This window comes from Zingiber officinale, chromosome 2B (assembly GCF_018446385.1).
Source record: "Zingiber officinale cultivar Zhangliang chromosome 2B, Zo_v1.1, whole genome shotgun sequence".
Classification (NCBI taxonomy): Eukaryota; Viridiplantae; Streptophyta; class Magnoliopsida; order Zingiberales; family Zingiberaceae; genus Zingiber; species Zingiber officinale.
The window spans coordinates 63,535,062-63,607,150 of NC_055989.1; the positions used below are offsets into that span (position 1 = coordinate 63,535,062).

General features: G+C 39.5%; 3 protein-coding genes across 4 annotated transcripts; 1 reads left to right on the forward strand and 2 right to left on the reverse strand.

Moving 5' to 3' along the window:
• Positions 1–13,282: 13,282 nt before the first annotated feature.
• On the reverse strand, positions 13,283–52,308 carry LOC122045706 (dnaJ homolog subfamily B member 13-like). The gene is made up of 3 exons (XM_042606041.1): positions 52,060–52,308; positions 51,602–51,966; positions 13,283–13,940 (listed from the first exon to the last, which is right to left on the reverse strand). Exons 2-3 carry the CDS (start codon positions 51,877–51,879, stop codon positions 13,499–13,501), a joined length of 720 nt encoding a protein of 239 aa, XP_042461975.1. The 5' UTR covers positions 51,880–51,966; positions 52,060–52,308; the 3' UTR covers positions 13,283–13,498.
• A 6,509-nt stretch (positions 52,309–58,817) lies between these two features.
• Positions 58,818–66,829, forward strand: LOC122045707 (probable 2-carboxy-D-arabinitol-1-phosphatase). Of its 2 annotated transcripts, XM_042606043.1 has the most exons (7): positions 58,818–59,039; positions 64,965–65,173; positions 65,612–65,731; positions 65,840–65,939; positions 66,021–66,160; positions 66,252–66,331; positions 66,530–66,829. In XM_042606043.1, the coding sequence occupies exons 1-7, from the start codon at positions 58,907–58,909 to the stop codon at positions 66,654–66,656; spliced, it is 909 nt and encodes a 302-aa protein (XP_042461977.1). In that variant the 5' UTR covers positions 58,818–58,906; the 3' UTR covers positions 66,657–66,829. The 2 variants fall into 2 exon arrangements, with proteins under 2 accessions (XP_042461977.1, XP_042461978.1); XM_042606044.1 differs by lacking the exon at positions 66,252–66,331.
• An 816-nt stretch (positions 66,830–67,645) lies between these two features.
• On the reverse strand, positions 67,646–68,536 carry LOC122045708 (CASP-like protein 1C1). Its single transcript, XM_042606045.1, has 3 exons — positions 68,250–68,536; positions 68,069–68,171; positions 67,646–67,978 (listed from the first exon to the last, which is right to left on the reverse strand). The coding sequence occupies exons 1-3, from the start codon at positions 68,402–68,404 to the stop codon at positions 67,754–67,756; spliced, it is 483 nt and encodes a 160-aa protein (XP_042461979.1). The 5' UTR covers positions 68,405–68,536; the 3' UTR covers positions 67,646–67,753.
• Positions 68,537–72,089: the final 3,553 nt, after the last annotated feature.

Consider the following 72,089-nt stretch of genomic DNA (forward strand, 5'->3'; position numbering starts at 1 on the left):
AGTAATAAGAAGAATTTGAATGGAAACACAAATACTCCACTTCCGGGGTGGCTTCTTTTGTTAGATCTTCTTCAACCACCGGGAATTAAAGGGGAGTTAGTTCCAATTTTGCCTTCTCTTGCATTTTGAGTCATGCTTTGTGTTTAGTTTTTCTTTAATAAATTCTTTATACGTTTCTTTAGTTTTATACTTTGCACTTTGCATTTTGCATTTTACTTTCATACTTTGCATTTAGTTGGTATACATAGCATGTCATTTGAATAATATTCTCCATAGAATTGTTTAGTAATATTTTTAAGATGGTAAAAGTCTCTTAAATTTGACCATCAAATTTAGGTCATTTAACATGATTGGATGCTTTTCTCACATGATATTGGTTAATTTGGTAGAGGATTCCATTTTGATTAATCAAGCTTGATTGCATTAAAATACCTAGTGAGGTCCACTTTAAGCCTATACACGATTATATTCTTTTGTGTGGCATGCACTCATAGCAATTGAAACTCTAGAACTTGCTTTGCCTCTTTTCAAAGTCACAATGGCATATGTGTGCATGGAGATAAAGGATATTGTCATTCTTTTCCCTCATAAATCCTAATTCCTTTTCCTCACAATTTTCTTTAAGCAATTTCGTCTAGCATCTTTGCTTGTCATTATTTCTTTTGAGAGTTTGGTTGAATTCTTGATGAGTTAGATTGTGCAAGATGACAAGGTTATAAGTGTGGGGGAAGTGTACTCTATTGAAATCAAGGATTGAAGAGTGGCTAATGACGTTTTTCTCAAGGATTGCTGGAAGGAAAAGGGGTTACTGAATTTGTAGATTTTGTGATGTGAATTGGCACATTGAATTAACATTAATTTCAGAATTCTACTTACACATATTCAGAAATTTAAGCATCCAATCAGAACTTATGAATCAGTTTCATTTCTGTCTTATTATGTTCTTGAATTCAGAAATCCCAATTTAGTAAACATATAAGTGAATGCGTTGATAAGAGAGGAAGCTTAGTGGATTGTTGTTAACAGATTGGAAATCGAAAACTGATGCTATGATCAGTTTTTATAGAGCTTTGGAATTCTGCATAAATTGAAGTGCAGGGCTGAAAAGTTTGTATCAAATTTAGAATGCAATATTCGAAGTGAAGGAAGCTTAGTTGGAATTCAAGAAGAAGCTGGAAACAAATGGTATGTACTTGTCATGGCATTGGCAAAATAACCTGGACAGCAGAATTCAGATACATTGTAGCTGTTGAAATCTGACCACAATGGACTTTAATGGGGAATTCAATTGGTGGTACTTATTTCATCAACAAAGCACTTGAATGGAGTATTATTTACTTTGAAAAGTTGAACAAAAGGGCGGCATTTGGTATTTTAAACAGTGGGGTAAATACTGGAAACAGAATTCAGTTTGCATGCGTATCAAGTTGTAAAATTCTTTCATTAGCAGCCTTGAAACCCTTGGGGAATTAAATGAATCTCTTGAATTTCCAGCAGCATTTGTTGCTTATTTCTTTCCCATGCTTTTCAAACCTGCTGGATAGAATTTTGATGGTATCAAAGGTGCTGAATTCTGAAATTGCAGTATGCTTTCGAAGTGATGTTATAAGCTGAGATAAGATTTGAATTCAAGCTATTATTTGATTCATTGATTGTAAAGATCTATGGGAATAAACTGTTGAAGCTTGAAGGACTGTATTTGGTTGAATGAGAAGAATAAGATTGCAGAAATGCACTAGAAAAGTGAGTATAAGGATTGTATTTGACTATTCTTTGGTTAATGGACTTGACAGCGAGCTTGGAGTCAAGAAAATAGCAGTTGTAAGGAGGTTTGAACAGCTGGAAGTTTACAGAAATGCTGGGAATTTCAGAAGCAAAAACTTAAGCATTAAAAGTGAAATAGAATGTTTTGTATCAGATTTGTATCGGAATGGGGAAGTAGAGACAAGTAAAAAAGTGAGTTCAGTGGAATTTGAGAATGTGAAGAGACAAATGATAATCTACCAGCTGGAAGAAGAATTTTGCAGGAATTCAGAAATGGAACTGATGTCTAGATACTGAATTATGGCTAATGGAATTGTATAATTGAGCTGATTTTTCTATTATCAGTCAGTATTGAAGAATGTTTGAATGGTGTCAGTTAAGAACAAGAAACAAAGGAGTGAAACAGAATGGAAGCTGAAATTGCAGGTTGCAGAGGCTTTGCGACTAAGTTACAGTTATGCTTAAGTTTATGGAGATCCATGATTAGGTTCTGGACTTACCATGAATTGTTGAAATTGTTGAAATAGAATTTCAGAAACATATAGAATCCAGTGTGCCAAGTTTAGTCTCAAAGTTTATGAAGGTTGTTGCTGTCCAAAATGTAGAAACAACATCAAAAACAACACAGAAAAGAAAGTGAAATCAGAGATTCAGAATTCATAAATTCTGAAGTCTGAAAAGTATGGGTTCTCTTAAATGAATCTGAAATCTTATACTACAAATCTTTTGGCAGCCAAACCCCATTGAATCCTTGCTGAATTCTTTGCTGAAATGAGAACGTGCTTGCTGATTGTAGCTGAAAATTGGTTTATGCAGATTTGGTTTTTATGCAGAAGAAGCAGTAAGTTACAGAATTCAGTTTTGGGTTGTATCAAGAATGTGCCAAAATTTTATCAGCAAATTTCTTTGGAGATGTTTTCTTGCTAACATGATCAGAAAATAAATGGAAATGCAGTGCAGAATTCAAGAAGTTGGAATGAGTTTGAAGAGATTATTCTGGAATTTTGTTGTTGTCCATTTACTTGCCCGAAATTTTACAAGAAATACAGAATTGAAATATGAATTAAAAGTACTAGTGGTGTGTCAATTCATGTTACAAGCATCTGGACCTGTTCAACTCAAATGAAGCATTTGATCTTTTGTTACCATTTGGTTGTTTAGGCTGAAAGTTAAATGCAATTCAGAAACACAAATGGGAACTGAATCTTTGGAAGGTTATTTGGAAATCGTACTTTGGCTGTTGGGATAATAAAACAGTAAAGGAGAAAAGAAAGAATGGTGTGGCTGTTGGGGAAACCTTGAAATGGAAGTTGAATCATGGATATGAATTCAGTGCTATTTTTAGAGGTGGAAGCTGGGTAGCAGTAAAAGCATTTCTTTGATCAGTGAAACTCCTTACTAATCTGATGGTAGCTGTAATTTGAAGATTTCTGAAATTTTCAGAAACTGAACTTGTGTGCCAAATTGGAGAATAGCCCTATTTTTGTGCCAATTTTTCATTCCAGTTCTGATCTGAAGAAAGGAATGAAGTGAATTCCATGATATTGGAAAAGAAAACAAATGCATTTAGTAATGGAACAATTATTGCTTAAGTAAGGTTCCACTGGAGGTTGGAAACCAGAATTAAGTTATCAGATTTAATTCTGAACTTCTCTAGCAGATATGCAGAAATGCATAATGCAGTTTGATCCTTCATCTATGAATTCTTGGTGCAGTTTTCTGATAATTGAAAAGTTGGAGTAATGATGTAAGCTGCAGTAGATTTTGTTGCTAGAACATGAGTTGCAGAATTGAAGGTCTAGCAAATTATTAAACTGGACAATTCTGAATTATGTGTCTGTAGAGCAAAATGAATTGCACCAATTCTGTTTGCAGAGAAGCTGGATTCTGGAATTGGGTAGCTGCACTTAAGCTTTTAAATCAAACAAAGTTGAATCTCTGAATTCTGTTTTCACCTTGCTTTTGCTGAAGAAATGCTTCCAAATTTAACTCTTCTTAAATTCTGCTGAATGTAACCTCAGTGGGTTAATTTCTGAAACTGCAGTATTGATGCTGTTATTGAGGAAGTTTTGAAATGAAAATTGAAGCTTTGGCATCTGTGATTAAATAGAATCTTTTCTTCTAATGAGAAATACAAGATAAACAAGGAGTGAAGAATGTACCAACTTAAGTTCTAGAGTGCCAAATTTTGTTGTGAAGCTGATGTATGCAAACAGGAATTCTGATTCTGATTTCTGCCAAACAATTGTAAATGAATTGTAAACAATTCTAAGTTGAATTGGAACAGGAACAAAAAAAAAATAATTCAGGAAATCAGTTTGTCCGGATTTATACATTACTGCAGAGCTGTGAATTGATGAAATTGAAGTAAGAAAACTACGAATTTGTGGAGTTAAAATGATAAAGTAGCAGTGAAAGAATTTCAGAAACTGAAACTGAATAGTGTTGTTAGAGCAGATATGCATAAATGCAGGAATGTAGAAGTTACAAGAGCTGGAATTTTGCAGAATCTGTATGGCACAGCAGGGGTTACTGGTTACTTTCTTTAATCTGATTGAAGTTTCTTTGATGAAAGTTGAACCTGATGCAACTTAACTTAGCAAACTAGATGAAGAAATTGTTTGTCTAATTTTCCAGCAGTGAAGACACAAGAACCAATGAAACTCAAGGATTTGGATTCAGCTTATAAGCGCTGTAAATGCTTCCATTTAAGTTCCACTTAAGTTGGAACTTTGTGAGTATACATTCTCTGATAATGGAAGAGTTGCAAAGTGACTGGAATTTGAAGCTACAGCAATGAGAAATTATGCAGGAGCAAGAATTTGCAAGTGTTGTGTGCCAACCATTTCTGAAATTTTCATAACTCTAGCTGGAATTGATTCAATTCTGGAATCCTGAAACTTAAGTCCAAAGTTCAGAATGCAAATATGCAGAATCTGGAATTTTCCAGCTGCACTTCAGTTTTGATTCAGAAATGGCACGGCAGAATTTTGTGAAGCTGATTTCTTTGTTCAAACTTATGAAATCTTATCATTATTATTGGAGATCTGATAGGAGCTGAAATGTTCAGTTATGGAGAGTTTTCTGCTGCTTTGTATCTGCAATACACCACAAAAACAGAAGTAGAAAAGAATCTGCAGAAAAAGAATGAAAACAGTGGTTAAAAGTGTATCATCTTGGATTGGATGGTGTTTTATTGCCCGAGACGACCAACAATTTAAGTGTGGGGGAGGGAGCTATTTTCAATTAGCTAATGTGAGTTTGTTTTTTGTTTCAAATTGCAGAAATTGAAGTGGAAAAACAGTGAAAGAAAATTTTTGAAAAATGGCACAAGAAAAGAGAGTATCAAGTGGAAGATAGAGTATCAAGATTCTTTGTTTGCCATCAAATTGAAGGGGAGGTTAGCTTGATATGTTGAATTGATAAAAACAAATGGTATTCATCTCTTTTCACATCAAAATGGTCAACTCATCAAGTATATTCCTCCATACTCTCATTCTCTTATTTTCTTCATTTAAGCCTTTTCCTTTGCCACTTCATTCACTTTCATTGTTCTTTTTGCTTCCATTTCAATTCTTCATGATAAATTTCTTTTGATTTATGTATGCTATGTTTATAGTGGTGGAGAATTAGAAAATAAGCAAGCTTATGGTAGTGAAATGTTGTGAGTTGCATTGAGAGAACTCCACATATATGCAATTTTGAGTGTGAGAGCTAGAATAGGTAAATCCCTTGTGAGATTGCAACTTGCTTAATTTTTCAATTGGATTGAAACTACCATACCTACTGATTATTGTTTGGATTGTATCCATGATTGTTTGTGATCTTTAGATGGTCTTAGTTAAGTTCTTTTTACTATCTTCTAGATATTGCTAGGGAATTTTTGTGTAGAGATGATTTTTAGTTTTCTTTACTTGCACGGGACGTTCAAGAGTAAGTGTGGGGATTTGATAACCATGATTTTACTGCATTATTTTGATTCATATATGCATGGTTTGATGTTGATTTCATAGTTTAAATCATGGTTATATCACATTTTGTGCATAGTGTGTATTTTTAGACTTAATTACAAATTATATTATTTTTGGTGTTATTTGATGCTAATATTTAATTCTTATTTTGCAGGCATCAAAGGATATTAGATTTGGATCTATTTGGACCGAAATTGGGCTCGAATCGGAGTCCAAACAAGAAGATCAAGCTTTGAAGCATTATGGACCGTTCATCAAGAATAGGACAGATCTGAACCATCCGTTGAAGATCTGGCCGATCCAACCTAATGGGGAGCAGATCTAAGCCATTGATGAAGATCCAGAAGTTTTGATCCAGATCTGAGTTCATCCAGCCATTGATCCAGCCGGATTAATCTGGACCGTTCAATGACGACTGTGCAGATCCGGGCCATCCAGTGATGATATGATCGATCCGACCTACGGGAGAGTATATCCAGATCCTAGATCAACATCACTACCTTCAGATCGGATTTTGGGCAAACTTTCACCGTTGATTTAGCTCCAAATCAATCCCAGCCGTCCGTTCATATCCAGATCTGATTCAAAACAGAAGCTACAGTACCCAGCTTCCTTCGTCGAATCCTCCACGCACAGCAGCTTCGTCCCCGCGGCGTTTCTCCGGATTCCGACCCCTTTCCTTCTCCAATCCATTTCCAAAGCTTCAACCTCGGTGGATAATCTCTGCAGCAGCTCATCCCGATCATTTGGAACCGTCGTTGGGTGTTCTCTCCGACGGAAATCTGCTCTCGGATCTTCTCTGTTCCAGCCCGATTTGGAGGTGGTCTTCCAATCGGCGTCTCCGATTCCCATCAGTGGCGCTTGGAGGTGGTCCTCCGGCGTTGCTGAGCTTCACTCGACGTTCATCCGCGTTCCACAGCCTTCCATCAGATCCAGAGGCAGATTTTCGGCACTTGAGTGGGTTTAGGGTTGTTCTTAGCTCGCCGGGGGTGGTCCGTCGGTGTAGTTAAGCACTCCTTGAGCTGATACGCCATTGAGATGTTCCATTGAGGTCCAAAGTTGGGTGGTCTCGACTTTGGTACTATTGTGTGACGGCAAGAGTGTGAAGCTTTGTTAGATTGATTGTGAGATTGGATTGGTTAGGGTTTAGTTCACTTTTATTATTGTTTTGTAATTTAGAACAGATTACTTTTATGTTTTGTTATATTTTTATGTAAGTAGTTAGCATTTCTTTCCTTGTTGAAGCTTAGTTTAAGTTTATTTGTGCTTGGTTAATTGTTTAGAGTTTAAGTACATAGTTAGGGTTTACATCTTGCTTTAGATCAAATTTAATTGTGTCTTACTATTTTATATCTTATTTTAAGTGTGTGTTAATAATTTAATCACAACGTAGAGTGACAATGCGTTTGGGTTTGATTGTTAGCACACAAGTAGATTTTAGTTATGCTTTAGATTAATTTCTTTACTGCTGTGTTTTCCTTTGTAGATTTATATTCAAAGCTTTAAAACCCCCAACTCCATTTTTATATCGAAAACCCCAAAAATAGGAATAAAAGACAATCCTAAATTACATTCTACCGTTGGTTCCTCGGATCGATCCTGAGCTCGTTACTACAACTTAAATGTGAAATTTAGGGGTTCAGTGAAATATATATTTATTAATTTGATTAGCGGATGTGACAGATTTGGCCTTATCGGGTCTCCGTGTGACGACGGAGATAGTCGTTGGTATCGGAAGAAATTGTGTGGATTGTGGTTGGATTTTATTAGTTTAATTCTGTTAATTTTGTTAATTTGCTTGTGTTGATGCTTATTGTTGAATGCTTGTAGCTAATTTGATCTTTCATGTTTAAATTGCATTAATTACGTTTAATTAGTTTCACGCCTACAACGTGTTCGATGAATTGCTTCAACCAAGAGTTAGGTTTAATTTGATGCATTTTAGTTTGTTTAATTCTTGTTTTGTCTTGTTCTTTAAATTTCGTTAGGTTCTAGCTTTGATTTAATGCAATTAGGCTAGATTAGTTTAGACTTTCATTACATGCTTTAGGTTTCATTGCATTCTTAGTTTCGTTAATGCTTTACTTCATGTTATGCCCATTGATAGATAATCTTGTATCGTAGTGTGACAATGCGATGTAGGAAAATCGTCAATGGTTAGATAGAGATTTCTTTACTTGCAATGTCTTTTATTCATTAGGGTTAGTTTCATTACTTGTATTGTCTTTCATTATTTAGGTTAGATTTTACTTGATGCTTCGCTATTTCATTCCCTAGATTAATCGTGTTGATAATTAACCCATAGCGTAGAGTGACAATGCGTTGTGGATTAATTATTTGCACCTAGTTAGATTTCGTTCCGCATTTGAGTAATTTCTTACTTGTCTTGCTTTTAATTTGTTAAATTTAGAATTAAAATCCAAAACCCCAATTCTATATTGAAAACCCCCAAAAAAATAGAAATAACATACGATCCTAAGTTTACCATCCTATCGTTACTTTCGTTGGCGGACTACCCGAGTCATTCCTATGCTACATTAGTGTAGGAGGGGTTTGGTACTTCATTGTTTGATGCCCAATTCGCGACAAAAATGGGCCTCTATCAGCCTCCAAGCAACCACACAAGTCGGTGCTTCCTGAGTCATCATCCACACGAATTCACAATTAGTCACTAAATAGTTGGAAGGAAACTTTGGGATAAAAAATGATTGACTATAGTGTTACACCAAAGCCTTCGAGAGATTGAAAATTGAATTTCAAGAAGTTAGTCTTCAGAAGATCCCCCAAGCTAAGAATTAGAAGGCAGACAAATCGGTTAAGATGGCAAGTACACCGACTAATTGAGCCTTGGATGATTCAATCCCCCAAGTCCCTCTAATTGCTCAAATTGATCAAGTACTGAACCAAGAAGAACAAGCCGATTGACGAACTCCCCTTATTTCCTTTCTATAACAAGGAACTCTTCCCATCGACCGGAAGCAAGCTTGGCTATTCAATTTTGGGCAGTTATCTTAGACGTGTCTTTCTTCATTGCAGTGATAGCATCTCACTCTCTTTTTTCTTCTTTTGGTCTGCACTTGATTGAATATATTAGATTTAAAAAAACTTTTTAAACTTTCTTACCCTAAATGTCATTTCATCATCGTCGAAAGATGTTTCAGAATCCGGTTCATCCATTTTTGCCTTTACGGTAATGTTCTACTTCGGCTCCTTCTTTAAATCTACACATATAGACTCATAAATTTCAAAGGTAAAAAATAATTTTTCTAAATTACTTACCTCTAAGTCTCTAGAGATGTAATATGCATCTTCTAGAGTTGACCATTCAAGTGTTCTAGGAAAAGCGTTAAGTGCAGACCTTAGTGAATCTCGGTTGGTTACCTTTTCTCCAAGATTCGTGAGTTCGGTGATCAGTTTCCTAGCTTGGCGTGAAGTTGAGGGACTATTTCACCTTCCTTCAATTGAAGATTCATCAGTTGGTTCTGAAGTAGATCTCTTCTTGCGAACTTGGCTTCGGAGGATCCTTCATGAAGCTCCAGGAATTTTTCTCAGAGATCTTTTGTGGATTTGTAGACTCTGATTCTGTTGACCTCTTGTGGTCACAGTGCACTTAGCAGAAGGAATTCTACTTTTTCGTTGGCCACGAATTCTGCTTGCTCTTTCTTTGTCCATTTTTCTTCTTTCTTTAACTCACCATTGATATTTGTAGGTACTGCAAAACCATTTTTTTAATATTAGAAACATATTGAAATCGATTTTTGAAGTATACCTCCATTTTCTTTTTCCAATGTGCAAAGCCTCCCTCTAACTTCGGCGGGTGGATGCTTATTCCAACCATCATCTTTTATGCTTCGTTCAGCGGTTAGTCATTTTAAAGTGGTTGGGCTCTGATACCAATTGTAGGTCTCTTGTGGTCGGTAAGAAGAGGTTGAATTATCCTGTAAAATAAAAATAATAAATACCTTTCTCAAACTGTTGGGCTTTAAATAATTACACACTTAAAGAAATAATAATAGAATTAAGAGGAGTATGAGACAAACAATTTACTTGGTTGGCAATCAAAGGATTGCTACTCCAAGGAAAATAAACTCACTATGAAGATTTCCTTCTTGAACAAGACGTCAGAGGTGGAGAAGCCTTGTACAAAAAATAAAGCTTGGAGGTGAAAAATAGAAAGAGATTCAAAGTACAAAGTGTGTTATTTGAAATGAAGAAGACTAGGGCTATATTTATAGTCTATTGGTCGACACAGATCATTTGCTGATGTGACACGATTCGAGCACCCAGATCCTCTTCGGGCACTCCCAGCATGGTAAATCTCATCTTTTCACAAACAGCTATGCAACGGACATAGGATAAAGTTTTATCCCGCCCCGGGGGCCTGGACCCGTTCTGAGCACCCGAACCATTGCTGACACTGATCCGCAACGTCGAGGAGTCGAGGCACCCCGATTGGAACCAAAGTGGTCTGAGTGCCTGGAATAGCTCTAGGCGCTCAGACAAGAGCCAACTCTGAGTTGACCTTTTATCCGGGCTTCTACTCCGGCTCTGCTTGCTTGGGTGATTTCGGTCATCTAGAATTGTGCTCACCTGAACCATCTTTCGACCTTCTCGAGCAATCTTCTACTCTGGCTTCTCGTCCCTTGAAAACACCGCGTGATTCCTTTTCGTCCGCCAGCGTACTCTTCGCAGCATCTCGTCCCTCGGATGCACCAAGTCCATCGACTCCTTCCCGTGCAATCCTTCTCGCTAGCTGTATCTTTAACTCGATTTCTTGTGCTCCTATGTTTCTATACACTTAGACACAAGGATCAAAATACAATAGGACCTAACTTGACTTGGTTGATCACATCAAAACTACCACGGGGTACTTACAAAGGACTCTACTTTAAGGTAAGAAACCATGGATAGTCAGGCAGAGGCACATCATCTAAACATTCAACTCCATCGAAAGAGTCCTCCGAGACCTCCGAAGTCACCAATGCCACTAGTGTCGCTTGGCTCCACTTCATGTTCTTGTCGAGGGAAACATTTAGCATGATGTTAGCTGCATCAAAGAAGGCATCAGTTCGTTATCACAGAAGAAAAATAAGACAAACAACTTTCCAACAATTGAGACAATTCGACAGCAATTGGACTTAATCGATTGCGATATAGCAGGTCCTCATGCTCAATCAACTTCGTCACATCGAAACACAATTCAGTCAAAGCATCCACTAACTCAACATATGTCAATTCATTTTTATATCGGCCTAAAGGCGGTTGAGTTAACAATTCTACTTGCCCACAGTTGGATAAGCTAATGGCTCGGATGACTTTACAAAGAAGAAATAAGCTTTCCATCCCTTATTTGAGGTCAAGTATTTATCCAAGAAGTGATAACCCGACCTCGTCATAAAATAGAATACCCCAAGCTCTATTCGCTTTGGGTAGGAGTAGTGTAAGACAAAAGGGCACAAGGGTATTTGATACAAACAATTATGGTGACCCCACAAATAAGGTTGAAGGAGTTAGGAGCTAATTGATAAAGTGAGATTTGGAAGTACTTACAGAAGTCTCGAAAGAATTCAGGGATGGGAAAGTGAAGGCCACTGACCAATTGGCCATGAAAGAAAGTGATGAATCTTGGCAGTAGTAAGTGGGATGTTGATCAAGTTTTGGTACTAGATCCTATGGTCCAAGAGGACACCAAAAGTCATTCTCAGCTCACCCTGGGCATCTTTAGTAAAAGTCAAAGCGGAATGGAAAAGGAAATGGAACTTACAACAACACTGAAGATAGGAGACTCACATATGGAGAGGGCGATGGAGGAAGATGTGAAAGAAGATGATGAAGACAGCACTATTCTCCCTTCAAACCTACTATAGTTTCGTCTGCTCAGCCGTGATCATCAGATTCTGAAGCCAAAAATGCGGGATAACTTTTGCACCGTTAGAATGAACACAATCTTATTAATCATGGTGATCTAGATGACTCCTAGATCTCTACAGTGAATCAAATCACATTAATAGACATGACTTTGAAAAGGTACGATCATAGCACGCTTGACTCGAAGACCGAGGTGGATTGTGCATTACTGTATTAAATGAGCATGCAAGCATTCAATACGAGGCGACACCCGAATAACACCAAGGATTCACAATCTTGACGTGTGTCCACTTTGCTGATGAAGGCATGAAAGAGAAAAGGTATGTTGATGTGACAACCCTATCTTGATACAACAGTCTAGTCAGTCGGACTCACATATCTTCGATTAGACTCAGGTGAGAGGCTTGTGATATGAGGAGTATTAGAAGGCTCCACATATACCAGGAACATCAATAGCCATTCTGAGATAGAGGTCAGAGTCAAGATAGTTCAACAGGATCACCTCCACTCGGCTAACCCAAAATGAGAGGATTTGTCATTCGGCTCGGTTAACCCAAGATGAGAAGCTCTTTCATTCGGCTCAACCTATCTAACACAAGAAGCTTCACCACTCTGCTCAGCCTTGCTAATCCTACGCCCTGCTCATCTCCATTTGGCCTTGCTGATTCGACGCCCTACTCATCTCCGTTCGTACCTGTCAATCTAACGCCATGCTAATCTCCACTCATTCTTGTCAATCTAACACTCCTTTACTTAATAGGCCAAGTCCTCTAGCCCAATTATCTCAACATCACCTAGGCTAGCATAGCGTGTGTTACAATATGTGGGCTAACATAGCACGTGGGTCATTAGAGCATGTGAAGCAGTATGTGGGTTGTCATAGCAACTGGAATAGCATGGTCGACATATCAAACCTCACAATCTTTTATAGTACAGGACGTAAGTGATTTGACCCACTGATATGACAATATGATACTTTCCCTACCGCAAGTATGACGCCCCACCAATCAACATCTAACGAGATACCATTCCATTCTTGCCGTAGTTATATAAATGGAGTCTGCTCCTACATGCAAAAGTAAGCACACACACGCACATAATCGCTCACAAAACACTAGCATATTCTACTTTATAGTTCTTCTTCTCCACCCCTCTGTTGGAGATCCGACTTGAGCACCATAGTGATTGAGTCAGGGCACCCTAACTTTCATTCTAACTCTCTTTCTTCCCATCCCTCTCTAGGGAGTCTTGCAGGCAATCTTTACAGTTCAGCTCCTTTCGTAGAGATGACAACTTACCGATGACTCATCCTCCGACGTTCTCAAGCCGGAACCGTCAACATGATTGGTTAACCTTTGGAACCAACGACTTTAAGAACTTAATATACATTCTCTTGCGGTACCGCTTCTTAATGTATTAATATCAAGGTTCAACTTAATTAAGCAATAGGCATTCAGTAGAAGACCTGTCAGTTTTTACACTGTATAACATGCATTTCTCTCTATGCTTAACATCTTCATAGTTTCGTTTTCACTAATCGTTCGTGTGGAACTTGCAGTTGGAGGGACCTCAAGTTTTGTAGCATCGTTCATGTGGAACTTGCAATTGGAGGGACCTCAAGTTTTGTAGCATGGCTTTAAGGATGCAATTGCCAAAGTCCGTGCCACACAATTCATCTCTGACATTTTCTACAACCAGGTAATTGTTTGACATGATGGATTAATAGTCACACATCTAGCATCTCAACCTACAATTATACAACTAGTTACTTTGTTTACATTACAACATTAAGTGATGTAGAAGATGATAATATATACCATGTTTTCTTAGTTAACATCCATATGCATGGCACTAAACTAGAATAGAAGCTGCATATTCTCAAATTCTCATTTTTCTCATGGAACCAGCGCCGCCCTCTTGACGTGAGCCTTTTGCTCTGCAGTCAACCTCTTCGGGAACTTGATGTAGAAATTGATGCAAAGATTTCCCTTCCTGGATGGATCTTTGGGAAACGGCATTCCTTCTCCAGCCACCACCAACTTGTAGCCGGGATGGATGACATTGCTTATGGGAATGGTGAGGCTTCGACCATCAAGTGTAGTCAAATGAGCTGTGTAGTCGGTCAGGGCTTCCGCCAAAGAGATCTTTTGTGTCATAACCAGATCATTGCCTTCCCTTCTGAATAGAGGATGAGGTTTCTCGTCGATGATGAAGGCGATATCTGCGGGAACTAGGTTTGGTGATTCATTCCCTTTTTCTGGGAATGTTATTTTCGTGCCCTTCTTCCATCCTGGTTTGACGTCGATTGTTAAGATTTCTTCCACAATCGTTATTTTCCTGCAAAACAGAATGTGTCGGAATTTTGATATATGATTAAAACAATATAAATTTTTCATGTCAAATATTTTTTAAAGTATAAATTATATTATTTAAAAATATATTTATTAACATATATGTTTATTATTAAATTAAATTTAAGACGTTAAATGTTAAATTTTATTTAATTCTTATTAAATAAAAATTAATTTAGATTAATTAAAAGTCATTAAGAATGTTTAAGATATATTCAATTTAAATATATTTTAATCAATTTAACATTAAATCTAATTTATAAATAAAATAATTTAATTTATTAATAATTTCAAGCTTTTATTAGGAGTAATAATAACAGATTTTATTTTTCTTTTATTTATTTTAATGGAAGGAAAAAGTAATGAATAAAATAGGACAAAAATTAATAATAGTAATTGATCCTGTCCGGGCGCTGAGTCGATGGGCACTGGGGGCATGGCGCTCTCCGCTGACTCTGCGTAGACTCCGGGATGACATGGTCTCCGATGAACCTGCAACAAAACCGAGTCGGGAAGGAAATCCTGGCGACGGCCCTCCGATGCTCAAGTCAGGTGAGAGGAAATCACGACAGCGTAACGAGGCCAAGAGCTATAGTAGATGAGAATGCATACCTCTGTCGAAGATTGAGAGCCCATATATAGGGCTCCCAGGAGGCGCGTGCACTCAATTCGAGGTGTGCACGCTCTTCAGGCGTGCACGCTCATCGAGGCGTGCACGCTCCTCAAAGCATACCTAGAAATGGTCGTGTCAGAAAAGTGCACCTGACGTCATACCTCAACCATCCGAACATATCTCTGATATGACAGTAGAAACTTCCCCCGTGCGATGGGGCCCATAAGCGTACCCGATCTTATTCTTTTTCTTAAGTCAGGACCACTATGGGTACTTGAACTTAAGATATTATGATTGAAGTTCACACAAACAGACTTACAAGCACTCAAACTTACAAGCACTTTTAGTAGAACTCCGAGTATTTCTCGTATGCCCTTCTAAGATCGTTCATGAGGTTTCTATAGGAAAAGAGTAGAGAAAAGGAATAATGAAAAACGAACAACACAGCACAGTAAGAGGAAAGTTCTTAAGTCAGGACCACTATGGGTACTTGAACTTAAGATATTATGATTGAAGTTCACACAAACAGACTTACAAGCACTCAAACTTACAAGCACTCTTAATAGAACTCCGAGTATTTCTCGTATGCCCTTCTAAGATCGTTCATGAGGTTTTTATAGGAAAAGAGTAGAGAAAAGGAATAAGATCGGGTACGCTTATGGGCCCCATCGCATCTTATCCTTTTTATCCCACTAACCTGCATTATTGACCTAAAGTGATAGCCATAGTACAATAATTTTACAAAGGAACGGCTCCCCGGGACTTAGTTCCCAGTATCTTTTACAGGTGTCACTTTTCTGAATAACGCCATTATAGTTCTGCCAAAAACCCCTTTAAGCATGTCATTCGCATCTTGAGTTTTCTCCACCGAGTCACCCACTTAGCTCAATAATTGAATATGATCCTCAGATAAAGTTGCTTTATTTGCGATGTGATGTACCAGTCTTGATAATGCGTCCGCCAGCTCATTATTCACGCATTCAATATGCTCAAACTTTATGTCAACTCCTGTGCCAGTAATATAGTCCGTGAAGGTTATCCATCGGACACGAGAAGGCTTATTATTTACAGATTTGTTAAAGAATTTAATAATAGCATGACAGTATGTCCTCAACGTAATCTCCTTTTTATCTAAGTAATGAATCTTCATGGCTGACAAAGCTTCCATACAGGCGTAAATCTCCGCATCAATAGTAGATTTAATTACGGAAAATTTCCCGCTGACATAAGCGCAAATTTTTTCTGTTTTATTGGGATCAAACTTTGTCTGTTTCCATTTGCAGACTCCACCCCATCCTTCTATACTCCCATCAATTTCTATAATAATATATGCATTTTCAGGAGGTAATTCTAAGTCAGGTAAAGTTTGTACCAGTGTTTTGACCTCCTTGATAATTGCCCAATCTGATGCTTTGAATCGCCTATCTCCATGTGGGGATGTTTTGGAGTATAATGGTCTCAATAACTTGCTTATGTTTGGAATATGAGAACTTGCATAATTTAGAATTCCCAGAAAAGAACGTAACCCCTTTAAAGTGATAAGGGTTTTTTCATCAAAGTCTATAATCTTCTTAATTATATGCTATTGAAGCCTGATCTTTCGATTTCCAATGATTACACCCAGAAATTCTATCTCTGGTTGTGCTATCTTCATTTTAGTTTGTGAGAGTACTAGTCATTCTTTCTGACATATATCCAGCATTTGATTAAGATGTTTACAATGTTGTTCTTCATCTGCTGAAAATATCAAGATAACATCAATATATACGACTAGAACTAGAAATTCCTCACAACCCTGAAAACACGTATCCATTTTCCGTTGAAAAACTGCTGGTGCATTTTTTAGCCCAAAGGGCATTACCAGCCATTCATATAATCCTTAGGGTACCAGAAATACCGTCCAAGGGATTGATTCTTCATCCATCATGACTTGATGAAAACCAGATTTCAAGTCAAATTTTGAGAGGACCTTACTATTTCCAACCTTCTTAAGAATAAGATTTATCCTAGGCAAAGAATATTGGTCTTTATATGTATTGTCATTAAGAGTCTTGTAGTTGAATACAAGTCTTTCTTTTCCTTTTTTCTCTTGACCAGTGATTGGATCAACAGTAATCCCTGATTATACTATGAAAGCCATGGTCCTGTGCCTGCTTGTGCTGGGTCGAATCACCTTTATTTTTAATAAGGACTCTATATTAAACTTGAAGGATGATTCCATTGCAGGAGTTATATGCTTAAGCGGCTTATCCTGTATGGTAATATCAGGGTTAATGATATCCAATTTACATCGTATCTTATTCTTTGACCAGTGTTTTAAAGGATCATCCCCAATGTATCCAGCCTGTTTCAATCTTTGAAATGTAGGTGCATACTGCATCTTGAAATCAATTCCTACTAAAGCTTGCTTTGGTGATAATAATTCTTCATGTAAATTCAAATATTCATTTTCGTTCATTTCAAGCTCAAAAATTGCCTTAGTTGATACAAAAATTTCAGGTGAAGTATTAATTATAGTAATTTTCTTATAAAAGATTACCTCTGTTCCTTCTATCCGAAGTCCTCCTGCCATAGACTTTATAAAATTGCAACCAATTAGCATCTGGATTCCGTCCTTTAAATTCATCTCTAGTTGATAAGTGAAAGGAATCCGAAATTTATGTATCCCAATTGTCATATACCCATTTTTAAATTTCCTTGTTGATTCCTGCTGTGAGTTGATGTCAGAAAATAATACCTTATAATTTATTTCTTCAAAGGCGTCTTTTGACAAAGCATCTTTGCATATACAGCAGGTAGTGACACAAGTGTCCAGAATTGCTTGGACTTTAGTGTCATTTACTCCGGGTATCTGTAGAATTACCTCCATATTATAGAGACGATTAATTAAGGATCTCTTTGCCGCATAAAAGATTAATTCAAGGCTTGTTAATGGTCCTGATTCATTTCTTGTTGTTGACCCAAAAGATCCTATTCCTCTGGTCGTTTCACCCAAATCTTCCACTTCTATTATTGGGAGTCATGATTTTTTTAAAGATTAATTGCGTCACGCAACTGCCACGTTCAAGAGAGAGAGTGACATCATAAAAATTATAGATTAATAAACATACCTCTCCCCGGAAATCTGAATCAATGACTCCAGCATTGATTAAAACATTGAGTCTATAAGCTGCACCCGATCTAGGAGCAATTCAGGCGTAATATCCTTCTGAAAATTCCAAACTAATGCCTGTTTTTACAAGGCATTGTTGATGTGGCATAATATGGCCTTCTTCATCCAGAAAAATATCATAGCCAGCTGCACCATTTGTCCGTCGTACTGGTAACTTAGCTGTTTCTGTTAATCTTTTGACCTTCAGAAGAAGAGTTCCCCTTGATGAACTGTTGGTCTTTTTTCAATGATACTACGCAAATAATTAGTATAATCCAGCAAATCTTGTATCACCTTATCTTCTTTATCATATAGGGGAATAATTTCATATTTCTTGAGAATTAATGTTTTATTCTGATAAAATGGTCCACATGCTGGGCATACCGTCATCATGCAAATTAAACAATGTATTCGCATGGAGTCTGTGGTTATTAATTTGCATAATGTATAGCATACATATTTGCTATCAGTGATAACCTGATTTTCTTCCCACTGATGTTGGCAATTCTTAATTTTTTCCCCAACAAAGACTTGACTTCTCCATCCGCAGTTTTCAGCTCCTAGCATGAAAATAGTTTCCTGCATCCAAGGTGTATCATCTAAAATCAAATTAACATAATTTGGACATATTTCTCCTTCTGAAAAAGAACAAATAGTGTCAGAATCAGCTTCATTAAGATTAACTGAAAGAATATCATAGTCCGAAGGTAAGTCTAGCTGATCCAACACAGCTGCTCTGGCTATATTGCCTGTCTGCTTTTTGCAATCTCTATCAAAATGTCCAGGTTCTCCACAAATAAAGCATTTACACTTCTTCTGCAGATCTGTCCTCTTCTTTTTGAATACCCGTACATGAGAATCATGCGGTTTACCTTTATATGTTCTGACTTTTCGTAAAGCAAATTTCTTCTGTTTATTATAGTACCCAGGTATAGGTATTTTACTGCAGAAGGCTAGATCTTTAACACTCTTCTGTATGGCAGCCTTTTTATAAATTTTAGCCAAATATTGATAAGTGAAATGTATTCTTGGAATAACACCAATCTGATTAGCAGGGTATTTGGATTTAAAAGTCGCTTCAATTTCATTTCCAATAATGGGTGGGATCTTCCTGAATAACTTATCTGATAATTCTGGACTTATGAACATCCGTCCTGACTTTGCTGCCAATACCTTATAATCATTTAAGTAATTAAAAATATCTTTCATACTGTTGCAAGTTAAATATTCAATGTCTATATAAGCATGATCTTGTTCCATTGTGGAACCTTGATATGGATCCTCCAATAGGAACGATCTTCTGATCGCAGATAAAATATTTTGCGTTTCACCGGTCATTTGTATAAGGGCCTCATATTCTGCAGCGTATGTCATATGCCACTAAATCCACATTTTCTTTTCATTCTCCCTTAAAAGATTTTCAATAAATTGTACCTTCTGTGAATTGTCTAGCCAGGTTTTCTGATTTACCAAGTTGTTTGTGATTGATTCCCATCTTGAAATTACTTCAGAATACTGCCAATATCCTCCGGTAAAATCAAGATTGCACCATCATTTGTTTGCGCCGATGTAATGTCCATGGCTGGTGATTGAATCCTCGTGGTTTGAACCTTCCATTTATTGCAGGTGCTTCCACTGGTTCAACTCTTGTATTTATCTGCACAGGAGGATAATTTACTTGACCTATTAAAGGTTCTTGGGGAGGGTTATACCTGGAGATTGCACTGGTACTGGATAGTGCATTTTCATTTGTTGCTTGGTTCACCATACTTCATAGAATTGGATAGTCCAATGCTTCTAATTGTTCCATTAATGAATCTGTTCCTATATGAGCTGTTTCATATGTATGATTAGTATAAGGCAGTCATTCATTAGGTTTCGTACCTTCAACTGAAGTAGTGTCATCTTGGATAGTTAATTCATTTACTCCTTCAGTTAAATTTTGTGTAACACTCCATTGTTGTTCTGCTTGCTCCACTATTTGTTGCCAGTAGTTATTTGATTCATCATCACTGTTGTCCCAATGAATAGGTAATGCCTGATTTTCTCCTAATAATACAGATATAGAAGAAATTATTGGATAATCATTTTCCAGGTCTTTTAACCCGAGGAAATAAGCCTCTCGTTCTTCCTCTGCTTCATCAGTATAGGGTTCTTCTGCTACTGGTAGGTCTTCAATTTCAAAGTAAGGATCATCCTCCCATGGGGTGTCTTCCCAAATACTTGGAAAAACAGCTTCATTATCAGTATACTTGTCTTCATCTTAATCTCCCCATGATAGCTTTGTTGCAGGAATGAAAGGTTGAATTGGCGGTGCTATATAATTAACATAGTAATCATACCTTCCGCTAGGTTCTCCAAGAGTATCCCACTTTTCGGTAGTATCAGGTTGACCATATCCTTCAATAAAGGAAATAAATACTCCTGCAAATTCTTCTTCCCCTTCATTTCTGAGTTCCTCTGTATCAAAGCTGCTTAACCTTCTTGCTTGAGGATTTTTAGCAGCTTGGTATCCCAGAAAGGATAGTGAAATAGAGCCATCCATTAAGGTTGAGGTCCTTACCTCCTGAGGATTTCTGATTTGAGAAGTTGCTGGTGGTTGTAGGAACCATCTCATCCCTTGTAATTCGATGATTGTTCTTGGGGATGATGCTACCGCATGGATTCCAGCACTAGCCAAGTAATCTGCCACATTTTGCACATTATATCTAAAACCAGCATAACTTGTATTTGTTAGTCTTGCAATCAATCCTCGTGTAATCAGTAAATTCGACTCAGCTATATTCCATTCCTCATATCCGTGAGTTTGTATAGCCAATTCAATGTGATGAGAGAAATCTTCAACACTAATCAGTATATCAAACTCACGGATATGAGGAATGGAATACAGCTGAGTCGAATTTACTGATTACACGAGGATTGATTGGAAGACTAACAAATACAAGTTATACTGGTTTTATATATAATGTGCAAAACGTGACAAATTACTTGGCTAGTGTTGGAATCCATGCGGTAGCATCATCCCCAAGAACAATCACCGAATTACAAGGGATGAGATGGATCCTACAACCACTAGCAACTTCTCAAATAAAAAATCCTCAGGAGGTAAGGATCTCAACCTTAATGAATGACTCTATTTCACTATCCTTTTTGGGATACCAAGCTACTAAAAATCCTCAAGCAAGAAGATTAAGCAGCTTTGATACAGAGGAACTCAGAAATGAAGGGGAAGAAGAATTTGCAGGAGTATTTATTTCCTTTATTGAAGGATATGGTCAACCTGATACTACCGAAAGGTGGGATACTCTTGGAGAACCTAGCGGAAGGTATGATTACTATGTTAATTATACAGCACCGCCAATTCAACCTTTCATCCCTGCAACAAAGCTATCATGGGGAGATGAAAATGAAGATGAAGACCAGCATACTGATAATGAAGCTGTTTTTCCAAGTATTTGGGAAGACACCCCATGGGAGGATGATCCTTACTTTGAAATTGAAGACCTACCAGTAGCAGAAGAACCCTATACTGATGAAGCAGAGGAAGAACGAGAGGCTTATTTCCTCGGGTTAAAAGACCTGGAAAATGATTATCCAACAATTTCTTCTATATCTGTATTATTAGGAGAAAATCAGGCATTACCTATTCATTGGGACAACAGTGATGATGAATCAAATAACTACTGGCAACAAATAGTGGAGCAAGCAGAACAACAATGGAGTGTTACACAAAATTTAACTGAAGGAGTAAATGAATTAACTATCCAAGATGACACTACTTCAGTTGAAGGTACTGCCTTATACTAAACATACAGATGAAGCAGCTCATATGAGAACGGATTCATTAATGGAACAATTAGAAGCATTGGACTATCTAATTCTACGAAGTATGGTGAACCAAGCAACAAATGAAAATGCACTATCCAGTACCAGTGCAATCTCCAGGTATAACCCTCCCCAAGAACCTTTAATGGGTCAAGTAAATTATCCTCCTGCGCAGATAAATACAAGAGTTGAACCAGTGGAAGCACCTGCAATAAATGGAAGGTTCAAACCACAAGGATTCAATCACCAGCCATGGACATTACCATCGACGCAAACAAATGATGGTGCAATCTTGATTTTACCGGATGATATTAATTAGCAGTATTCTAAAGTAATTTCAAGATGGGAATCAATCACAAACAACTTGGTAAATCAGAAAACCTGGCTAGACAATTCACTGAAGGTACAATTTATTAAAAATCTTTTAGGCGAGAATGAAAAGAAAATGTAAATTCAGTGGCGTGTGGCATACGCTGCAGAATATGAGGCCCTTATACAAATGGCCGGTGAAACGTAAAATATTTTATCTGCGATCAGAAGATCCTTCCTATTGGAGGATCCATATCAAGGTTTCACAGTGGAACAAGATCAAGCTTATATAAACATTGAACGTTTAACATGCAACAGTATGAAAGACATTTTTAATTACTTAAATGATTATAAGGTATTGGCAGCAAAGTCAGGACGATGTTCATAAGTATAGAATTATCAGATAAGTTATTCAGGAAGATGTCACCCATTATTGGAAATGAAATTAAAGCGGTTTTTAAATCTAAATACCCTGCTAATCAGGTTGGTGTTATTTCAAAAATACATTTCACTTATCAATATTTGGCTGAAATTTGTAAAAAGGTTGTCATACCGAAAAGTGTTAAAGATCTAGCCTTCTGCAGTAAAATACCTATACCTGGGTACAATAATAAACAGAAGAAATTTGACTTACGAAAAGCCAAAACATATAAAGGTAAACCACATGATTCTCATGTACGGGTATTCAAAAAGAAGAAGGCAGATCGAAGAAGTGTAAATGCTTTATTTGTGGAGAACCTGAACATTTTGATAGAGATTGCAAAAAGCAGACAGGCAATATAGCCAGAGCAGCTGTATTGGATCAGCTAGACTTACCTTCAGACTATGATATTCTTTCAGTTGATCTTAATGAAGCTGATTCTGACGCTATTTGTTCTTTTTCATAAGGAGAAATAGGTCCAAATTATGTTAATTTAATTTTAGATGATACACCTTGGATGCAGGAAACTATTTTCATGCTAGGAGCTGAAAACTGCGAATGGAAATGCCAAGTCTTTGTTGGGGAAAAAATGAAGAATTGCCAACATCAGTGGGAAGAAAATCAGGTTATCACTGATAGCAAGTATGTATGCTATACATTATGCAAATTAATAACCACAGACTCCATGCGAATACATTGTTTAATTTGCAAGATGACGGTATGCCCAGCATGTGGACCATTTTATCTGAATAAAACATTAACTCTCAAGAAGCATGAAATTATTCCCCCATATGATAAAAAAGATAAGGTGATACAAGATTTGCTGGATTATACTAATTATTTGCGCAGTATCATTGAAAAAAGACCAACAGTTCATCAAGGGGAACTCTTTTTCTGAAGGTCAAAAGATTAACAGAAACAGCTAAGTTACCAGTACGATGGACAAATAGTGCAGCTGGCTATGATATTTTTCTTGATGAAGAAGCCCATATTATGCCACATCAATAATGCCTTGTAAAAACAGACATTAGTTTGAAATTTTCAGAAGGATATTATGCCCGAATTGCTCCTACATCGGGTGCAGCTTGTAGACTCAATTTTTTAATCAATGTTGGAGTCATTGATTCAAATTTCCGAGGAGAGATATGTTTATTAATCTATAATTTTTATGATGTCACTCTCTTTCTTGAACGTGGCAGTTGCGTGGTGCAATTAGTCTTTGAAAAAATCATGACTCCCCCAATAATAGAAGTTGAAGATTTGGGTGAAACGGCCAGAGGAATAGGATCTTTTGGGTCAATAACAAGAAATGAATCAGGACCATCAACAAGCCATGAATTAATCTTTTCTGCGGCAAAGAGATCCTTAATTAATCGTCTCTATAATATGGAGGTAATTCTACAGATACCCGGAGTAAATGACATTAAAGTCCAAGCAATTCTGGACACTAGTGTCACTACCTGCTGTATATGCAAAGATGCTTTGTCAAAAGACGTCTTTGAAGAAATAAATTATAAGGTATTATTTTCTGATATCAACTCACAGCAGGAATCAACAAGGAAATTTAAAAATGGGTATATGACAATTGGGATACATAAATTTCGGATTCCTTTCACTTATCAACTAGAGATGAATTTAAAGGACGGAATCCAGATGCTAATTGGTTGCAATTTTATAAAGTCTATGGCAGGAGGACTTCGGATAGAAGGAACAGAGGTAACCTTTTATAAGGAAATTACTATAATTAATACCTCACCTGAAATTTTTGTATCAACTAAGGCAATTTCTGAGCTTGAAATGAACGAAAATGAATATTTGAATTTACATGAAGAATTATTATCACCAAAGCAAGCTTTAGTAGGAATTGATTTCAAGATGCAGTATGCACCTACATTTCAAAGATTGAAACAGGCTGGATACATTGGGGATGATCCTTTAAAACACTGGTCAAAGAACAAGATACGATGTAAATTGGATATCATTAACCCTGATATTACCATACAGGATAAGCCGCTTAAGCATATAACTCCTACAATGGAATCATCCTTCAAGTTTCATATAGAGTCCTTATTAAAAATAAAGGTGATTCAACCCAGCACAAGCAGGCACAAGACCATGGCTTTCATAGTACAATCAGGGACTACTGTTGATTCAATCACTGGTCAAGAGAAAAAAGGAAAATAAAGACTTGTATTCAACTACAAGACTCTTAATGACAATACGTATAAAGACCAATATTCTTTGCCTAGGATAAATCTTATTCTTAAGAAGATTGGAAATAGTAAGGTCTTCTCAAAATTTGACTTGAAATCTGGTTTTCATCAAGTCATGATGGACGAAGAATCAATCCCTTGGACGGCATTTCTGGTACCCCAAGGATTATATGAATGGCTGGTAATGCCCTTTGGGCTAAAAAATGCACCAGCAGTTTTTCAACGGAAAATGGATACGTGTTTTCAAGGTTGTGAGGAATTTCTAGTCGTATATATTGATGATATCTTGATATTTACAGCAGATGAAGAACAACATTGTAAATATCTTAATCAAATGCTGGATATATGTCAGAAAGAAGGACTAGTACTCTTACAAACTAAAATGAAGATTACACAACCAGAGATAGAATTTCTGGGTGTAATCATTGGAAATCGAAAGATCAGGCTTCAATAGCATATAATTAAGAAGATTATAGACTTTGATGAAAAAACCCTTATCACTTTAAAGGGGTTACGTTCTTTTATGGGAATTCTAAACTATGCAAGATCTCATGTTCCAAACATAAGCAAGTTATTGAGACCATTATACTCCAAAATATCCCCACATGGAGATAGGCGATTCAAAGCATCAGATTGGGCAATTATCAAGGAGGTCAAAACACTGGTACAAACTTTACCTGACTTAGAATTACCTCCTGAAATTGCATATATTATTATAGAAACTGATGGGAGTATGGAAGGATGGGGCGGAGTCTACAAATGGAAACAGATAAAGTTTGATCCCAAGAAAACAGAAAAAATTTGCGCTTATGCCAGCAGAAAATTTTCCGTAATTAAATCTACTATTGATGCGGAGATTTACGCCTGTATGGAAGCTTTATCAGCCATGAAGATTCATTACTTAGATAAAAAGGAGATTACGTTGAGGACAGACTGTCATGCTATTATTAAATTCTTCAACAAATCTGTAAGTAATAAGTCTTCTCGTGTCCGATGGATAACCTTCATGGACTATATTATTGGCACAGGAGTTGACATAAAGTTTGAGCATATTGAAGGCGTGAATAATGAGCTGGCGGACACATTATCAAGATTGGTACATCACATCGCAAATAAAGCAACTTTATCTGAGAATCAGATTCAATTATTGAGCCAAGTGGGTGACTCGGTGGAGGAAACTCAAGATGCGAATGACATGATTAAAGGGGTTCTTGGCAGAACTATAATGGCGTTATTCACAAAAGTGACACCTGTAAAAGATACTGGGAACTGAGCCTCGGGGAGCTGTTTCTTTGTAAAATTATTGTACTATGGCTATCACTTTAGGTCAATAATGCAAGTCAGTGGGATAAAAAGTAGAAAAAGGATAAGATGCGATGGGACCCATAAGCGTACCCGATCTTTTTCCTTTTCTCTACTCTTTTCCTATAAAAACCTCATGAACGACCTTAGAAGGGCATACGAAAAATACTCGGAGTTCTACTAAGAGTGCTTGTAAGTTTGAGTGCTCGTAAGTTTGAGTACTTGTAAGTCTGTTTGTGTGAACTTCAATCATAATATCTTAAGTTCAAGTATCCATAGTGGTCCTGATTTAAGAACTTTCCTCTTACTGTGCTGAGTTGTTCGTCTTTCATTTGGTATAACTGAGACCATGATGAAATTGGTGGTATTCGGCATGCTGAAACGCAAGGTCTCTGAGATAGAGGCGGCTACATCGCAGGAGGCGGAGAGACTGGGCATCACCTCGATCGGCTCGCATGAAGGCGAGAGTGAAGAGGTGCAGACGGCGGGTGATGCGTCGGCCGCTCGGACGGTCGCTAGTGATGCAGCCGAGGAGACCGCTCCATCGACTACGCAACCGGCCACTCGGCCCGAGGAAGTCGAGTATGCTGATGACGAACTCCCGTTGATTGGGCGTAAATGCCACCGAACGGGCACACCCACCCGCTCGGCCACCTCAGCTGTTCATGCGTCCGAGCAGACGGACGATCCTCCTCCATTGGCTCCAATGACTGTGGAAGCACTGTCTTCTGATCGAACCCTATCTCAAGGAGATTGGCCTTCCGACCACGTCGCGGCTCGTCCTCTCAGCTCGCTCCCTCCGGCTCCAAGGGTAATCAAGTGATCTTTAATTCGCTCTGAGCCGGTCGGACAATCTTCTGCCCCTTCCGCGTCCGCTCAGTCTACTCCGGGCCGGCGCAGAACTATCAAAGTCTTGCTCCACCTACTGACAGAGGAATATCTGCAAGCGGCCGAACAGCCGACGAACCTCGAACACTTAATAACCGTCCGGGGACCCTTTGCAAAAGTCTGGGAGGACGCCCGAGCGTGCGTGGATGTGATGCCCCCTGGGTTGCTCGGCAACAGCTATTTGCAACAAACCACCGGGGTAACTTTTATTCTAAGCCTTCATTTCTTCTCCTCCGTTCGGTACTGACTGCTTTTCTTTTGACCGTATTGCAGCATTGGGTGGAAAGTATAGAGGTATGCCACCGCTTAGCGTTCCTTAAAGAGGAGTTTAAAAAGCTCAAAATTTCTGGTGGGGCTCTCCTTCAAGGCCCTTCTTACGCCGAGCTGAAGGCCGATCTGGATAAGACTAATAAATTGCTAGGGGTCGAGCGGCACAAATCTTCGGGCTTGCAAACTATGGTGGACCGGCTCGAGACTCAGGTCAAGACATACGACAAGAAGATCACTTTGGCCACCAACAGGAAGAATCAAGCCATCACCGACCTGGAGACGAAGAATGCTGAGGCCCGGGCGCTTGAGGTAAAAGTCGACGAGTTGACCGACCTGCTCACTGCCGAGAAGAATGGTCGTTCGGCGGAGGTGGCCGATCTTCAGAGTGATCTGAAGACCTTGCAAGATGCACTAGAAGCCTCCCGAGCCGCCTTTAAAGAATATCAGGAGGTTGAACCCGGTCGAGTCGCGGTCATGCAGCAAAATTACATCCGCTCGGAGAAATTTGTTGAAAAAGCCTGCGCTCGGCTCGTCCATGCGTTCGAGTTGGCCATCACCGCCACGACTGACTATCTGAAGACAAAGGGTCGACTGCCTGAAGACTTCACTATTCCCGTCCGCGATCATGCTGACCTTCTGACCACAATTCCGGACGAGATTTTTAATTATTTAGAGAGAAGTCGTGGATGTATATTGGTCGTTCAGCCTATTTCACTTTTTGTACTCGCCGTTCGGCTAATTTTGATCAATGAACCTTCTATGGCCTTTCCTTGGTTGCTCGTCCAACCACCGTGTGTATTCGAGCGAGCTGTCTGACTCGTGTGAGTCTCTGTCTCTCGATCTTCGAATTACCGCTCAACAGTCGAGTACAAGACCATTCCGGGACCGCCTTAATGTTCGTTTTGTCTCGGAGATGGCTATTTCCATAGGGTCATCTTCTGATACCATAGCTCGTCTTTGCAGCCAATCATACTCGTGACAAAATTGTTGGTATTCTTCAAGACTTTCATCAAATGTTTGTTTGTCCTTTGGGGCTGGTTCTGTCGTTGTTTGATGGCATGAGAGCATGTATTCTATATATTCACGGTCATCAATGTAGTCTGGTGAGGGGGCTACGTAGAACTCATAAGGTTCAGTTGTTTCTTCACCATCATGACAGTACGCACATCTAGGGCATTCAGGATGACTTTCTTCTTTTGTGCATACTTTTGGTGGGGGGGGCTTCAGAGGGGTATGCTAGATTTGTAGTGAAGCCAAACCCTTGCGTTCCTCTTTCTGTAGGTTCCAAACAAGTTACTTCCACCACATCTGATGTTGTTATTTTTTCCAGAATAATTTGAGCAATACATTCATGTTTTTGAAGGTAAGCATACTTATTAATAATATTGTAAGCAATAATTTTTACCTCCCCTCGATAGTCTTCATCAATAACTCCTCCCATGATAATAAGGCCTCGTAAGGCAGCGCTAGATCTTGGTGCTATTCTAGCATAAGTTCCTTTTGGAATCTGGATGCAAATGCCGGTGGTTAAGAGGCTCTTGTCCCTTTTAGGGACAAATTGTTCTCTGTTAATAGGTAGATCATAACCAACGGATCCTTCAGTCTTTCTTTGGGGAAGTAATGTTGTCTTGCTAGTTCTTCTAACTTGTAATACGTCTGGATCTTGAAGAAGGACATCAATGATTTGATGTTGAACTTCTTGCTCATCAGAAAAATTTTCTTCATCCCTTTGATTATAGTGTGGTGGGTTTGCTGTAATTGCTGCCTGATAACTATCAAAATGTATTGAGACACGTCCATCTAGCAGGTTCCGAGTGTTTACTTCTGTTAGTTGCATAGGAATGTTGATGCCGGATTGGTGAATAATCCAGTTTTGCCCTTGTACTTCTCTGGTGTTATATCTCCTGCCTGGTAAGGCTCTAACTCCATGAGTAAACAAGTAGTCCACCACATTCTGTATTTCATAGGCGAACCCAACATTTGGGGTGTTGGATAGCCGCCCAACCATTCCTCTAGTGACTAGAATATTGGCCTCGCCTTTCTGCCAGCCTTCATAACCCCTGGCTAGGATATAAATTTGTATATTTTTATAGAAATCTGAAATAGTTAGCATGTTGTCAGGTACCACATATACTAGCTGGCTCCCTTGTGTGAGGTCTACTTCCATAGTGGCGAAGATAGCTTGGTCTCCTTGCCACCTGTTATCTCGAAAGACAATTAATAGAAGTGTACCTTCCTCTTGTCTATGGAGTATTTGAACTCTGACTTGAATGATTCCCATATGGATAAATCGCATCCCGCTCCTTTGAAGTTGCATAAAGCTTTCTGGTTGAATAAGTGCTCGATCAACCTGGTTTGTGGTGACCAGGATGGCTTCCTCTGATCGATGCATATAAACTCGGTGATGGGCATCATCTCTTCGCGAGTGATATAGTACCTCAGCTGGTACTATTGATGCTCTCTCTTACATAGATAACCTTAGTTGTACTTGTGGATCAAGTTGCTGCTCTAAAGACTGGTTAAAAGGTTCTTGGCCAGTGATGCTTCTGGTAATTCTCTGGAGTCTTCTTTGAGCATTGTATCTACGCCTCTGTCCTTGCCTGTATTCCCTTACTTGGTCCTCAAACAGTGGGTGCTCCTCTGTTTCTGTTCTTCTGGTGAGAGTTGTTACAGGAGGATTTTGCAACCTTGTTCTGGTTGCCATTACTTATTTTTCTCCCTGGCTTTTTCTTCTTTAAACAGGGTAAATGGGTCCGAGAACACTCGGAGTTTTCCTTTTTGCTCTTTTGGTTTTTCTTGTATTTTGAGACTCTTGATTTTTTCAGTTAAATTGTCAATAATTGTTTCTGGCAAATAGGGTGTTCCGGATTTTTGGACTATGGCTTCAAGCTTCTTTAGTCGTTCATCAAGAGTTTCTAACTTCTCAAGAATGGTTACTAATAGCTGAATCGGAGTGTTTGATTGCTTAATAGTAGTTATAGAGCTACTAATAGCTCCTTTATATTCAGCTGGTCGACAAAAGCCTAAAGAAGGTGCTTTTCTACTATCACCATTGTCAAATTTGCTAGAGTTTTGACCAACTTCTTATTTTCTTCTATGAGAACTTATATTTCCTCTTGAATTTGTTTGAAGTTTTTTAAGTGGATTCTATAAGACAAGCAAACTCGGTCGTAAATTACTGAAAGATTATGAGCTAGTTCTTCTTGGGTTGGCTTCTTATTGGTTTTTGCTAAATCAAGGTACTCAAGGTTCGAGATTTTGTATACCATTCCTGAATCCGTTCCTCCCATTGTCTAGACATAGACACAATTATAACCTCTTTTCCTTTTCTATCTTTTATAATCCTATTGCTTACGGCTTAGAGGGTTCTAGAGGCTTTCATGCTCACATAGGTGTGTCCTTGGACTAGAGTGGCTTCCCGAGCCTTTGTTGCCAAGTTATGACCTATTCTTTTGCATTCCACCCGTTGTTCCCCGGTCGCCTTATCACAATAAAATTACAAACCCTAGTTTTAAGGAAAATTAGTTAATAAGACACTATATCAGTTCATGTTTTCGCGATAACTGATCAACAGTTGCAATTCGCTAGACATGCCTTCAGACGTTGCTATAACTGATCAACAGTTGCAATTCGCTAAGCCTGAATTTTAAAGAAAGATATCCGTTATTGTGTTTAAGAGGAATTTCAGGAGGTGATACCTAACTCAGAGACCTGTCCCCTAAGTAAGTACCTTGTTATAAAACTTATTTAGCCATAAAACTAGCTCTGATACCAAAAAGGTGTGGAAACGTCTTTTAATCAAAAGTCTCACAGATAATGTATACAAGAACTAGAAATAATATACAGGACTGGGACTTAAGATTAAGAACTGAAATAAGAAACTTAAAAGTTTAGGTGTTTCTCAAAGTAAGACTTGTAGCAAGATGTGCTGCGTGTCTTGCATTTGAGAGAGTCATGGGTTTTATAGAGTTTCATCGGTGAACTGGGTGCGCATTGGGCCCCATCATCATTCAGCCGATTCTTATCTCTTGTACCCATTACAGATTTGTACAGACTCTAAAGTAGATGCTCTACCATTATTGCTTGCTTTACAGGACAGACTGACTCAGCACTTTTATCTTTTTGGACAAATGGACGGCTCCCCGGGGCTCAATCCATTATCCTCCAATGGACACAACGATGAATCCCGTCGGATATCCCCCAACAAACAGGGCAAAGACAGAACCTGTTAGTATTGTTCCCCTAGTTGAACCAGGAAAAGGGAAGCATTTCAAAAGCAGGGATACATCTAAATGGTGGAATCTACCGTCAGCACACCAACAGACTGGCGCCATCTTAACCCTGCCTACGCAGCTTGGTAAAGTAGAAGATGTATTTTTAAGATGAGAAGGCATTACTAAAAATATGGTTGTTTTGCAGAATTTCACAGACAACCAGGACAAGGCTGATTTTATTGAAAATCTTTTAGGAGAAGCAAAAAGACTGACCTGGATTCAATGGCGGATGGCCTACCCAGAAGAATATCAAGAATTGGTAAATTCGGCTGAAGGATGAAATGGTACCCAAAACATACTTTCTCAAATAAGAAGGGTATTTATTTTAGAAGATCCTTTTCAAGGTTCTACAAATATGCAAGACAATGCCTATAGGGACCTTGAAAGAATATCATGCTCCCATATTAAAGATATTCTTCCATTTATGAATGATTATATGAATTTAGCTGCAAAAACTGAAAGGCTATTTACTGGTTCAGAATTATCTGAGAAATTCTGGCTAAAATTACCAGATGACCTTGGCAGAAGAATTAAAGCTGCATTTGAAGAAAAATATCAAGGAAATACAATAGGAGTCCACCCAAGGGTCCTTTTTGCATACAAATACCTGGAGGAAGAATGCAAGCGAGCGGCCTTCAATAGGTCATTAAAAGACCTATCCTTCTGTAATCAAATACCTATACCAGGATATTACCAAAAGAAAGGAAAGTTCGGAGCAAGAAGATCCACCACTTATAAGTGGAAGCCTCATAACTCTCATGCCAGAATCGAGAAGAAGAAACACCTTCTAAGAAACAAAAAATGCAAGTGCTTTCTATGTGGAGAAGAAGGTCATTTTGTAAGAGACTGCCCCAAAGAATATTGAAACACAAAATGGGTGGCTATGTTTGAAGGCCTTGAGCTTCCAGAAAACTATGAAATAATGTCTGCCCAAGAAGGGGATGAACCTTCTGACGCAATCTATAGCATATCTGAAGGTGAAGATCACCAAGTACTTATGAATCTCAATGAATCTCTATTTGTATTTATAGAGGAGAAAAATTGTTATATGATTGGAAAAGAAAGTGGATGGCAACTCATGGTACGGGTCACCAAAACCCAACACGACTGCAACCACATATGGATGATCAATGATGAAATCTCATACCCATATGAAAGATGTTACTGCTGCAAAAGAATGGATGGCAATCCAAAAACACTTTATCCTCTAATGGATTGAGCCCCGGGGAGCCGTCCATTTGTCCAAAAGGATAAAAGTGCTGAGTTAGTCTGTCCTGTAAAATAAGCAATAATGGTAGAACATCTACTTTAGAGTCTGTACAAATCTGTAATGGGTACAAGAGATAAGAATCGGCTGAATGATGATGGGACCCAATGCGCACCCAGTTCACCGATGAAACTCTATAAAACCCATGACTCTCTCAAATGCAAGACACGCAGTCCTGTATATTAAGTTGCAATTCGCTAGACAAGTCTTACTTTGAGAAACACCTAAGCTTGTAAGTTTCTTATTTCAATTCTTAATCTTAAGTTCCAGTCCTGTATATTATTTCTAGTTCTTGTATACATTATCTGTGAGACTTTTGATTAAAAGACGTTTCCGCACCTTTTTGGTATCAGAGCTAATTTTATGGTTAAATAAGTTTTATAACAAGGTACTTAGGGGACAGGTCTCTGAGTTAGGTATCACCTCCTGAAATTCCTGAAATTCCTCTTAAACATAATAACGGATATCTTTCTTTAAAATTCAGGCTTAGCGAATTGCAACTGTTGATCAGTTATAGCAACGTCTGAAGACATGTCTAGCGAATTGCAACTGTTGATCAATTATAGCGAAACATGAACTGATATAGTGTCTTATTAACTAATTTTCCTTAAAACTAAGGTTTGTAATTTTATTGTGATAAGGCGACCGGGGAACAACGGGTGGAATGCAAAAGAATAGGTCCTAACTTGGCAACAAAGGCTCGGGAAGCTGCTCTAGTCCAAGGGCACACCTATGTGAGCATGAAAGCCTCTAGAACCCTCTAAGCCATAAGCAATAGGATTATAAAAGATAGAAAAGAAAAAGAGGTTATAATTGTGTCTATGTCTAGACAATGGGAGAAACGAATTCAAGAATGGTATACAAAATCTCATACCTCGAACCCACCTCGATCGGCTCGCATGAAGGCGAGAGTGAAGAAGTGCAGACGGCGGGTGATGCGTCTGCCGCTCGGACGGTCGCTAGTGATGCAGCCAAGGAGACCGCTCCATCGACTACGCAACCGGCCACTCGGCCCGAGGAAGTCGAGTCTGCTGATGACGAACTCCCGTTGATTGGGCGTAAATGCCGCCGAACGGGCACACCCACCCGCTCGGCCACCTCAGCTGTTCATGCGTCCGAGCAGACGGACGATCCTCCTCCATTGGCTGCAACGACTGTTGAAGCACTGTCTTCTGATCGAACCCTATCTCAAGGAGATTGGCCTTCCGACCACGTCGCGGCTCGTCCTCTCAGCTCGCTCCCTCCGGCTCTAAGGGTAATCAAGCGATCTCTAATTCGCTTTGAGCCGGTCGGACAATCTTCTGTCCTTCCGCATCCACTCAGTCTACTCCGGGCCAGCGCAGAACTATCAAAGTCTTGCTCCACTTACTGACAGAGGAATATCTGCAAGCGGCCGAACAGCGGACAAGCCCCGAACACTTAATAATCGTCTGGGGACCCCTTGCAAAAGTCTGGGAGGACGCCCGAGCGCGCGTGGGTGTGATGCCCCTTGGGTTGCTCGGCAACAACTATTTGCAACAAACCACCGGGGTAACTTTTATTCTAAGCTTTCATTTCTTCTCCTCCGTTCGGTACTGACTGCCTTTCTTTTCACCGTATTGCAGCATTGGGTGGAAAGTATAGCGGTATGCCACCGCTTAGCGTTCCTTAAAGAGGAGTTTAAAAATCTCAAGATTTCTGGTGGGGCTCCCCTTCAAGGCCCTTCTTACACCGAGCTGAGGACCGATCTGGATAAGACTAATAAATTGCTAGGGGTCAAGCGGCACAAATCTTCGGGCTTGCAAACTATGGTGGACCGGCTCGAGACTCAGGTCAAGACATACGACAAGAATATCACTTTGGCCACCAACAGGAAGAATCAGGTCATCACCGACCTGGAGACGAAGAATGCTGAGGCCCGGGCGCTTGACGTAAAAGTCAATGAGTTGACCGACCTGCTCATTGCCGAGAAGAATGTCCATTCGGCGGAGGTAGCCGGTCCTCAGAGTGATCTGAAGACCTTGCAAGATGGACTGGAGGCCTCCCGAGCCGCCTTCAAAGAATATCAGGAGGTTGAACCCGGTCGAGTCGCGGTCATGCAGCAGAATTACATCCGCTCGGAGAAATTTGTTGAAAAAGCCTGCGCTCGGCTCCAGCACTAAAGCCAATCCTAGATGCAATGGTTGTTATTATTGCTGCAGTGATGAAGACTATGCCGCGGAATATGATGAATATGTAGCTGCTCGTCCTCCACCTGAGAAGAAAATACTTCAAAAAGACCAAAAATTAAAGCAGAAAGAGGTTATTTCACCTTTAGCCATTAAATCTTTTCCTGAAGAAAAGTTATTAGCTATGCAGAAGGAGGCAAGGAAATATGCAGTGGAACAGCATAAATTTTATGAAGAAGAAGCCTACCTTAATCTGCTAGATGGTTTTCCATCAATTGAACGAAGTTTTGCTATTACAACTAGACAACTACGAAGTTCCAGAGAATACAGGCGACAGTTACAAGCTGAACTTGATTCCCTACCTCAATCAAAAACATCCTCACAAGATTCATCTTCCAATCCTACACAATTTCTGTGTATGATCACAAATAGTGATACTGACAATGATGATGATTACCTTATCTAGCTTTGCAGGATATACCTAAATATCCCACTTCAGATGACGAATTCGTTAATCCGTTCGCGGAAGCTGGTGGGAATCATGAACATAATCAAGAACATATATTTGCAGCAACAACTTCTGTTGGAACAACCTCTGGTGGTATTTCTTCTGAAATCACAAAAGAATGGGTTACAGATTATCCAAGACTACAGTAGTTGCAGGAACAGATTTATTCTCAAGAAGCATCTTCTTACAGGTCACCTGCTGATATTACAATGAATCCTGTTGGGTATCCTCCCAACAGACCTTTAAAGGAGGAACCGGTAAGCATGACCACCCCCTCAGTCAAAAATAAATTCAAAAGAAAAGATGATTCGGAGTGGTGGAATTTGCCATCAGCTCAACAACAAACTGGGGCTATTCTTACACTTCCTACCCAATTGCATCGAATAGAAGATGTGTTTCTAAGATGGGAAGCCATAACTAAGAATGTGGTAGCTCTGCAAAATTTCACAGATCCCCTAGACAAGGCTGAATATATTGAGAACTTGCTAGGAGAAACAGAAAGACTAACTTGGATTCAATGGCGAATGACCTATCCCAATGAATACCAAGAGTTAGTCAATGCTAGTGACGGAAGAAATGGCACTCAAAATATTATTTCTCAAATACGACAAGTATTCTTGTTAGAAGATTCATTCCAAGAATCTACAGACATGCAGGATAAAGCTTATAGAGATCTAGAAAGACTAACTTGTCCACATGTAAAAGATTTAATTCCTTTCCTAACGGATTATATGAATCTTGCTGCAAAGACAGGGAGACTTTTTACTGGACCAGAATTATCGGGAAAATTTTGGCTAAAGCTTCCTGGAGAATTGGGGCGCAGAATAAAAGCAGCGTTCGAGGAAAAATATCAAGGAAATACCACAGGGGTACATCCTAGGGTAATCTTTACTTATAAATACCTCGAGAAAGAATGCAAAAAGGCTGCCTTCAGTAGATCCCTAAAGGATCTATCATTCTGTAGTCAAATGCCTATTCCTGGATACTACAAGGATCCAAAGAAGAAATACGGGCTTAGAAGATCTACAACATACAAAGGCAAGCCCCACCAAACTCATGCAAGAGTGGAAAAGAAGAAACATTTACTCCGCAACAAGAAATGCAAATGCTTCCTGTGTGACGAGGAAGGTCATTTTGCCCGAGACTGCCCTAAAGAATACAAGAATACAAAAAGGGTAGCTCTGTTTGAAGGACTTGAAATACCTGATGATTATGAAATCTTATCTGTACAAGAAGGAGATGAGCCATCAGATGCTATCTTTAGCATATCAGAAGGAGAAGACCATCAGGTGAACACCATCCTTAACCAAGAATTCCTATTTGTCTTTATCAAAAGCACAGCATGACTGCAATCATATATGGGAAATCAACGGAGAAATAGCACCTCCTCATTTAAAATGTACATGCTGCAAAAGGGAGACAATGCAGAAGCATCGTATTCATTGCAGTACGTGCCATATAACTTCATGTGGTATGTGCATGAGAAACTATTTTGATATGAGCATACCCATAGAAAGGTCAGTACCAATTCCTTTTTCCCCTACTACATTGATTCAAGAACAACAAAACTATATTTCATGGTCAGTAGCAGAAATTGAAAGGTTAAAGCAAGAGGCCACAAGTGCTAAAGCACTAGCAGAACTCCAGATAGAATCCTTGAAGAAAGAATTTTCTGCTAAACAAGAAGAAATGGTGAGAGCTCATCAAGCTGATAAATTGGAAGTTGACACGGAGAATGAAGAACTTCAACTCAAAATTGACCTCCTGGAATTGAAAAATAGAGATCTTAAGAAGAGACTGGGAAATCCAGAAAAAGAACCTGTTCCCCCTGAAGATGAAGAATTCTATGAAGAAGACTTACATGTCTTAATTGACTCAGGAAAGGAGAAGGTTTTCTCTATAGAAGAGGCAAGGCAACCAAAACCTAAAACAAATGGCCTCTTCAATTTAATTGTAGAACTCTCCATACCTGGGATAGACAGTTTCAAAGTAAATGTTATTCTTGACACAGGCGCTACCACCTGCTGTATAGATCAGGTATCAATACCTCCCCTTGCAATTGAAGATAACACTTTTGTTGTCAATTTCAGCGGCATTAATTCAAAAACAACAGCTAATAAGAAGCTGAAATATGGCAATATGAAGATTGGGGATCATCAATTCAGGATACCTTACACCTACGCATTCCCCCTTACATTGGGAAGCAATATTACTATGATTCTTGGTTGTAATTTTATACGTGCTATGCATGGAGGAGTGCGAATAGAAGGCAATGAGGTAACATTTTACAAAAATGTTACTACCATTCATACTCAACAAGTTATACCTGCAGCTCATATTATTGAAGAATTAGAGCTGGACGAAGAAGAATACAATCAAATTCAGGAACAAGTGTGTATATGGCAACCAAGTCAGTATCTACAAGATCTAATTTCCGACTTAACCAATACTGGTTACATTGGGGACAACCCAATGAAATTCTGAGTCTAATCTAGTGACTTGCAAGTTGGATATTAAAAATCCAGACCTAACTATTGAGGATAGATCGCTTAAACATGTAACCCCTCAGATGCAAAACTCTTTTCGAAGGCATATTAAATCTTTACTTGACCTCAAGGTTATCAGACCAAGCAACAGTCGCCACAGGACTACTGCAATAATAGTATATTCTGGCACAACTGTAGATCCAAAGACAGGAAAGGAGACTAAAGGTAAAGAACGAATGGTCTTTAATTACAAAAGGCTTAATGACAATACCCATAAAGAGCAATACATCCTTCCTGGAATTAATACAATAATACATAGAGTAGGAAGAAGCAAGATTTTCTCAAAGTTTGACCTTAAAAGCGGCTTCCACCAAGTAGCTATGGACCCTGATTCTGTGCCATGGACAACCTTCTGGGTACCAGATGGCCTTTTTGAATGGCTTGTGATGCCTTTCGGTCTCAAGAACGCACCAGCAATCTTCCAACGCAAGATGGATAACTGCTTCAAAGGTACTGAAAAATTTATAGCAGTTTATATTGATGATATATTAGTCTTTTCAGAAAATAAAGAAGAGCATCGTGAACATCTAAAGGTTCTTCTAAAGATCTGCAAGCAAAATGGGTTGATATTAAGCCCAACAAAAATGAAGATTGGCAGCCCAACAATAGAATTTTTGGGAGTAACTATTGGGCATTCAAAAATCAAACTACAGCCTCATATAATCTCAAAAGTAGCTGATTTTAATAATCAAGATCTCCAGACTACCAAGGGATTACGATCTTGGCTTGGAATTCTCAATTATGCTCGTTCTTATATCCCTAATCTGGGAAAAATACTTGGTCCCTTATACTCAAAGATATCTCCAAATGGAGAAAAGCGGATGAATACCCAGGATTGGGCATTAGTAGATAAAGTCAAATCTATGGTCAAGGCACTTCCAGACTTAGCAATACCCCCAGCAAATTGCTTTGTTATCATTGAATCTGATGGGTGTATGGAAGAATGGGGAGGAGTCCTGAAGTGGAAACCACAAAAGTTTGATCCAAAATCCTCAGAGTTAATATGTGCCTATGCAAGTGCCAAGTTCTCCCCTCTGAAATCCACTATAGATGCTGAAATTCATGCCATAATGAATTGCATGAATAGCTTCAAGATATATTATCTTGATAAGGAGGAGCTTCTCATCCGAACAGATTGTCAAGCAATCATAAGCTTTTTCAACAAAACTGCACAAAATAAACCCTCCCGCATTCGCTGGATGGCCTTTACAGATTTTATAACTGGTTTAGGCATCACTGTACAATTCTAGCATATAGACGGTAAGGATAACCACTTGGCTGACGCTTTATCAAGGCTTGTCTGTTTTATTATAGGTCCATGGAGCCCGTCCGACGAAGATACAACAATTCTAGCTCACTTCGAGGAAACAATGGAGCAGCTGGAGAGCAGGCCTCATATTCAAGCCTCCCAACACCTTGCGGGCCTTATCCATTACTGGACCAGTACGAAGAACTCGCTGAAGGAATTGGGCCAAGCACCAACACCCCATATGAAAAAGACAAACGACAGCATATGGAGGACATCGAAGACACCGCAGCAAGGAATCTCCTCAATAGCTTGTGGGAATTCATGCTTATCATCAAAGCCAAAGAAAAGGACTTCGCCAGACGTTGCCAGGTCAAAAGAGGACTACACCTCTACTTCAAGGACGCTTTACCAGAAGTGATTCAGACTAAAGATGCATTATTGGACACCTTTATTCGCTTGCAAGGAATAGTCCAGAAAATAAAGGATACACCACCATAAGAAAGCAGAGCAATGGTGGGCCCTAAAAATCCAAAGAAATATTAGTGAATCTCTTCACATGGGTTGAGCCTCGGGGAACCGCCCATTTGTAAAGAGTATAGCTGTAAAGCATGCATACATCTCATCAAGTCATATCAAGAAGAGAAGATAAGGCTTTTGTGAGTGACGATGGGGCCCAATGAGCACCCGGTTCACAGCCTAATTTCTCTCATCTTGCTCTATATAAGCATCCTAGTTTCTCATTGCAGGACACACACCGCTTCACGGTACAAGTTCTACTTTGAGTTAAGCATCCAAGCATCTTAAGCATTTGTAAGTTTTTACTAGTTTCAAGTCCATTTTCTTGTAATTTAGTCCTGTACTTGTCTCTCTTGGTACATTATCTAAGTTATTTGAAAAGAAGACGTTTCCGCCCCATTATGGTATCCCTTGCCTTGTTACCAAGTTAGGACCTGTTCTTTTGCAATCCACCCGTCGTTCTCCGGTCGCCTTATTACAACAAATTCCTAAGTAATTTGTTTCCAGGGTTTGGTTGTTCGGACACTGTATTAGTTCATGTTTTCGCTATAACTGATCAACAGTTGCAATTCACTAGACATGCCTTAAGGATTTGTTATAACTGTTCAACAGTTGCAATTCACTTGCCCTAAAGTTTTAACTAAAAGATATCCTTTATTGCTTAAGGGAAAAAGTCTAAAGGAATTTTTACTGTTACCCAACCTCTCTCCTATTGAATACCTTGAAAAGGTTTTTACTCAACCATTGCCATAGCTAGCTCTGATACCATAATGGGACGGAAACGTCTTCTTTTCAAATAACTTAGATAATGTACCAAGAGAGACAAGTACAGGACAAAATTACAAGAAAAGGGACTTGAAACTAGTAAAAACTTACAAATGCTTAAGATGCTTGGATGCTTAACTCAAAGTAGAACTTGTACCGTGAAGCGGTGTGTGTCCTGCAATGAGAAACTAGGATGCTTATATAGAGCAAGATGAGAGAAATTAGGTTGTGAACCGGGTGCTCATTGGGCCCCATCGTCACTCACAAAAGCCTTATCTTCTCTTCTTGATATGACTTGATGAGATGTATGCATGCTTTACAGCTATACTCTTTACAAATGGGCGGCTCCCCGAGGCTCAACCCATGTGAAGAGATTCGCTAATATTTCTTTGGATTTTTAGGGCCCACCATTGCTCTGTTTTCTTATGGTGGTGTATCCTTTATTTTCTGGACTATTCCTTGCATGCAAATAAAGGTGTCCAATAATGCATCTTTAGTCTGAATTACTTCTAGTAAAGCGTCCTTGAAGTAGAGGTGTAGTCCTCTTTTGACCTGGCAACGTCTGGCGAAGTCCTTTTCTTTGACTTTGATGATAAGCATGAATTCCCACAAGCTATTGAGGAGATTCCTTGCTGATTCCTTGCTGCGGTGTCTTCGATGTCCTCCATATGCTGTCGTTTGCCTTTTTCATATGGGGTGTTGGTGCTTGGCCCAATTCCTTCAGCGAGTTCTTCGTACTGGTCCAGTAATGGATAAGGCCCGCAAGGTGCTGGGAGGCTTGAATATGAGGCCTGCTCTCCAGCTGCTCCATTGTTTCCTCGAAGTGAGATAGAATTGTTGTATCTTCGTCGGACGGGCTCCATGGACCTATAATAAAACAGACAAGCCTTGATAAAGCGTCAGCCAAGTGGTTATCCTTACCGTCTATATGCTGGAATTGTACAGTGATGCCTAAACCAGTTATAAAATCTGTAAAGGTCTTCTAGCGAATGCGGGAGGGTTTATTTTGTGCAGTTTTGTTGAAGAAGCTTATGATTGCTTGACAATCTGTTCGGATGAGAAGCTCCTCCTTATCAAGATAATATATCTTGAAGCAAATTCGATTATGTTTCATAATCAGAATATTCTAGAAGAATGGATTTCGCACGGCATGCATAGGCACATATTAACTCTGAGGATTTTGGATCAAACTTTTGTGGTTTCCACTTAAGGACTCCTCCCCATCCTTCCATACACCCATCAGATTCAATGATAACAAAGCAATTTGCTGGGGGTATTGCTAAGTCTGGAAGTGCCTTGACCATAGATTTGACTTTCTCTACTAATGCCCAATCCTGGGTATTCATCCGTTTTTCTCCATTCGGAGATATCTTTGAGTATAAGGGACCAAGTATTTTTCCCATATTAGGGATATAAGAACGGGCATAATTGAGAATTCCAAGCCAAGATCGTAATCCCTTGGTAGTCTGAAGATCTTGATTATTAAAATCAGTTACTTTTGAGATTATATGAGGCTGTAGTTTGATTTTTGAATGCCCAATAGTTGCTCCCAAAAATTCTATTGTTGGGCTGTCAATCTTCATTTTTGTTGGGCTTAATATCAGCCCATTTTGCTTGCAGAACTTTAGAAGAACCTTTAGATGCTCACGATGCTCTTCTTTATTTTCTGAAAAGACTAATATATCATCAATATAAACTGCTATAAATTTTTCAGTACCTTAGAAGCAGTTATCCATCTTGCGTTGGAAGATTGCTAGTGCGTTCTTGAGACCGAAAGGCATCACAAGCCATTCAAAAAGGTCATCTGGTACCCAGAAGGTTGTCCATGGCACAGAATCAGGGTCCATAGCTACTTGGTGGAAGCCGCTTTTAAGGTCAAACTTTGAGAAAATCTTGCTTCTTCCTACTCTATGTATTATTGTATTAATTCCAGGAAGGATGTATTGCTCTTTATGGGTATTGTCATTAAGCCTTTTGTAATTAAAGACCATTCGTTCTTTACCTTTAGTCTCCTTTCCTGTCTTTGGATCTACAGTTGTGCCAGAATATACTATTATTGCAGTAGTCCTGTGGCGACTGTTGCTTGGTCTGATAACCTTGAGGTCAAGGAAAGTTTTAATATGCCTTCGAAAATAGTCTTGCATCTGAGGGGTTACATGTTTAAGCGGCCTATCCTCAATAGTTAGGTCTGGATTTTTAATATCCAGCTTGCAAGTCACTAGATTAGACTCCTAGAATTTCATTGGGTTGTCCCCAATGTAACCAGTATTGGTTAAGTCAAAAATTAGATCTTGTAGATACTGACCTGGTTGCCATATACACACTTGTTCCTGAATTTGATTGTATTCTTCTTCGTCCAGCTCCAATTCTTCAATAATATGAGCTGCAGGTATAACTTGTTGAGTATGAATGGTAGTAACATTTTTGTAAAATGTTACCTCATTGCCTTCTATTCGCACTCCTCCATGCATAGCACGTATAAAATTGCAACCAAGAATCATAGTAATATTGCTTCCCAATGTAAGGGGGAATGCGTAGGTGTAAGGTATCCTGAATTGATGATCCCCAATCTTCATATTGTCATATTTCAGCTTCTTATTAGCTGTTGTTTTTGAATTAATGCCGCTGAAATTGACAACAAAAGTGTTATCTTCAATTGCAAGGGGAGGTATTGATACCTGGTCTATACAGCAGGTGGTAGCGCCTGTGTCAAGAATAGCATTTCCTTTGAAACTGTCTATCCCAGGTATGGAGAGTTCTACAATTAAATTGAAGAGGCCATTTGTTTTAGGTTTTGGTTGCCTTGCCTCTTCTATAGAGAAAACCTTCTCCTTTCCTGAGTCAATTAAGACATGTAAGTCTTCTTCATAGAATTCTTCATCTTCAGGGGGAACAGGTTCTTTTTCTGGATTTCCCAGTCTCTTCTTAAGATCTCAATTTTCCAATTCCATGAGGTCAATTTTGAGTTGAAGTTCTTCATTCTCCGTGTCAACTTCCAATTTATCAACTTGATGAGCTCTCACCATTTCTTCTTGTTTAGCAGAAAATTCTTTCTTCAAGGATTCTATCTGGAGTTCTGCTAGTGCTTTAGCACTTTTGGCCTCTTGCTTTAACCTTTCAATTTCTGCTACTGCCCATGTAATATAATTCTGCTGTTCTTGAATTAATGTAGTAGGAGAAAAAGGAACGGGAACTGACCTTTCCACAGGAATGCTCATATCAAAATAATTCCGGGTGCACATGCCACATGATGTTATCTTGCAAATACTGCAGTGCATACGATGTCTTTGCATGGTTTCTCTTTTGCAACATGTACATTTAAGATGGGGAGATGATATTTCCCCATTAATTTCCCATATATGGCTGCAGTCATGTTGTAGCTAGGTAATTTTTACCATTGGCTGCCATCCTTCTGTTTTTCCTATCATGTAGGAGTTTGTCTGTTCGATAAAGACAAATAGGAATTCTTGGTTAAGGATGGTGTTCACCTGATGGTCTTCTCCTTCTGATATGCTAAAGATAGCATCTGATGGCTCATCTCCTTCTTGTACAGATAAGATTTCATAATCATCAGGTATTTCAAGTCCTTCAAACAGAGCTACCCTTTTTGTATTCTTGTATTCTTTAGGGCAGTCTCGGGCAAAATGACCTTCCTCGCCACACAGGAAGCATTTGCATTTCTTGTTGCGGAGTAAATGTTTCTTCTTTTCCACTCTTGCATGAGTTTGGTGGGGCTTGCCTTTGTATGTTGTAGATCTTCTAAGCCCGTATTTCTTCTTTGGATCCTTGTAGTATCCAGGAATAAGCATTTGACTACAGAATGATAGATCTTTTAGGGATCTACTGAAGGCAGCCTTTTTGCATTCTTCCTCGAGGTATTTATAAGTAAAGATTACCCTAGGATGTACCCCTGTGGTATTTCCTTGATATTTTTCCTCGAACGCTGCTTTTATTCTGTGCCCCAATTCTCCAGGAAGCTTTAGCCAAAATTTTTCCGATAATTCTGGTTCAGTAAAAAGTCTCCCTGTCTTTGCAACAAGATTCATATAATCCGTTAGGAAAGGAATTAAATCTTTTACCTATGGACAAGTTAGTCTTTCTAGATCTCTATAAGTTTTATCCTGCATGTCTGTAGATCCTTGGAATGGATCTTCTAACAAGAATACTCGTCGTATTTGAGAAATAATATTTTGAGTGTCATTTCTTCCGTCACTAGCATTGACTAACTATTGGTATTCATTGGGATAGGTCATTCGCCATTGAATCCAAGTTAGTCTTTCTGTTTCTCCTAGCAAGTTCTCAATATATTCAGCCTTGTCTAGGGGATCTGTGAAATTTTGCAGAGCTACCACATTCTTAGTTATGACTTCCCATCTTAGAAACACATCTTCTATTCGATGCAATTGGGTAGGAAGTGTAAGAATAGCCCCAGTTTGTTGTTGAGCTGATGGCAAATTCCACCACTCCGAATCATCTTTTCTTTTGAATTTATTTTTGACTGAGGGGGTGGTCATGCTTACCGGTTCCTCCTTTAAAGGTCTGTTGGGAGGATATGTTAGTTAGAGCCCTAGAGCCAATCATTTGGTGATTGTATGGACTCATGTATATCATATTCTTGTATATATATTAAGGCATTTGATTTTTGGTTATTATGCTTATTTGTATTAGTGCCAAATAAAATAAGTATAGTAACGTCCTTGAGTAGAAGGTTCTTACCTATATCAATCGATTGGTTGAATCGATAGTGAGATGATATAGGGAACACTACTCTAAAATCATTCCTAGTCGAGTATTAACATTCAGGGATGATGTTAATACAATAAGACTATCATGTAGGTCAGCTCAATGACTTGATCTCACAAGTCATGGATATAGAGATATCAAGCTGACACATGGGTATATACTGAATGACCCGCCATGAGAAAGTATCATGGATCGTTATATGAGTGTCATATACTTTCTCATGTGGCTATTAGTATGACTATTAGTCCTTGGACCTGAAATCACCATGGATCCCTACATAAGGAGTTATGTACTTTAGTTTCGTCAAACGTCACCCGTAACTGGGTGAACTATAAAGGCGATTACTGGGTATGTAACGAATTATGCAGAGGGATGTGAGTGATGTAGATGGGATCTATCCCTCCCATATGACGGGAGCGACATCGCTATTCTTGATGGAGTGAGACCACTAAGTGCATGACCATGCCCAAATGAGTCAACATTAGATGTTGAGCTCATTTGATCGAGTGAGTCTACTTGGAGTTCAAGATTTAGATTGATTAGAGGATGACACGGTCTATGCCTCACATTGATCAATCTAGATGTCAAGGATAGAATGACATTTGTCACATATTGTGAGGAGTCACAAGGTGATATTGGATCTCAACATTTCTTGTAACTTGGGTAGCAATGATGTATTGCTAGATGTCGCTCATTGCTTATGTTTCTAAAATAGTTTAGAAACATTGCCAACGTTGTAAGAACCTATAGGGTCACACACTAAGGACAATTAGATGGAGATTTGGTTCATATGATGAACCAAGAGGATTAGATTCATTTGATGAATCATATTGGATTAAGAGTAATCCAAATTGGGCTAATTGAGTTGGACTCAAGTTGATTCATGTATTCAATGAGTCTAATTTAGATTATGACTCATTAAATCAACTTAATTTAATGAATTAGATTCATTATATTAAGTTGGCTTGAATCATATGGTTGGATTAGATCAACCATGAGAGAGATTTGATCAAGTTTGACTTGATTTGAGAGGAAGAGAAAAAGTCATGTTTGACTTGACTTTTTGCCACATCACTAGTGAGTTGGCAAGATGTGGACCAATAGGATTGCTCCACATCATCAATGTGTGCCACCTCATGGAGGTTACAAGCCTCCATAGCATTTAATGTGGCCGACCCACATTAAATGAGGAGGTTACACTTGTTGCCATGTCATTTAGTGAGGTGGCAAGATGTGGACCAATAGTGTTGATCCACATTATCCTAGAGTGTCACCTCATGGGGGTTACAACTCTTAATGGTCTCCACATTAATTGGAATTAATGTGGGGGGGGTTACACCTCCTAGAGTGGCCGGCCACTTGATGGCTAAGGGGTTTTTTGAATTTCCTTTCATTGATTCAATCACTCTTCTTCTCCCTTGGGTGCTCTATCTTCTCCTTCTCCCATTCCTTGGCCGAACACTCCATTGGTGCTAGCACACCTTGTGTTTTGGTCATCTCCTTCTACTTGTGTCCGTGTGGATACATATAGAGGTTGTCTACTTTGACAACTAGAGATCCGGCGACATCTTGGACAAGCCGGAACGCGAAGGGCTTCGCTACAAGGGTAATGATCTTAACTTTAGTGTAGATCTAAAGTTTTTACAAACTCGTACAAGAAAAGGTTTTCCGAAAATTTTGTTTGCGAATCTTTGCACTAGATCCATGGCTTTGGGTGACTCGGGGTTTCCGCGACGCGAAAAAACGGTTTTTGCGGCCCGAAGAACCCAACAGGATACCCAACAGGATTCATTGTAACATCAACAGGTGGCCTGTAAGAAGATGCTTCTTGAGAATAAATCTGTTCCTGCAACTGCTGTAGTCTTGGATAATCTGTAACTCATTCTTTTGTGATTTCAGAAGAAATACCACCAGAGGTTGTTCCAACAGAAGTTGTTGCTGCAAATATATGTTCTTGATTATGTTCATGATTCCCACCAGCTTCCGCAAACGGATTAACGAATTCGTCATCTGAAGTGGGATATTTAGGTATATCCTGCAAAGCTAGATACTGTAAGTAAGTAAGGTAATCATCATCATTGTCAGTATCACTATTTGTGATCATACACAGAAATTGTGTAGGATTGGAAGATGAATCTTGTGAGGATGTTTTTGATTGAGGTAGGGAATCAAGTTCAGCTTGTAACTGTCGCCAGTATTCTCTGGAACTTCGTAGTTGTCTAGTTGTAATAGCAAAACTTCGTTCCATTGATGGAAAACCATCTAGCAGATTAAGGTTGGCTTCTTCTTCATAAAATTTATGTTGTTCCACTGCATATTTCCTGGCCTCCTTCTGCATAGCTAATAACTTTTCTTCAGGAAAAGATTTAATGGCTAAAGGTGAAATAACCTCTTTCTGCTTTAATTTTTTGTCTTTTTGAAGTATTTTCTTCTCAGGTGGAGGACGAGCAGCTACATATTCATCATATTCCGCGGCATAGTCTTCATCACTGCAGCAATAATAACAACCATTGCATCTAGGATTGGCTTTAGTGCTGGAGCAAACCTGCCTTATTGTTGTAGAGCCGAATCCTGATATTCCTCTTGAAGTTAAACTTAGGACTTCAACCTCTCGTACACTTGGTGTGGCTATTCGCTCCAAGATGAGTTGAGCTATATACTCCTGTTTTTCCAGAAATATATCATCATTTGTTGTATTAAAAGCCATAATTTTTACCTCGCCTCTGTAGTCAGAATCTATGACGCCTCCCATGATAATGATACCTTGTAGTGCAGCACTTGATCTGGGGGCTATCCTGGCGTAGGTGTTTTGAGGAATTTGTATACAAATACCTGTTGATAATAAAGACATTTCTCTAGCAGGTATATCTTGTGCATGTGTAATAGAAATATCATACCCAGCTGCTCCTGGTGTTCGTTTAACAGGGAGCTTAGCTAGTGATGATATTCTTTTGACTAACAATTCTTCCTCAGGTCTTCTTTCCTGAATAAGTACTGAAATAATATGACCATTAAATTCTTCTTCATCTGACTGTACCTCCTCATCTCTGGAGTTAAACTTAGGAGGGGGTGCTGAGGTTGTAGCTTGGTAATTGTCAAATTGTAGGGAAACACTCCCATCAAGCATATTTCTTGTGTTGACTTCAGTGGGCTGCATTGGTATGTTGACTATTGATTGCCTTATAATTTAGTTATGCCCAAGGACATCTCTAGTGTTGTAGCTTCTTCCTGGAAGAGCTCTGACTCCATGACTAGCCAAATAATCAACCACATTCTGTACTTCATAGGCAAAACCGACATTAGGTGTATTAGATAGACGTCCTACCAATCCTCGAGTAACCAACAGATTGGCTTCACCATTTCTCCAGTTTTCATATCCCCTTGTAAGAATTGACACCTGTATATTTCTGTAAAAGTCAGAAATTGTAAGCATTGTGTCAGGGATAACGTACACTAATTGACTTCCATGAGTTAAGTCAATTTCCATAGTAGCAAAGATGGCTTGGTCTCATTGCCATCGATTATCTCTGAAGACAATTAAGGCCAGAGTTCCTTCTTCTTGACGATGTAGGATCTGCACTCGTACTTGTATTACTCCCATATGAAGAAAGCGCATCCCACTTCTTTGTAGTTGGGTATAACTTTCTGGTTGTATGAAAGCCCGATCTATCTGGTTGCTTGTAACCAACATAGCTTCTTCAGATCTGTGGACGTATACTCTGTGGTGTACACATCTCTTCTGGAGTGGTACAGGACTTCAGCTGGGACAATTGCAGCTCTCTCCTGCATGGAGAGTCTAAGCTGAGTCTGAGGGTCCAGTTGTTGTTCCAAGGAGTTGTTATAGGTTCCTCCTGTAAGCCTTCTAGCAACTCGTTGTATTGCCCTTCTAGCGTTGTAGCTTCGTCTCTGGTTCTGGCGATATTCTCTTACTTGGTCTTCAAATAAGGGTGCTCCTTCTGTTCTTGTTATGGTTGTAACAGGAGGGTCTTGATTTCGTAGCGCCATTACCTTTTTATTTTTGCTTGCTCCTCTTTCAGGATCTGGAAAGGATCTGTAAAAACCCTTAGCTTTCCTTTTGATTCTTTGGGTTTTTCTTGAATAGATAAAGCTTGAATTTTATTAGTTATGCTTTGGATCACAACTTCTGGAAGAGATTGTTGCTGTGGAGCTTCTCTTGCTTCAAGCTTCTTGATCCTTTCTTCTAAAGCTTCAAGTTTCTCAAGAATAGTTACGAGTAATTGAATCTGAGTATTAGCCTGCTTAATAAGAGCTATATTGCTACTAATGCCTCCTTTATATTCAGAAGGCCTGCAAAAGCCAAGCGCCGGAGCTTCAATTTCTTCTGTAGCCTGAAGTGCTTCTTTATATGAGCTTGTGGCTTTAGTGTTAATGTAGCTCATGAAGATACCCAATTTTCTACTTTATGTAGTAGGGTTTCTACCCTATCTATCTTTCTTTTCAATTCTTCTGACAGTTGTAAAGCTTGCTGTTCAATTAATTTTGGTTGCTCTGTTATTTTTATGATAAGGTCTTCCAACTGCTTCTTTGTTAATGGTTTGTTTTCAAGAATTTCCTTAGTAAGGTTTCTCAAGGCTCTACTAAGGTTCTGATTTTCGGCTTTTACTTCCTCTAGTTGTTCCTCTATTTGTTTGAAATTTTTGAGGTGCACTCTGCAAGAAAGACAAACTCTGTCGTAGATAACTGAAATGTTTTGAGGTGCTGTTAATTCTGCCGGTGGTTCCTTTTTACGGGCCGCTTGCGCCTCCTCCACGTTGATGTATTTGCTCGCCTTTTTTAACATATGGTCATAATCACGCGGTGGCTTCCTGATGAGCGAGAGGAAGAAGTCGTCATCCACCAGCCCCTGGGTGAAGGCGTGCATCATGGTCTCGGATGAGATTGCAGGAATATCCAGAGCGGCCTGATTGAATCGTTGGATGTAAGCTCGGAGAGCCTCTCTGGCCCCCTGCTTCATTGAGAACAGACTGACGCTAGTCTTTTGGTAACACCCGCTGCTCGTAAAAATGGTGGAGGAAAATCGTTCGAAAATCCTTGAAACTCCGAATTGATCCGTCCGACAGCATCCGAAACCAACGTTGTGCAGAGCCGGACAGGGTGGTGAGGAAGACCCTACATTTTACTCCGTCAGTGTATTGATGAAGAGTAGCGGCATTGTCGAACTTATCAAGGTGGTCGTCCGGGTTGGTTGTACCATTGTACTCTCTGATCGCTAGCGGAGCGTAATGCTTCAGGAGCGGGTCTTGTAGAATCGCCTCAAAGAACTGATGATTGATCCGATCGAGAGATGACTCGGTTCGAGGCACATTTCCTTTCCTAGCCTCCCGAACGGGCGCTTCATCGGATGATCCTTGGTTGGCTTGGGCCAACTCGGACAGAGTCTGGAACAGGGTCCGATGAAAGGGATTAGGGGCAGCGGGTGCCTGTCATGGTGTGTCGGTCTGCCCTCTATTCTGCGCCCACGTAGAAAATTGCTCCGGTCAATCTTCTAGTGCCGCTCGGCCCTCTGATGCTGAGGTGGCCTGCTGTGCCAACCGTTCGACATGAGCCTTTTGTTGTTGCTCCACTATCTTTGCTGCTCGCGCTTGGATGAGCGCGTTGAGCTCTTCTAGGGAGAGTGTCACGGCATGTTGACATCCAGCTTCTTCCATCGCCTCGGCTCCAGCTTCTTCCATCGCCTCGGCTCCGAATTCAGCTGCGTTCCCACAGACGGCGCCAATTTGATCCTGTCCGGGCGCTGAATCGATGGACGTTAGGAGCATGGTGCTCTCCACTGACTCCACGTAGACTCCGGGATGACGTGGTCTCCGGTGAACCTGCAACAGAATCGAGCCGGGAAGGGGATCCCGACAACGGCCCTCCGACACTCAAGTCAGGTGAGAGAAAATCGCGACAGCATAACGAGGCCAAGAGCTACAGTAGATGAGAATACATACCTCCGTCGAAAATTGAGGATTCTTATATAAGGCTCCCAGGAGGCGCGTGCACGCTCTTCGAGTCGTGCACGCTCCTCAAAGCATACCTTGAAATGGTCGTGTCAAAAAAGTAAACCTGACGCCATACCTCAACCGTCCGAGCATATCTCTGACATGACAATAGAAACTTCCCTTGTACGATTCTTTGTCCGATCCGACCACCAACCATACTGTTTGTCGACGACACATGTCTCGAGAAAAATATCACTGATTGTCCCCTTTGTTCTCTTCTGCTCATTTCGTCTGTTATTAGCCTGACCGGGAGAGATGTAGGGACTCACTATTGTTCGGGAGGAAACGTGTATTGGTCCGAGTGGGAAGGTCGCTCGACCACATACTCGGACGGGCCGCTCGGTGCCTCAACTTTCCTAGACGGACTCATGAGCGTCGAAAACCCGACCCGCGACCGAACTATTTCTGTACCGCATCGGGCGCGGTCTCGACCGATCGGCCACATCTTTAGGTTGACTTGATTTTGACCTCCACGTATCATTGACCGTACTACTGGATCAGTAATATTAATAAATTAAGGAAGAAAATTCTGATAAGAAAAAAAACAGTTTAAAAAAAAAAAACTTTAAAATAAAAATTATAAAATAAAATCGAAAAAAAATTATGGCGGCTGCCGCGACTCCAAAGAAGCTTACCCGAGGACACCTAAAATTTCTCTGGAGATTTTCATCTTTTTGACGGTCCCTTTGTACAACTCCTCGAGGCTGCACGGCAGCGGTTTCTCAATGGTGGCTGCCTTCTGCGGCACTTGAGAGCTCGTCGATGCACCCTTCCCAGCCGCGCCAAAGGTAGAACCGAAGATATCTTCATTAACCCTTGATCCGGTCCTGGTGCTACCGCCGCCGCCGCCGCTCATCCCACCAAACGGGCTGGAAAACCCGAAGTATTCTGCAAAAGCATCGTCGGAGCTCATGGGGTGGCCGCTGGAGATCCGGCCCTTGAGTCCCTTCTCGCCGTACTGGTAGTCGTAGACAGCCCGCTTTTGGGGATCGCTCAGGACCTATAACAGACAGGCAACAGCAAAAGCAAAGGATGAGATCGATCTTAAATCAGAAAGAGAAATCGAAGAGGGAGAGGCTGGGCCGATTGGTGCCTCATAAGCTTCCGAGGTCTGCTTGAACTTCGCCTCCGTTTGCCCCTATATGGCGGCGAGCTTGCGATAGGCTTTCTTGAGATCGTCGTCCTTAGCGTTCTTGCCCACCCCGAGTATCTTGTAGTAATCCACCCCCAACTCTCCGTCCGCTGCCTCTCCTCCCCTCTTGCTTGCTTGCTGCCCTCACCGGGGTAATCAGTGTGGCTACGATTGCTGCTGCTGTACCTTCGTCTCTTTTCCCCCATCACTTCGACCTCCAATAATGATCACGCGTCTTCTCACTTTCTTAGTCGCTAAGTCTTGCTTTTGCGTTGAATTTTTTTTTATCGACCGATAGATCCATTTTAATATAATATACATATAGTATATTTTTAAAAAGTTATTTGAAATACGTCTGACATAGTACGGTACACATTCCAGCTCAGGTTCGACTCAATTTATACACTGATTTAATTCGAACTCAAGTTCATTTGATCGAATTGAGCTTAAACTTGATATTTAATTATGGACTCCGACTCAAGTTGAAGCTCGATTTTTTTATTTTTTTAATAAATAAATTAATATGTTATATATTATATATTGTAAAATATATATTACTGAATCAGTACAAATTCTGTTCAAGCTTAATTTGATTTCTAATAATCTGATTCAGATTCAGCTCGAATTCGAGTTCGAGCTCGATCAATTTTAAACTCGAGTTGAATTTTGACTGAGATCTGTACAGTCATTCCATCCTTTTTCAAAACGATCTTATCCGTAAAGTCAGTAGTCTTTGTCTTTGTCTTTTTCTGCTGGTGATTTATATAAAATATTTTCTTAGTCCAAACTAATAGAAATCTCCTTTTCAAAAAATAATGATAGACAAATAGTTTTTTCTGAAGTTTTTTAGTTCGTAAAATTTCTTTGGTGATTTTTCCTTGCCTAGTCCTGCGTCTAGTCCAGGGAGGCATCTTTTTAAGAGACTCTAGTCTCTAGTCTCTAAAAAAAAAATATTACTAAAAGATATTTTAAAAAAGTTATTTGTTTTACACATTGATTTGTTTTATATAAAAAATATTTTTTACTTAGCTCATTCTTTTCATCCAAATCCAGTCCACTTTCTTTTGGATTCATCCCGAGTCCTCGTCAACTTATGACACAAAAATATTTTATAAATTGTCTTTACAACTATTTTGTTGAGATTGTTGATTATTTTTCTTTTAGTTGATGTGTTTGAGATGGAGCCGTCATCTAAACGATTCGTTGGTTTTTTTACTATTGACCAACGATGCTATCGGAGTCACGTGATCATAATAACAGAGTTTAATACCAATTTAATAAGAAGTTATATCCTGTCTCACGGGATTATAGAATGGCTCTATATATAATCGCTTACCGCCTCGGTGGCGTAGGTGATTGAATTTTTTTAAATTATTTTTATATAAAATATTATAAATAATCATTATCTTTTATAATATTTATTTTTAATAAAAATATATAAATTAACATTTAAAAATTTAATGTCAATATTTTAAAATAAAAAATATTTTTAATATATATATATATATTAAATTAATGAGATAATTTATTAAGATTTAATTATGTATATTTAAATCATTTTAATCATAAATAAAAGTTGATTAAAATTATTAATTTAAAATTATTTAATTAAATCTTCATTTACAACTTACTCATGTACACTATTTCGATCGGGCGACTAGTCTGACTTGTTGTTAGTACTGTGCGAAGAGTCCGAAAGAGTTGCTAAGACTATGCGACGTGTCTGGATACATCGTTACATGCATCGCCAGCTTGGGTGATGTGTCAAGGTCCATCGCTAGGCTCAAGTGACACGTTCGGGCTCTCGCGACACGCACAGACGTGTCATCGGGCCTAGGTGATGAGTCCAAGCTCGTCTTCAAGCTCAAGTGACACTTATGGGTTTATCGTCGAGCACGAACGACATCTCTAGGCTCGTGCAACACGTCCAGACTCATCACCGAGCCCATACACATCACAATGGGCAAACGGAGGTGATGGTGGTTCTAGGTACAATTGTGGCGGTTCTAGGCGTGACGATGGCAGAAGGTGGTGGGTTACGGCCTTAGGTAAAGGCTATGTAGTTGATACCTCCCTCCCGCCTAGGCGGCGTTTAGGTGACCATTTCAGCTGTTATTTAGAATACTGATTATATTTTGAAAGGATTATTTGAATATATTTATTTGAGGATAGTAACATCCATGATCAAATTCTTCTCCTCCCTCTTTCACAAATTGCAATATGAAATGAATCAATCGAACCTCTGCTCGATGGTTTTGCGAGATGGTAGCATGGAATCCAAGGGTATATCATAAAGGGTTAGGATTTAGGAACATCCACCTCTCACGAGGTCGTCAATGATTTGAGAATAAGGGTGGAAAAAAATATCGAAATTTCAGTATACCGTACATATCGTACCAAAATTTATCGAACTATACTGATTTTATAGTATATCGAAAATTTCGGTACGGTATTATATCGTAAATGAAATTTTTGATATCGGTATCGATATAAGATTTCTAACAAAATTTTTGGTATACTGTAATGACATCGAAATTTTTTTTTGTTTGACACCGATTGTAAAGATTTCTTCCATAATCGTTGTTTTCCTGCAAAATAGAATGAACCAAAATGATGAAATACCATTTTGATATTTTTAAATATAAAATATATATATATATATAGTATTGATATTATGCGCGCCCTCTTTTACGCTCCTGTGCGCGTCCAAACCAGGTGGAATTTTTTTTTTTTTTCAAAATCTCATATTTTCACAATATATATATATATATATATATATATATATATATATATATATATATATATATATATATATATATATATATATATATATATATATATATATATATATATATATATATATAGTATTGATATTATGCGCGCCCTCTTTTGCGCTCCTGTGCGCGTCCAAACCAGGTGGAATTTTTTTTTTTTTTCAAAATCTCATATTTTCACACCACGTCATTTGATTTTTTCCTTTTCTTTTCTAAAACTTAACTTTTCCTCGCCTCGCCTCGCCTCGCCTCTGTGTTTCCCGCGACGCCGTGCTCTACGATAGGGCACGAGCATGAGGGAATGGCCAAGACTGGTGAGGTGGAGCGTCTGTAAGGTGCAGACATAGGTGGGCGTGACTACGAGCAGCGGCCGAGGACTCTTGACGCCATACTAGAGCCGCTGCTCGCGATGAACGCTCTGGATGATCTCGTGCGCCCGCAGCACCTCGGCGAGTTCTGAGTGCGGCCACGACCGGATGCGAATGCCATGCTTGCCGACGACGACGTGGCCTTGCGTCCGGTTCTGCGGCGGGAGGTGAGCAGCCGGAGTGAGCGAGGGTAGATGGGAGATGGTGACGGTCTTGGTTCGGGTGGTGGGGGTCGTCGTAGTGGTGGTAGTGGTGGTCGTGGTCGTCGTCGTTGTGGTGAGGAGGAAGGGGGTGGAGTTGAGGGTGGAGGTGGAGAAAGGAGGAGGACGGCCACACGGGAGAAACGGAAGCCAAGGGCAAGGCTAACGAAGCAGCAGAAGGCGTGGAGGATGAACCAGAACATGGAGGAAGGTCCTCGGGGCTCGGCATCGGCGAGGGAGAGGGGGAGGGCGGCGTCGGGCGAAGGCGGCGAAGAGTGGCGGTAGGTGGCGAAGCGGCGATTGGCTTGGCTCTGCATCTTGATCTCTCCTTCGGCGTCGCGGGAAACACAGAGGCGAGGCGAGGAAAAGTTAAGTTTTAGAAAAGAAAAGGAAAAAATCAAATGACGTGGTGTGAAAATATGAGATTTTGAAAAAAAAAAAATTTCACCTGGCTTTGACGCGCACAGGAGCGCAAACGAGGGCGCGCATAATATCAATACTCTATATATATAAATATAAAGTTAAATTTAAGATGTTAAATGTTAAATTTTATTGAATTCTTATTAAATAAAAGAATATTTAAATTAATTATGATTCATTAAGAATGTTTAAGATTTAATTTAGATATATTTTAATAAATTTAAAATTAAATTAAATTTATATATATAATAATTTAATATTTTTTTTAGTTTAAACTTTTTATTAGGAACGATAAGAGATTTTATTTTTCTTTTATTTATGTTTTTTTATTTATTTTAATGGAAGGATTAAAAAAGTAACGAATAAAATAGGGAAAATAATCAGAAAAAAAAACAGTTTAAAAAAAATAAAAATATAATTTTTAAAATTAAAATTCAAAAAAAAATTAGGGGAAGAAAATTACAAAAACGACCCCGCAGAAATAATACTGACACCCAAAATTTCTCTAGTGATTTTCATCTTTTTGGCCATGTGCACAGCAGTGGCTTCACAATGGGGGCTGCCTTAAATTAAATTTATATATATAATAATTTAATATTTTTTTTAGTTTAAACTTTTTATTAGGAACGATAAGAGATTTTATTTTTCTTTTATTTATGTTTTTTTATTTATTTTAATGGAAGGATTAAAAAAGTAACGAATAAAATAGGGAAAATAATCAGAAAAAAAACAGTTTAAAAAAAATAAAAATACAATTTTTAAAATTAAAATTCAAAAAATAATTAAATTTAAAAAAAGTTAGGGGAAGAAAATTACAAAAACGACCCCGCAGAAATAATACTGACACCCAAAATTTCTCTAGTGATTTTCATCTTTTTGGCCATGTGACAGCAGTGGCTTCACAATGGGGGCTGCCTTCTGCGGCACTTGAGAGCTCGTCGTTGCGGGATCGGATCCTCTGGTCTGTTTGTCCTGGTCCGTTCCTGGACCAGGACAAGGGGATTGGTGAGAGACAATGACTCCCACATGTTAACAGGTGGAGGGTCATTGCCCCCCCCCACCAATGCAAAGGTTGGACTAAAGACTGGTCTAACCTTTACGGACCAGAGGATCCGGTTCGCTGCACCTTGAGTCCCTCCTCATCGCACTGGTTGTAGATAACTCGCTTTTGGGGATTGCTAAGCACCTATAACCGCAGACAGGCAAAAACAAAAGATGAGGTCTTTACTCAGAAGAAAATCAAAAATTTATAAGAGAAATTGAAGAGGGAGAGGCTCCGATTCAAGTCTCATAAGCTTCCGAGATTTTCTTGAACTTCGCCTCCGCTTGCCCTTTCATGGCGGGAAGCTTGAGATAGGCTTGCTTGAGCTCGTCCTCCTTAGCGCTCTTGTATACCCCAAGGATCTTGTAGTAATCCACCGGTGCCACTCTCCTACTACTGCCCTCACCGACTACGATTGATGTTGCTGCACCTTCTTCGGGAGGTGCTTTTCGCACCCCAGATGTAGTTCAACTTTTTTTTTAACCCTTATACCCATTCTCTCTTCTTTTTTTTTTATCAATTTTATTCTTTTTAATAATTTTTTATTATTTGTTTGTAATTATTTATTTATTTTTTAATGATAGATTTTAGAATTATTATTTATAAAAATTTAAAAAAAAATATAAGAATATGGATCAAAATAAAAATTGTATATGAAACTAACAAAAAAAAAATACTATTAATTAATAGTAAATATATTTATATCTTAGAAATAAATATTTTTTTTCAATGAAAATTATGTAATAATACATAAAAATAAATACACAAAAATATATAAAAATGCAAAATTTATCAATAGGAGATTTATAGGGAGGAGATATTTTGACATGTGTCGAGGGTTGGAGAGAGGATAATTTAAAGGAAGTGAGAGGTTCTGATATATGTCATGTATTAAGAGTTGGAGGATGGTTAATTTAAAGGAAAGATAAATTTTGACATATATTAAGGGTTGGATGAGATAATTTAAAGAGAGGGGAGATTAGGGGTAATTTAAAAAGAGAGAAGTTTTGATATATGTTAGGAGTTGTCGGATTTGAGAAAAAATAATTTAAAAGAAATGAGAAATTTTTTGATATGAATAAAAAAATTAAAAAAAATTGATGAAAAAAATAATAAATAAAATTTATTAAAAAACAAAATAAATAAGAAAATAAAATTAAATAAAAATTAAATAAAATAGAAAAAAATACACTTAAATATATAAAAAAATGAAGTGTCAAATTAAAAGTAATTTAAAGGGAATGAGAAATTTATTAAAAATTATATAAAATAAGAAAAACTGATGAAAAAATAATAAATAAAATTATTAAAAAAATAAAATTAAATAAAAATTAAATAAAATTAGAAAAATAAATATAAGTAACGGAGTTTAAAAGAATATAAAGATCATTTACATGGGAATAAGAAGGGGTGCTGTGAGAGGGAGAATAATTTGCACTTCTCTTCTTTGGTGATGAAGGTAGTCGGGACATAAATTTTTGATCTCTGTGTAATTCATCTCACTTATTATATGCTCGCTTAGGATGTTATAATTTATCTCTCTTGTGATGATCTTGAATCGGATACGACGAGAACACTGGGACGAATGATTTCATCTTTTTGTCAAATGAATACTGCCAGTGTGCCGTGGTAGCTTGGAATCTAGAGGCTGGCTCATGTCACACCGTGTCAGGTTTCCGGAACAGTTTGGGCTCTCGTGAATGGCTGACGAAGATTCGAGAAGCATTCGCCGCGAGAGGCGATACAGGAGTTAATTGGGCTGAAATTATGAGCCCGACAAGTCAATTTTGTCTCGAATTCTCGGCCCATCTTCAACCTCTCTCACAGTAAAAGCGCCACTATCCAATCTCCCTACCGTCTGAGCTGGCAGAAGGCGAGCCAATCAAGTAATCACGCGCATACCCACACCGCACTCTAGATATTTTTATTTGATTCGATTTCCTCGACCGATTAACCGTCGGCACTGTGGTTCCTGGAGCGGCGGAGGACTCCGAGGGGACGGCGATGGTTGTTGCGGTCTGCGCTTCTCTCTCCTCGAGCTCATCGGCGGCATTCCTCCGCTCTTCGAGGCCGAGGCACTCTCCTCTCCCCGCCTTCCTTTACTCCTTTCGCAGCCCCGACTCCACCCACCGCAACGGTAACAGTTTGTTTTAATTCCAGGGCCTTGTGGCGCGTGTTTTTTTTTTTTCTTTTAGTTGAGAATTAGGGCATTATTATAGGAAGATTTGGGTATTAAATCGCCAATCTTTTCTGCGGCTATTGGAAATGACAGCCGAGTTGGATGGATAAGAATCTGATAGGTTGGATAAAAACTATATTGTGTGTTAGATTGAAGTCCATTTAACGTCTACCTTGAGTTGATCAAGCTAGAATTTAATATTGACAATAGAATTCACACATATTATTAATGATATCATATGGTATATATAAATATCATTAAAAGTGAAAATAGGAAAATACATAAATTAGGAAAATAATAAGTATTTCCTAATAATAATTAGAAAACAATAAGTATTTCCTAATAATAATTATTTCCTAATAATTATGAAATAAATAACTATTTACTTATAATAATTATTTCCTAATACGCCCTCTCAAGATGGTATCCCAGAAATGACATCAATCTTGCTGCAAATAGCACCGAGGTCGAGAAAGCGACTTTGTAGGTGCATCAGCCAACTGATCCTCAGTAGGAATATGAGTTACTCGTAGTTTGGAGACCTGCACCAGATCACGAACAAAGTGATAGTCAATAGCTAGATGCTTCATCCAAGAGTGAAAAATAGGATTAGTTGAAAGATACGTGACACCTAAATTATCAGTAAAAAGCACAGCAGGCGTGGTAACCGGAAGAAGCAGATCTGTCAAAAGTGACTTAATCCATTGAATCTCAGTTGCTACAGAGGCAATGACACGATAATCAGCATCAATCGACGAGCGTGCAATCGTGCGCTGTTTGGTAGATTTCCAGAAACCGGATTAGCACCTAGAAAAATAATAAATGCACCCGTAGAATACCGATCATCTAGATCTCCTGCCCAGTGTGCATCGGAGAAATAATGAAGAGTAAAAGGTATATCCGCAAGAAGACGAATGTCAAGATCTCTAATACCATTGAGATACCGAAGTAGACACTTCACAACACCCCAATGCGTCTCTGAAGGAGCATTCATAAACTGTGAAAGCTTGTTGACCGCAAAGGAAATATAAGGACGAGTCATACGGAGATGTTGTAAGCCTCCAACCACTTGTCGGAACTTAGTTGTATCAAAAGATGAAGACCCATCATGCAAAGTAAGACGAAAGCCAGCAGCAATAGGAGTGGAGACCGGCTTGGAATCAAGTACGTTGTGTTTGGAGAGAAGATCAGTGACATACTTTTGCTGAGACAAGAGAAGACCATTTGAGGTTGGGTGAACTTCAATACCGTAGAAGAGGGAAAGAGACCCAAGATCCTTAATCGCAAATTTTGCATGAAGTTTACATACTAAGACGTCAACAGAAGAAGCATCACTCCTTGTAATGATTAGATCATCAACATATACAGGGAAATAGATAACAGTATCATCCCGAGAATAAACAAATAAGGAGGTGTCAGCTTGGGATGTGATAAAGCCAAGAGAGACCAAGAAAGCACGAAGCTCCAAATACCAGGCGTGTGGAGCCTGCTTCAGGCCATAAAGCGTCTTATGCAAACGACACACATGATCCGGAAACTCAGCACTGCGCATACTCGAAGGTTGCGCCATATAAACCTCCTCTGCAAGATGACCATTAAGAAACACATTGTTGACATCAAGTTGGCGAAGACACCACCTCTGATTCACAGTCAAACTAAGAACAATGCGCATTGTTACTGGATTAATAACAGGGTTGAATGTATCATGAAAGTCAACACCAGGGTGCTGATGAAAACCCTTGACAACAAGGCGAGCTTTATACCGATCAATTGAGCCATCAGAATTACGCTTAATGCGAAACACCCACTTATTACCCACAAGATTTTGGTCTGGCGAAGGTGGGACAAGAGTCCAAGTCTGATTACGGAGAGGAGCATCATACTCTTCATGCATGTCCTGTACCCAATTCGAATCTTTGAGCGCCTGCATGACAGAGGAGGGTTCACAAGGTTGTGGAAGACTAGTATGAAAAAGATACTTTGGATTGGGTTTGTAGATGACATTTTTGGAGCGAGTTTGCATTGGATGTTGGTTTAGAGAAGTGAGAGAGGGAGAAAGAGTCGGTGGGCTAGAGGGTCGGTTGCCACCAAGCAGCGTGGACGACCCAACAACAAGAGGTGATGATGGCGGCGATGATGACAGCGGTGAAAAAGTCACTTACGGACGACTACAGTTAGTGGCAGGTTGCGGCATCGGTGTTGAAAGGTCCCACGAGAGAATTGGTGCAGTAGAGAGCTCAGAGTCAGTGTCTATTACTGTGGAATCCAAGGAAGAGGTGATGACAAATGGAAAAACACGCTCCATAAACTTAGCATGACGAGATATAAAGACTCTTTTGAGAGCTACATCATAGCACAGGAAGACACTCTGACTGAGAGAATAGCCAAGGAAGACACAAGAGGTTGACTTGGGATCAAGCTTGTGGTGAGAGTAGGGGCACAACCACGAAAAGCATAGACACCCGAAAACTCGAAGCTTAGAAAGATCAGGAACGGTGGTGAACAATTTTTCAAAAGAGGACATATGGGAGAAACCGACCTTAGGCATGTGGTTAATCAAGTAGACTGCCACAGTAAAGGCATAAGGCCAGAAAGTGAGTGGAATAGATGCTTTGTGCAACAAAGTGACACCAGTTTCGACTATATGACGATGACGACGTTCAGAGTATCCATTGTGTTCAGGAGTGTGTGGAGGAGTGGTAAGATGACTAATACCATGAGTAGTAAGAAAGGAGTAAAGGGCTAAGAATTCACCTCCATTTTCAGTGAATAGTATTTTGATAGTCATTGAGAACCGATTGTCAACAAGACTTTTGAATGCAATAAAGGTAGAGTATACATCCGATTTATTGCGTAAAGGATAAAGTCATATATACTTTGTAAAATGATCAACAAAGATAATATAATATTTTAGTCCATCAAATGATGATATAGGAGATGTCCAAACATCAGAAAAAATAATATCCAAAGGAGCATGAGACGAAATACTAGATTTATGGAAGGACAATTTATGACTCTTATTAATATTGCATGAAGTACATGAAAAATTAGACAAAGTATTCGCAGGAAACGAAAGATCCAAGGATAAAAAAAACGTTGCAAAACATCTAATGACGGATGATCTAAACGATTATGCCATAAGGAAATAAATGACAAGATAGACATAGAAAAGGCGGAAGGCGATGATAGCGTAGACATAAATTTTGCCCAGTAATAGACACCATCTCTATAGACCCCGCTGACCAGTGTCGCCCCCGTACGATAATCCAACACCTAAAAATAGAAATAGAAGAAAAGAAATGTAACAGGATTAGTAGCACAAAGTGTTGCGACAGAAATCAAATTTTTTGACATAGATGGCACAAATAAAACATTGGAGAAAACTAAAGGGAAGGATGGAGTAGAGAAAGAGAAAGAACCAGTGTGTGTAATAGGTAGTCTAGAACCATCACCAATGACGGCGCTATTATTCCCAGAGTAAGGTTCATGCAACGAGAGAGTAGCGAGATCAGTGGTGACATGATGAGAGGCGCCAGAGTCAACAACCCATTCCCGAGAATCAAACGAAGGCGTATAATGAACGGCAGTGTGCGCAAACGACGCACTATACGTGGGACGCGGAGCACGTGGAGGAGCCGGCGGAAGCAGAGCAAGTATCGAGACAGTCATATGACCGTACTGGCGAGCAGAGTGACCTTGGACATCACAAATCTGACAGTGCCCAAGATAACGATTGGGATTGGACATAGCTGGATGTGCAGGAGGACACGCAGATAGCCTAAGAGTAGACATGCATGGCTGATGGGATATAGGCGGAATCTGCTGGCGACCACCACGATAGTTTGAATACCGATTATGAGAATTCCCTGTTGGAGCCACAAGAGCAGTCATTGACATCGAAGATGGAGATGATGTTGAGACTTTTAACTGGGCTTCATAGCTGAGGAGCTGCTTAAATAGCTCATCAAAGATAATAGGGACGTCACGAACTTACAGAGCATGTGAGATATTGCAGTAATCTTGGCTAAGACCATTTAGGACACGAATAGAGAGCTCATCAAAGTCAACTTTGACATTCATAAGCGCAAGAGCATCAATATTTCTTTTGATGTCCTGCATATAATCAGTGATAGACCTGTTACCCTGTTGAGGGCTGGCAAGATTTTGACGATGAGTCATAATCCTACCACGTGAGGGAGCGGCGTAAGTTCTCTCCAACGCCTGTCATGCGTCTCTAGATGAAGTTGATGAAGAAATAAATTGTACAAGAGTAGGAGACATCGAACCTATAATAGCGTTGAGGAGAAGTTGATTCTGGCAGAGCCAGAGAATATGATCAGGATTCGCTTGAGGGAGCGTGGCATCTGTAGGCGTTATCTGTGCAGGGGGGCAGGGACGTGAGCCATCAACAAAACCAAGTAAGCCATATCCAAATAGAAGAGACATGAATTGCAAGCGCCATGCAGAATAATTTGAGGTGGTGAGTTTCAACAGTGCCTGAGCATTGACGTTGAGAACTACAAGAGAGGCAAGAGAATCAGGAGTATTTGTGAGAGATAGCCAGCGGGTGATGTCTTCGACGGCAGCCATTGTGGAAGGCGGCTGGAGCCGGCGGTTGATGTCATCGGCGGCAGTCATTGTGGAGAAAAGAAAGAAAGAAAGAGAAGAAAAAAAGGGTTGTTGTTAAGGTTAGAGCTCTGATACCATATTGACGATAGAATTTACACATATTATTAATGATAGCATATGATATATATAAATACCATTACAAGTGAAAATAGGAAAATACATAAATTAAGAAAACAATAAATATTTCCTAATAATAATTATTCTCTAATAATTAGGAAACAAATAACTATTTTCTAATAATAATAATACAAGCCGGGAAGGCCGGGCTCGACACATTAATACATCTGTTACATAATTGACCCTGCAGTAAAGTGGATTTGGATGGCAAAATGTAGGTTGGACCAGTTCCACATTCAATGAGGACAGGTCATGCTCACTCACAAGTCACTTGAGTTCAATGCAATCCAAGCATTGGATTTGCACAACCCCTACGACCCCACTCCCATACATGTTCACAACTTTAAGTATTGTGATTCAATATAAACCAACCTCATAGCAACAAAATTCCTAATGTGGGACTAAAAATGGATTCACAATGGAGTTTCTACCATCCTCCACTTTTTCATTCACATTTTTCCAATAAAACCTGCTTGAACAATAACTCTGTTGCCTAACAGGAGAGGATGGCACATAATTTCACAAGGAAGAAAGGAACATTGTTTTTCTTATCATGTAAAATTTAATTATAATTTTAAATATTTTGAGTGTTCATTTGTGTTTTTTATTAGTTGACCCCACTTAGTGGGATAATACTTGGTTGTTGTTAGTTGTATTTGTGTTTTTATTGAAAATAACATGAACATATAATTGGAAATTTAATGTCTTTTTGTTTTGTTTTTTTCTTGAAAGAGTTATTTCTACTAAGACGCCTGTGAAGGCACCTTTATTACTTTGAATACACAATTTGATTTTTTTACTTTTTCTTCGGCACACTATTTCTGTTGCAACCTTTAGCCCTTCATGTGTTGGTTCTAAATGACTTCCGTGTTAAAAGCAAGCTGTTTTAGTTATTCCCTTCCATGTTGTAGTGGCATAAGATTGCTATTCTTCATCTACACTATTATCAAATCTTGTGAGCTCATTGGGATAAGTTTAGCTACCTTGCTAGAACTAATGCAATTTATATTTTGTGTGTGTTTTTTTAAAAAAATGTTGCCACGGAATCTGTACTGAATCCATCTTATGTTTCTAATTAATTTTTATTCATGTATTCTAGGAATCTTTGCAATTTACTTCTCTAGGACAATGTCACAGGTGAACTTAGAAGTTTGGAAACTTATGTCCAAAATCCAACTAGTAGTGTATCCATAAACCAACTTGAAAGTCAATTTCCAACAACTGGAGGCGCATATGATTTTAAGGGAGCTACAATATCAATATCTGATGAGATCTTGTCTTCTCCAAAAATGGTGACTCTAGTAAGACATGGTTTGAGCTCTTGGAATGAAGAAAATCGAGTTCAGGTGTGTATGCTTGATTCACCACTTTAAGAAAAGCTTTTAGTAGTTATTTTGACTTTATTGAATAGTTATACTTTGAATTGGATACTACTTTCCACCCGATCATGCATCTGAATTATCCAAGTTCTTCCCACCATTTTAATCTGACTAGTTATTAGCTCATCAGTACCTACATCTACTATTATCATTTCTAAATTTCATACAATTTCATTTTGATTGACACTTTCAAATAGGATTTTTCTCTCATAATTGGTTTTTCTCTTATGTTTTCACTAAAACTATGAAATTTCAATTCGAGTCATTCCAGCTATAATCTTTTTTATGTTTCCAGGGCTTCTTTTAGTTATCTATCCTGTTTGCTTTGAAAAAATGGTCTATAAAAGTATGTTGCATCCTATGCTGTTTTAACAATAATTTTTGTTCTCTTTAACTTTTCTACAGGGTAGCTCAAACTTGTCCATACTGACAGAGGTTGGAGCCAGGCAAGCAGAGAAATGCCGTAGTGCTTTAACCAACATAAGCTTTGACATTTGTTTTTCTAGTCCTATATCACGTGCAAAGGTTCGAACTGTTTTTCAGAATTCTACCATTTCCATTCGTTATCTTATCTTCCAAAGACAATTTGGTTTATAACAATCTTGTTCATGATTTATTCCTTACCTTGTATAGTCTACTGCTGAACTTATCTGGCATGGAAGGGAGAAACCATTGATTTTCCTTGATTCATTAAAAGAAGCACATCTATTTTTTCTTGAGGGAATGACAAATGGTAAGCCAGCTAGAAATCATCCTTTTCTTACTGGCCTCTTATGAATTGTGTGTGTAATAATGTTTGAACTTTTTGAGGCAGCGGATGCTAAAAAGAAGTACCCAGAATTATATACTGCTTGGAGAGAAGATCCTTTCAATTTTAATGTTGATGGAATTTATCCTGTTCGAAAATTGTGGGGCACGGCCAAACAGGCCTGGAAGGATATTTTGTCCACACCAGTAAGTAGCTAATGTGTATGTCCTCGGTTGATTTTTTTTTTTAAAAAAAAAAAAAAGAAAACATGCATAATGACTATTTTATTTGCATCAGGGAGAGAGCATTCTTGTTATCACCCATAAATCAATTTTGCGAGCCCTAATTTGCACAGCTCTTGGACTTGGTCCAGAGAGGCAAGTGGCCACTACTGTGTATATGAGCATGATATCTTAGTTTTACTGATTTTTTTTTTGTTCTGTCCAAGTATATTATATTTCCTATATACCCCTTAGATGAACTACTGAGAACTTGTCCAAGTTTATTATGTTTATTTGAGTTTTTTTCCTCGTTGATGGAAAATAACTTCCCAAGTGACTTCTTTGGTGTTGTAGGTTTCGTGCCATTGATGTGAATAATGGTGGGATTTCGGTCTTCACTTTCAATAGACGAGGAGAAGCTATGCTTCAAAGTTTGAATATGACAGCCCATATGTATAGCAGTCACATCTATCAGTATTAGAAAGGTTTATAGCATTGTCCCACGAATCTGACTTTCTATTTTAGACTAACTATAGGGGGAAAATCTCTAAATTTTTCACCGGGTTAGAAAATGAGAACTTGGTAAATGACTAGGATGCATGAATCATCCTGTATAGAAATATCAATCGATAAAATTCTTGTTCTGCGATTTCATTATTGTTTGTACATTATGATTTTTTTCCACTTTCACGCAATTAGTACTTGTCCTTTCCTCTATATCACTAGCTTTGTGACAAATAGCTTAGTGTGGATTTTACTTTTCACTGTAATAAAGCATTTTACTCCACAAGAATTGGATGAGCGGTTGGAATGACTTTAATATTTCCTTGTCATTGCCTGAATAAAAGGAATTACAAAGGTGACTTCATACTCCACAAACAAGGTATGATATATCTGCCAACAATAGCTCTTATTTTATCACATCACTGCCTCGTGTTGAAATTGCTTTATAATTTGAGAAAAACAATCGTCACAAAATCATTCCAACCATACAGAGAACGCACTTGGAATTTGAGAAGTGAAGTATTTGGTTGTCTTAAAGGATCATTTATAACATGGAAGCAAAATAATAAAGAGCTTTGATTTCATATGATTAGATTTTACAATTTAAAGTTGGAAACAATTTATTACTCATCCTATTTGGAAGAGTTTAATTGCATTTAGAAGAGATTAAGCTAGTTTAGCTTTCAAAATTGTCGGTGCAAGTTTAGCTGCAAAGTTCATCTCAAAATTATATCTATTATTGTATCAGTGTTTTCATACATAATGATAGTACTTTCAGGATCATGTTAGTTTTGGTGAAGAATGACCTAAACTCTGATAAAGATAGTTCATTAAAGTTGTATAGTTATCGATTATTTGAGCTAGCAATATCTTATATGAGAAGCTCAAACACATGACTGATTACTTCGGTCCACTAGAATGTGTAGTCACGCTATTCAGTGATAGGATGGAAGATGAATACCAATATAGTGATTGATTCTCTAGAAATTTTTTTTAGCAGATCAATACATGAATATCTGCAGTGAATTTAAATGTAATATGTATGGTTGCATCATTTCCCAATAGATATTAGGATCATGGAAACTTAGGACTCAATACTTGGTGAATGTCATAGAGCACAATCAGAAGGAAGGTAATAACAGCAACACAGCCGCATATCATTGCTCCCATGACATGATCACAAAAGTTTGGAACTCTGTCACAGATAGGGAACCATCCTGCATGAGAGTTGCCCTTCTTCCCTAGTTGTGCCATGGCTCCTGCTGCTGCAATGGCAGCCGTTAGCAGCATCGCCAAAATCTACAGTAAAGGTAATCAGAGGAGAAGAGTTTAAGAAAGTCAGTAGGTCAATGGCAAATAGTTAGGCCAGGATGAAATTCATGGACTTACCACATCAAACACGATGATTGACCTCGATAGTAAGCTTGTTGAAGGTATAAAAAGCACAATCAAGCTGTAGATAAAAGCTATACCATTTGCTACGACAAAGAACCTACAAAAAAAAAAAAGTTTGTAGAGAGATTTGCATCAAAGAGAAATGGAGATGGTTCCCGCTATGATAGTTGCTTACACGAGGGCAGGAGTGTGCTGGAACTTGGCTTCCAAGGTAATGCCAAACACGGTGGTGGAATCATGGCTCGTTGCCATGATGACCACCGCACAAAGAGTGGCTGCCACAGCCAGCAGCCTGAGAAGAAGAAAGAAAACTCTCCAAACCTTGGCCATTCCGGTGAGGTTGTAAGTTGCAGTGCTCACCTGCTGCTATAGAAACATAGGAAGTCCAGAGTCGATACTGAACTTATCATTTAAATAAAGCAGAGCAGGTGGTGGTAGCTTTGGGGGTTAAACAAGAGTGGGGAGGGGTAGGACTTCCAGTATGTGAAAGATGAATATATTTGTGTTGGTAATCTGTTTCTATACTCTGTTGAAAAATCTCACCTGTCTCCATCTCCTGTGCTACCTTCTAGGAAGCCAGTTTACATGTCCAGATGGCTGTGGTTAGTTGTCTTTGTCCCTATGAAGTTATGCTGTGGTTGCAATGATACTTGTCATGTTGTTAGGATATGTGTAAGAGGGAGGGGCAGATGGCCAACCTTGAGAAGTTGCATGTGTTTGAGGGATTTCTGGAGTGCTTCTCAAGAAAGAAAAGGACATATTGACATAAGCAATCAGTGAGAATTTGTTACTGCTATTAAAAACTTCATTGATTTTTTTTTTTCTCATTTTCACTCAATTGTCGTATGTTTTTTCAAAGAAGTTGTGCCTTAAACAGTGTTTGCTTGATTAAGATGATTATTATTATTATTATTATCAATGTGTAGGAGTTTAAATTTATATAATGAATTTAATTTTGTTGTTATGTTCTGAACCGAAAATGTTCTCAGTCAATATGATATTGAGATAGTAAATGTGTAAACAGGTGAAGATCTTAATTGTGGTGCACAATGGTAAAGTAGGAGCAATAAGAGGATGAGAATTTGAATCTCAAATGAGATGAATGTTTAAGGTCGGTGTGCCTAAGTTGCTCTTTGATTTTTTCTGGTAGGTGAATACAATAGTGGGTCTTCAAAATACACAATTATTATGGGGCAAAAGTCAAAAGAGCCCCCTTTAGTTTTTAGAATAATCGAAAGTGGCATCTCTTTTTATTTTTTATCAAAAGAATATCTCATCTCACTAACAATCCATATATAATTATCTAACTATCCTCTTGTACACTATTCTTATTACTATCTTCTGCATAAATCCTAAAATCAATCGGGTACATTATAACAACTACGAAATCAGAACTACTACAACATGAATATTAGATGAGCAAGTTAAATTTGTATTGTAGCAGTTATGATTTTATAACGGAACAGGTTAAACAGTTATAATGTAGCTGCTATAATAGTTATAGTCAATACAGTTTCATAACTGGTACAAAGTGAATAGTAGGTGATCCGATGATAAGGACGGGGGATCCTCGTTGGCGGGAGGTCAACGACGCGTGGAGGTCAATGGTTAAGAGGGTCAACACCAAGGTCGTGCCGAGCGGAAGGCGGGCCATCCCCGGACATTCAGCTGACCGGGCACCCGACCCGGGTCTCCCAGGCGGGCTGGACGAAAGACAACCCAACCATGGGGCGGGTTTCCGATGCTGAAGGTAAAAGAGTCTCTAGGCCGAGCGGACAGGCCGCTCGGCCGAGCCACAGAGCAAGAAGCCGCAATCCCATCCGAGCACACGAGCAGGGCTTCCCCGCCCGGTCTGAGGTACCGGAGCACTCCCGAAGGCCGGAGCGCCGAGCGACTGGCCCGCTCGGCCCGGAGATAAGTAAGGGCGCAAAGAGACAAAAAGGACAGCTGGTAACTTCATCCAGACAGAGAATCGTACGGTGGAAGTTTCCACTGTCATGTCAGAGATATGCTCAGACGGTTGCGGTATGGCGTCAGGCGTGCGTTTCTGACACATCCATTTTGAGATATGTTTGGGGAAGCGCGTACGCATCGATGAGCGTACACGCGCCTCCCCGAGGGCCTATATAAGGACCCCCAGACTTCGACGGAGGTATGCAATCAATCATACTATAGCTACAGTTCTCCTTATTTTACTTCAGCTTTCTTCTCGCCTGACTTGAGCATCGGAGGGTCGTCGCCGGGAACCCTTTCCTGGCCCGGCTTTGTTGCAGGTTCGCCGAAGGTCCACCTCACCCGATCGAAGGCAGTGAGAGTGCCACGTCCCCAGCTGTCATCGACTCGGCGCACGGAAAATTTCGAAGTCCATTGTGCAAAACTCCGCAATAAAACGCGCGCCTCCTCTGACTCCAACTAACGGACTCTCCATCTTCCCCGCGCGCCCAAGCTAGTCCAGTGGTAGGCTGAAGCTCCGGCGAGCGGCGAGCAGCGTCGGCATCGTTCCGGACTACCGACCGGAGCAGCTCTCAATATGGGGTCAGAACAAAGGTCCGACCGGCACTCAGGTGGAAGCTCCGCCCGCCCCGATACCGTTCCATCGGGCTTTATTTCAAACGCCGTCAAAAGTCGCGCAAGCCAACCTCGATCGAGACTCTTCGTCTGACGAGGCGCCCATTCGTGACGCAAGGAAGGGTAAGGCGCCTCGGACGGATTCGTCTCCCGAGCGGATCAATCGACAATTCTCCGAGGCCATCCTACGCGACCCACTACCAAGGCATTACGCACCCCCGACGATCGGGGAATACAATGGGACCACTGACCCGAACGACCATCTGGGTAAGTTCGACAACACCGCCACTTTACATCAATATACAGATGGGGTGAAGTGCCGAGTGTTCCTCACCACCCTCTCGGGATCGGCGCAACGATGGTTCCGGAGGTTGCCGGACGGATCGATCACAAGCTTCAAAGAATTCCGCACGGCATTCCTCCATCACTTCGCGAGCAGCAGACGCTACCAGAAGACCAGCGTCAGCCTATTCGCCATCAAGCAAGACGCGAAGGAGTCACTCCGACCTTACATCCAACGCTTCAACCAGGTGGCCATGGATATCCCGACGGTCACCTCGGAAACTATGATGAACGCGTTCACATAGGGGCTTGTGGACGGTGAGTTCTTCCGTTCGCTCATCAGAAAGCCACCTCGCAGCTATGACCACATGTTGAACAAGGCCAACGAGTACATCAATTTGGAAGAAGCGCAAATGGTGAGGAAAAATGAAGCACCAGTCGAGCCACCAGCTCAAGCCGAACGGAAGCCGCCTTCCAACTATCAACCACCGAGAGGACCCCGCGCAGAAGTTGTCCGACCTCATCAGCCAGCAAGGCCGCATGCAGTCCAACAAGTAGCGGCCGATCGGCCTAAGTCCAGGGGGAAGGTATGGACTCCCATGTTTTGTTCGCTCCATCAGTCAGCAACTCACAACACCTGCGACTGTCAGAGCCTCCCCCTAATCGCTCATCCTACGCCAAGGAGCTATCGCCGTCGATCACCTTCGCCGAATCGACGACGTCAACACCAAAGTCCTGGCCGGCGTGCAGAAAGGAGATCTCCCGAGCGACAACATAACCAGCAGCACAGGGCCACTCCTCGGGCATCGCATGAACGACCCCGACCATCCGCTCGGGAGGAGGAGAATAGAGGCAATGCGTCGAGGGGTGAAATCAACATCATCGTTGGAGGACTGACAGGAGGCGACTCCAACAGGGCAAGGAAGGTGCACGCCAGGCAGCTGACGATCCATGCGGTTGGCTGCAGCCAGGAACAAGCGAACGGGCCCGAGATCAGCTTTGGGCCAAGGGACCTCGATGGAGTTGAAGTCCCGCATGATGACACCCTCATCATCCGAGCGGTAATAGCTAACTATACTATTCACCGCATCTTTATTGATACAGGCAGCTCGGTCAACATAATCTTCCGGAAGGCCTTCGACCAATTACAAATCGACCGAGCCAA

What these genes read in the sequence shown, in the direction of transcription:
- LOC122045706 (XM_042606041.1), bottom strand. Translation starts at nt 51,879, where the DNA reads ATGAGCTCCGACGATGCTTTTGCAGAATACTTCGGGTTTTCCAGCCCG. An exon ending in GAAATTTTAGGTGTCCTCGG is followed by an intron (nt 13,941 to 51,601) that starts GTAAGCTTCTTT and finishes TCTGTTTTGCAG; the next exon opens with GAAAATAACGATTGTGGAAG.
- LOC122045707 (XM_042606043.1), top strand. Translation starts at nt 58,907, where the DNA reads ATGGTTGTTGCGGTCTGCGCTTCTCTCTCCTCGAGCTCATCGGCGGCA. An exon ending in CGACTCCACCCACCGCAACG is followed by an intron (nt 59,040 to 64,964) that starts GTAACAGTTTGT and finishes ACAATGTCACAG; the next exon opens with GTGAACTTAGAAGTTTGGAA. An exon ending in TCTTGAGGGAATGACAAATG is followed by an intron (nt 65,940 to 66,020) that starts GTAAGCCAGCTA and finishes TTTTTGAGGCAG; the next exon opens with CGGATGCTAAAAAGAAGTAC.
- LOC122045708 (XM_042606045.1), bottom strand. Translation starts at nt 68,404, where the DNA reads ATGGCCAAGGTTTGGAGAGTTTTCTTTCTTCTTCTCAGGCTGCTGGCT. An exon ending in CAGCACACTCCTGCCCTCGT is followed by an intron (nt 68,172 to 68,249) that starts GTAAGCAACTAT and finishes TTTTTTTTGTAG; the next exon opens with GTTCTTTGTCGTAGCAAATG. An exon ending in CAATCATCGTGTTTGATGTG is followed by an intron (nt 67,979 to 68,068) that starts GTAAGTCCATGA and finishes CCTTTACTGTAG; the next exon opens with ATTTTGGCGATGCTGCTAAC.